This window comes from Archocentrus centrarchus, unplaced genomic scaffold (assembly GCF_007364275.1).
Source record: "Archocentrus centrarchus isolate MPI-CPG fArcCen1 unplaced genomic scaffold, fArcCen1 scaffold_48_ctg1, whole genome shotgun sequence".
In the NCBI taxonomy this organism is placed as follows: Eukaryota; Metazoa; Chordata; class Actinopteri; order Cichliformes; family Cichlidae; genus Archocentrus; species Archocentrus centrarchus.
The window spans coordinates 258,875-330,157 of record NW_022060272.1 but is presented as its reverse complement, the minus strand read 5'-3'; the positions used below and the strand labels follow the sequence as shown (position 1 = coordinate 330,157).

The 71,283-nt window shown below is 41.4% G+C and overlaps 4 protein-coding genes across 4 annotated transcripts in view; 1 reads left to right on the top strand and 3 right to left on the bottom strand.

The window, feature by feature from the left end:
* tlnrd1 (talin rod domain containing 1) overlaps positions 1-2,353 on the bottom strand; it is a 5,274-nt gene extending 2,921 nt beyond the window's left edge. Inside the window, exon 1 of the mRNA XM_030725207.1 lies at positions 1-2,353. This exon is cut by the window's left edge and continues 2,921 nt beyond it. Within this exon, the coding sequence (XP_030581067.1) occupies positions 1-654 (654 nt within the window). The 5' untranslated portion in view covers positions 655-2,353.
* Positions 2,354-14,462: 12,109 nt separating this feature from the next.
* mtch2 (mitochondrial carrier homolog 2) lies at positions 14,463-27,133 on the bottom strand. Its single transcript, XM_030725183.1, has 13 exons — positions 26,978-27,133; positions 25,512-25,596; positions 25,259-25,365; positions 23,500-23,526; positions 20,537-20,593; positions 19,308-19,365; positions 19,162-19,213; positions 19,026-19,085; positions 17,247-17,340; positions 16,934-16,981; positions 16,773-16,840; positions 16,621-16,696; positions 14,463-15,435 (listed from the first exon to the last, which is right to left on the bottom strand). Exons 1-13 carry the CDS (start codon positions 27,062-27,064, stop codon positions 15,349-15,351), a joined length of 906 nt encoding a protein of 301 aa, XP_030581043.1. The 5' UTR covers positions 27,065-27,133; the 3' UTR covers positions 14,463-15,348.
* Positions 27,134-29,478: 2,345 nt separating this feature from the next.
* tollip (toll interacting protein) lies at positions 29,479-42,898 on the top strand. Its single transcript, XM_030725145.1, has 6 exons — positions 29,479-29,661; positions 33,215-33,364; positions 33,744-33,926; positions 39,240-39,392; positions 40,042-40,126; positions 41,271-42,898. Exons 1-6 carry the CDS (start codon positions 29,632-29,634, stop codon positions 41,492-41,494), a joined length of 825 nt encoding a protein of 274 aa, XP_030581005.1. The 5' UTR covers positions 29,479-29,631; the 3' UTR covers positions 41,495-42,898.
* Positions 42,899-42,960: 62 nt separating this feature from the next.
* LOC115777282 (intestinal mucin-like protein) lies at positions 42,961-66,301 on the bottom strand. Its single transcript, XM_030725128.1, has 23 exons — positions 66,284-66,301; positions 65,977-66,175; positions 63,745-63,917; positions 63,370-63,568; positions 56,682-56,855; positions 55,086-55,372; positions 53,555-53,726; positions 52,210-52,454; positions 51,876-52,059; positions 50,814-51,018; positions 49,414-49,586; positions 49,272-49,341; positions 48,897-49,012; positions 48,772-48,803; positions 48,522-48,690; positions 47,310-47,405; positions 46,170-46,210; positions 45,674-45,916; positions 44,471-44,572; positions 44,087-44,215; positions 43,950-43,989; positions 43,742-43,862; positions 42,961-43,336 (listed from the first exon to the last, which is right to left on the bottom strand). Exons 1-23 carry the CDS (start codon positions 66,299-66,301, stop codon positions 43,135-43,137), a joined length of 3,390 nt encoding a protein of 1,129 aa, XP_030580988.1. The 3' UTR covers positions 42,961-43,134.
* Between the last annotated feature and the right edge of the window lie 4,982 nt (positions 66,302-71,283).

Sequence of the window (71,283 nt, the reverse complement as noted above, 5' to 3'; positions counted from 1 at the left end):
CGTGCCGCTCGTGCTCATGCTCTTGACGCTCAGCTTGAACTGCTCTTTTGCAAAGCGGTCCCTGGACCTCTCACTGGCCAGTGATGAGATGTCTGTCAGAGTCTTGAGGTTGGTGGAGATATTCTGAGAAAGCTCGAGGAGGAGCTGTGGGGTGAGGTCTGGCAGGGGAGTGACTCGAAGGATGCTGCAGCTCTGCTCCACTTCATGTCGGCAGCGGGTCACCTTGTAGCGGTCCACCAGACCAGGAAGGCAGGGTTGGGAGCCAGGGGTCTCCACGGACGCCAGGTAGGCGGCATGGGCTGAGCACTCAGTCAAAGACACCACAAGGTCAGCCATCTCCAGAAGGCGGTCCCCTACCTCTGTGAAGCGGCCCATGTTGAGCTGGCTCTGGATGTCGTGGGTAAGAATGGAGAGCTCTTTAGTGCGAGCAATGACTGTGTCGCGACACTGCTCAAAGGTGTCAGCCACAACCACACCTTCAGACGTCATGACCGGCCTGGTCTCGCTGGACAGCAGGAGGAGGTCAGCCACAAGCTGCATCTTGCCCTTACATGTGTCACAGATGGAGGAGAGACGCTTCCTCTGCTGCAAACTTCCACCGGGTGTGCTGGTCGATCCCTCACTTGCTGATTTGCCAGAGCCACCACTAGCCATAATAAGGGAATCAGAGGCAGGGGTCAAACTGCTCTTCTGAAGGGATTCAGATATTTAGTTTTCTGCTCCTACACTGCATTTTACTGTTTAAAACACTTCCCAAATAAACCTCAACTTTTAAATAAAAACTGGCCAAACAGTCTTCCTTAAATTCCTTCAGAGTTTAGGTTATTAACTGTAAGTTACATGTTAACACATAGGACATGTATTCTCAATGTAAACATGTGTAAAGAGCAAAACTCAATTACTGTATTTGCCCCAAATAGTTAATGAATTTGCTCTAAAGCCTTTAAAGTATATGACAATAAGACTTAAGGATATGAGTATATCTGGCATTATCTACCTTGGTTTGTTAGTAATTTTATAATGTAAAACACCCAAGAAAAAGCCCTACAACTTCTGAGTAATCAGTGTAACAAGCTATATACTCTTATTTGAAAATTCTAACTTAAATGCCCTGAACAACATAAAGTGAATATTCTGAGTGTAGTCCCAGATTTTTGTGGAAAAAATAATTCACAGGTTTCTGAATTAAAATAAAAAACAAAACCTCACACACAAACTGCAGTGCCACCAAAGTGCCTTCTAAATGGCAAAGTGCACATTGACATATTTATATATATATATATATATATATATATATATACACACACGTGTACAGACATACAGATGTAGATATATATCGAAAAGGCCCTTGTCATTTAAAGTGAATTAGCTCTGCTCAACAGCCTCTCTTCTTTTCAGAAAACGTTAGATGTCTGTCCTCGGTGTCTCTTTTTTTTTTTTTTTTTCAAAGAAAACATCGCCTCAGCATTAACTAGATGCCTTTCTGAGTCTTTTTTGATATTAGGATATCATTTTGTGGCCACTTGCGTCACAGCCATTAGCCTGAAATAGCACCGAGATCTTGCCCGACTTGTTCTTACTGAGTGTGACCTGCCTGGCGTTCTCATGCTGGTTACAGACGGGGCACCACCCGGCAAGCTGTTCTGATCAGCGGGAGTACTGGAGTTTCCCTCCAACACCATCTTTCCATGGGTCCCCCCCGCCCCAGTAAAATCCACCGAAAATGCGACTGTCCACGAAAACGAACGCCCTCAGTCCACTTTCAACCTCTTCTTTTTCAAACCGAGCCCTGGGTTAGAAGCTAGCAATTGTTCCGGTCCTCTCGACTCCATATGCATCGTCCGTCAGTCCGCCCTCCAACGTCCTCCTTCGCGACTTAACTCGGGACTCCAGTGTGTGTAGTCCCGCATGTCCTCTGTGAGCGCTCACGGCTCATATCCATACTAGCCAGTGTTATGTGAACATATAAATCACTTGTAGGTATGGTCCGAATCTGAATCCAACAGCGCAGTAAGAAAAAAGAGAAAAATAGTGGCCGTTATTCCCAGAGATTCAAAGTAGAACTGCGCGCTCCCGCTACAGTACAATGAGGAAGCAAGGAGGGTGTGGTCGCGTCTGAACGGCTGCTGAACTGAGCAACCTTGTTGCAGCGGAACAACACAGGTAGTCCTTCTCATAAAAGTAACTTTTGAGCGTGGATATATGCGAGCCGGTTGTTGTCTCACTTTAACGGAGTTGCAAAGGAAGTTTGTAGTTATACGGTGACCATAGAAATCCGCTACGTTTCGCAATTGCTTTTACTTTCAGGACTGGTTACTGCTGCCCTGCCATGACGAAACATCCTTGCGACGTCAAGTGAGACGTTAGCACTAGCATAGCAAGCTAATGAGACCGGAAGCCGTTTTATTAAACAAATAAAAGCACAACTTTTGTGCAACAGCATGCACCCATGACCCCGAGCGAGCCCTTTGCAGTCCTTTTGGATAAATAACTTATTTTACTTTTATTTTCTTTTTAAAAATCTTACTTTTATTTAATTTAAATGTCTTGTTTTCAAGTTTTTTTTTCAGTTAGTTTCCAGAGTGACTTTATCAGCTGTATTTATCAATCTTAGTGTTTTAGTTGACTGAGTGATGTTTGTCAGGGGGAATATTTAATAAGTGTCACAATACACACATGACACAATCATGTAGACAACTCATATGGGCCTCATGCTTGTGATTACAAAATTTACATTGTACTAAATTCATAAAATATAAAATAGTTTTAGTTTTATGAATTTAGTAAAATGTTAAATTTGTGACACAATCATGTAGACAACTCATGCTTGTGATCACAAATTTTACATTTTACTAAATTCGTAAAACTATTTTATATTTTAATTTTATTTAAATACAAGGTTATAGCCAGAAATTTCAATTGTTTGGGGTTTTTTTTTGCGGGGGGCATTAGCTAATGGTGAACAGCGGTAATCACAATCCTTGTGCACATCAGGCACATGTTACAGCAGTTCAGAGGGGATTTCCAGTTAAATATGTAGGACCGACACAGAACTCTAATTCAGGCCTTATTAGATAGAGCCATAATTCTTTTTGCATAGAGCGCTAACCTGCATTTGTGAATAGATTATCAAACTGTGTTCACAGACAATGATTTTTGAAAGTGTTCCTGAGCCAATTCAGTAATTTCCATGACAGAAGCATGTTTGTTTTTAACAGAGTGCCACACAAGGGCCAAAAGATCACTGGCATCCAGTATTGAGTTCTGGTCTTACTCCTTGCACACACAGATTTCACAAGATTCTCAGAATATTATGTACTGATGATGATAAGATAATCACAGCTTATGTACAGTGGCTTGCAAAAGTATTCATACCCCTTGAACTTTTCCATATTTTGTCACATTACAACCACAAACATAAATATATTTCACTGGAATTTATTGTGAAAGACCAACACAAAGTGGTACACAATTGTGAAGTGGAAAGAAAATTATACATGATTCAAAACATTTTTTACAAATAAAAAACAGTGTGGTGTGCAAAAGTATTCAGCCCCCTTTTCTCCGAGTGCAACCAATTGCATTCAGAAGTTGCCTGATGACTGCTAATGACTAAAAAGAGTCCACCTGTGTGTACTGTAATCTAATCTCAGTACAAATACAGCTGCTCCGTGACGGCCTCAGCGGTTGGTTAAGAGAATATTGAGGAGTAAACAACATCATGAAGTCCAAAGGACACAGCAGACAGGTCATCAATAAGGTTGTGGAGAAGTTTAAAGCAGGCTTAGGCTATAAAAAGATTTCTCAAGCTTTGAACATCTCACGGAGCACTGTTCAATCCATTATCTGGAAATGGAAAGAGTATGGCACAACTGTAAACCTACCAAGACAAGACCGTCCACCTAAACTTACAGGCCGAACAAGGAGAGCACTGATCAGAGATGCAGCCAAGAGGCCCATGGTGACTGTGGACGAAATGCAGAGATCCACAGCTCAGGTGGGGGAATCTGTCCACAGGACAACTATTAGTCGTGCACTGCACAAATGTGGTCTTTATGGAAGAGTGGCAAGAAGAAAGCCACTGTTAAAAGAAAACCATAAAAAGTCCTGTTTGCAGTTTACCAGAAGCCATGTTGGAGACACAGCAAACATGTGGAACAAGGTGCTTTGGTCAGAGGAGACCAAAATTGAACTTTTTGGCCAAAATGCAAAACGCTGTGCGGCGGAGAATTAACACTGCACATCACTCTGAACACTCCATCCCCATTGTCAAATATGGTGGTGGCAGCATCATGCTCTGGGGCTGCTTCTCTTCAGCAGGGACAGGGAAGTTGGTCAGAGTTGATGGGAAGATGGATGGAGCCAAATACAGGGCAATCTTGGAGGAAAACCTGCTGGAGTCTGCAAAAGACTTGAGACTGGGGCGGAGGTTCACCTTCCAGCAGGACAACAACCCTAAACATAAAGCCAGGGCTACAATGGAATGGTTTCAAACAGAACATCTTCATGTGTTAGAACGGCCCAGTCAGAGTCCAGACCTAAACCCAATCGAAAATTTGTGGCAAGATCTGAAAACTGCTGTTCACAAATGCTCTCCATCTAATCTGACTGAGCTTGAGCTGTTTTGCAAAGAAGAATGGGCAAAAGTCACTAGATGTGCAAAGCTGGTGGAGACATACCCTAAAAGACCTTATTAGCTGCAATATATTTCTCCAGCTTTTTTTTTTTTTAGTTCTACATACCTGTTTTCTATGTTCTGTTGTCAATAAAATATGAGTTTCAGAGATTTGCACATCATTTTATTCTGTTTTTACTTACATTTACTTACATACTTACAGCATCCCAACTTTTTCAGAATCAGGGTTGTACAGCCTCATAAAGTAAATGTAGACAACTACTCCTTTATTTGTGCAAATTAAGGTGCCTAAATGCTGCAGTGGCAATGGAAAATTAGTAGAGAAAACATAACCATATTTCCATAATATAGGATAAAATGCTGGGTTAATAGGTCGGTGAAGACAGCAGGTTTAACATTCACTGTGCAAGAGGCAACACTGTATCATCTCACAGTAAAAATGCTTGCCCAAAAAAATGAGATTTTAGTGTTTTTTTTAGCAGAGCAGTGCAGTGGTTAGTGCTAACACCAAGAAGGGTTTGAATACACTGGCCAGTTGTGGCATTCTGTGCAGAGTTTACACATCCAGGCTGGACAAACTGATCAGGTGGGCCGGCTCTGTGGTCGGCATGAAGCTGGTCGGCATGAAGCTGGACTCTCTGGTGACGGTGGCAGAGAAGAGGACTATGGACAAAATACTGGACATTATGGATGATGATGCCAGGCACCCTCTTGTTGCTGATGAAGGTGTGCAGAGGGTGCCTGGCATCATCATCATCATCATCATCATCATTATGGATGATGATGCCAGGCACCCTCTGCACACCTTCATCAGCAACCAGAGGAGCCTGCTGAGTGACAGACTAACAGGAGGACAGAGGGACAGAGGAGTTTTTCAGCCTGAGCCTGACCACAACACAGCATAAAAAGTACTTGTCTATTTAATTACATGAAGGATTTTGGTCTTTGCGATGCTTGCCGTTCACATCATGCCACTTACACTTTTCTTTTCACCAGTACATCACTCTCACTCTTACTTACTTACTTTTTAGTTACCAGCTCCATGATGATGGATATCACACATGCTCAGATTCATCCTATCACTATCAGTGATCATGCACCGGTGTCTCTCTCGCTGACAAAGAAAAGAGTCAGAATCAGAATCAGAATCAGAAGGTTTTTATTGCCATATGGGTGAACAGGTTCACAGCATTAGGAAATTGCTGCGGTACTTCGTGCTTACAGAAAAAAAACAAATAAGTATAAAAACTATAAGACAATATACAAGTATACAAATTGCAAATATACAGAGATATTAGAGCTATAACTATAGCACAAAATTACAAAATTACAAAATATACAGTGCAGAGACTAATTAAAAGATAAAAGAATGTAGACTATATTCCACTAATATGTACATCAGTGCAATCAGACAGGTGCATGAACATAGGGTCATCAGCGTTTGTGGAGGGTGGTGGTAACAGTCTTAGGGTAATTGTTCATGAGTCCAACAGCAGAGGGGAAGAAACTGTTCTTATGGCGGGAGGTTCTGGTCCGTATGGACCGTAGCCTCCTGCCTGAGGGGAGAGGGTCAAAAAGTCTGTGCCCAGGGTGAGAGTGGTCGGCTGTGATCCGACCTGCACGCCCCAGTGTCCTGGAGGTGTACAGGTCCTGGAGAGATGGGAGGTTACAGCCAATCACCTTCTCAGCAGAGTGCACAACGCGCTGTAGTCTCTGTTTGTCCCTAGTGGTGGCTCCAGCGTACCACACAGTGATGGAGGAGGTGAGGATGGACTCAATGATGGCAGTATAGAACTGCACCATGGTCCTTGCTGGCAAGTTGAATTTCTTCAACTGCCGCAGGAAGTACATCCTCTGCTGGGCCTTTTTGATGACAGAGGTGATGGTGGGCTCCCACTTGAGGTCCTGGGTGATGGTAGTTCCCAGGAAGCGAAAAGAGTCCACTGTGGTGATGGGGGTGTCAGTCAGGATGATGGAGGGTAGAGGGGCTGTGTGCTTCCTAAAGTCCACTATAATCTCCACTGTCTTCTGGGCGTTCAGTACCAGGTTATTGTGGCTGCACCAGGACACCAGACGTTTGACCTCCATCCTGTAGGCCGACTCGTCCCCGTCTGAGATGAGTCCGATGAGAGTCATGTCGTCTGCAAACTTAATAAGCTTGACAGACTGGTGGTCAGAGGTGCAGCAGTTGGTATACAGGGAGAAGAGCAGAGGAGAGAGGACACAGCCCTGAGGAGTGCCAGTGCTGATGGTCCGGGAGTCCGAGACATTCTTCCCCAGCCTCACGTGCTGCTTCCTGTTCATCAGGAAGTCAATGATCCACCTGCAGATGGGATCTGGCACGTTCATCTGGGAGAGCTTGTCTTGGAGGAGATCAGGGATGATGGTGTTGAAGGCAGAGCTGAAGTCCACAAACAGGATCCTGGCGTAGGTTCCCTGGGAGTCCAGATGCTGTAGGATGAAGTGCAGAGTCAGGTTGATGGCGTCGTCCACAGACCTGTTGGCTCTGTAGGCAAACTGCAGGGGGTCCAGAAGGGGGGCTGTGAGGGACTTGAGGTGGGACAGCACCAGACGCTCAAATGACTTCATGACCACAGAAGTCAGTGCCACAGGTCTGTAGTCATTTAGTCCAGTGATCCTTGGCTTCTTGGGGACAGGAACAATGGTAGCGGTTTTAAAGCAGACAGGCACGTGGCAAGCCTCCAGTGAGGAGTTGAAGATGTTCGTGAACAATGGGGCAAGCTCGTTAGCACAGTGTCTCAGTGTGGCAGGTGAGACACCATCTGGACCTGGAGCTTTGCGAGCTTTGACACTCCTGAACTGCTTTAGCACCTGGTCCTCCTGAATACAAAAGACTGTGGGGGTGGGGGAGGAGGGGGACTCTGGGGTGGGAGTCCTTGATGATGTGGGCTTCTCTGAGGTGTGGTGAGTGGGGGAGGTTGGGGGGTGAATATTTGTGTTGGCTGTATTGTAGTTGGGACTGGTGGAGGTGTGAAGGCTGCTGAACTGACCATCAAAACGACAATAGAACTCGTTCAGTCTATTTGCAGTTTGTAGGTCGTCTGTGGAGTGGGGGGTTTTAGGCTTGTAGTTGGTAATCTGCCTAAAACTTTTCCATACAGAGGCCGCGTCGTTCTCTGAGATCTGCTGCTGTATATTCTCAGAGTGATGTGATCTAGCAGTGGCCACTTCCTTGCTAAACCTGTACTTGGCCTCTTTGTAGCAGTCTTTGTCCCCACTTTTAAAAGCCTCCCTCTTCTCTATCCACAGCTGCTTCAGTTTGGGAGTAAACCAGGGTTTGTCACTGTTATAACACACCCTGGTGCATGATGGCACAATGCTGTCCTCGCAGAAGTGGATATACGAGGTTACAGTGTCCGTGTAGTCATCCAGACTGTCACAGGCAGCGCTCATTGAGTCCCAGTCTGTAGTTTCGAAGCATGTGCGGAGCTCCTCCACAGCCTCACGGGTCCACTGCTTTGTTGTCCTCACCACACCACTAATTAGGAACTGGAGATTTAATACATCATTACTTAAAGAACAAGATTTAATTAATTATTTCAAAGGAGTGGGCAATGTATTTAGAAAATAATGATCTGCCAGGAATATCACCATGTGTTCTTTGGGAAACAGGAAAGGCAGTAATATGGGGCAAAATAATATCTTACTGCTCGCATGAGAAAAATAAAGAAAATTCAGTTGTGTTAGAACGAAAAAATTAAATCTTTAGAAACTGCCTTCACCACAAGAACATATAATTTGCAACCTGAGAAAATTAAAACTGGAATTAAATGAAATAATTGATAAGAAGACACAATTTCTGTTGCAGAGGCTGCGTTTGGAAAACTTTGAACATGGAAATAAATCTGAAAAATTACCAGTTAAAACTAAATAAAGAAAAAACAGCTATTTATTCGATTAAAGACTCAACTGGGAACATTACTCATGATCCACAACAAATAAATAAATCCTTTAAAGACTTTTATGAAGCTTTACATTCATCACAGATTAATCCATCTGATAATGCCATTGAAGAATTTCTCAACAATATAAATCTACCAAAACTAAATGATGAACATGTTGCAGCTCTGGATTCACCACTTTCAATGTCTGAATTCCATGATGAAATACAACATCTCCCAAATAATAAAGCCCCAGGTCCAGACGGTTTTCCAGCAGAGTTTTATAAAGAATTTGGTCTGTGTTAACACCCACTTTTTTCAACAAGGTGACTCAAATTCAGAGTGATCACATGCTATCTCCAAAAATAAACTCTGCTATAACATTAGCCTGCTTCTTAAACCAGGCAAATGCCCCACACTCCCATCCAGCTATCGCCCAATCTCTCTCACTAATGTAGACCTTAATAAAAAAATAAATAAATAAATCATCTCCATTGGATGATTGATGTGTAACTTTGCCAAATCAATGTCAGACTCTTTCTCTGGGCCCCTTCCCAGTCGGACCAGGAGTGACATATTTAGCCACATGTTCTCCTTGAATAGCTGGCTGTCTGACTGATATCCAAAAAACTATGTGGGCTTTATAGATAATTGGGAAACTTTCTGGGGAAAACCTGGTCTTGTTAGGAGAGACAACATCCATCCCACTTTGGATGGAGCAGCTCTCATTTCTAGAAATCTGGCCAAATTGATTAAACCCCAAAATGTGACTATCCAGAGTTGAGACCAGGAAACAGAGTTTAAAAACTATTTTTAAATTTTGAAATATTATGTCAGTATTATGTCATTATGTCAATTTTAAAATATTATGTCGATTTGAAGTAATTACAGATGCAGTTAAAATATGTTGAAAATATGATGAAAAATGTAAACTTACATCATGACTGGCAGACATTAAAAGCTGTTCATCAGCTGAGCTGGGTGTGTCCTAACAGGGAGCTAAACAAATATAAGGAAAGAGAGAAAAGACACACATGAGGATATACACATTTCTGGAGCTTAGGTTTATAAATCTGTATATTGATAAAACAGAAAGATATGCCAACAATTAGTTTCAGATTTATTTCAGACTAGGAGCTGACCCTGTAATGTCAGAAATAAGTAATATGCCCCTTTATACTGAAAACTGCCTGATTAATCAGAAAATCCTCCAATCTCATTGTACATTCTGCATAATGGCAATAAAGGCATTCTTTTCTATTCTATTCTAAAACTAAAATGAAATGGAAAGGTTTGTATTCTTAAAAGTACTGATTATGAAAATCCTTTCATTGTACTAATAAACTAAGACAGTGCATTACATCAGAAATTTACTCTTCAGTGACAGTTGCCTGATTAGGATATGGTTTGATCTCTAACCTTGATAGGTGCAGAAGAGTGCAAGTGTGATGCATCTGAGTGAAGGTTTGAAACTGAGGTCTAAGGCTGGAATCAGATCAAGCCGATCTCCTGCTGCTTTCAGGAACCGGAGGGCAAAAAGCTGCAGGAGCTTTGAAAGAACAGATAAATTGTTGGTCAGTTAATAAAAATCACCTATAGAAGAAAAAACAATTCAAGATGTTATGTGATGTTATGAGAGACAGCCTCTGCAACTGTGGAGCTCTCTTTGAAGGAATAAGGGTTGACGAAGTGCGCGGCTTGTGGAGGCCATATTGTGTCCAGTGTGGCAACAGATGGATGATCCATGTCAAGTGGTTCCAAACAAGGATACTCCTCAACAACAGAGTGTTGTGAGGGCAAACTTGTAGTCCTCCACAACTGCTCCAGAGCAGGTTAGGTTCACAGGATAAGTTACCATAGCAATTCACCCCAGTAGAAAGTGAAAGCCAAAATCCTGCTTTGTAGTATAGGGCCCAGGCAGGCCAACCTAAGCACTGTCTGGACTGACCGAAGATTAAGACTCAGTGCCCCGCTCTGATACTGGAGAGCTTGGCACTGTACAAGGCCAACAGCACACTAATAATTTTCATCAGGAATTCAATGCAGCTTTGGAAAATAATACTGGAGGACAACTCCAAGGTAACTGCACAAGTCACCATCAAGAGCAGAATAAACAGTGCTGTGAAACAGTATTTGCCCCTTCCTGATTTCTTAATTTATTTCCCATATTTGTCACACTTACATGTTTCAGCTCAAAAAGTTTTAATATTAGAGGAAGATAACCCAAGTTAATACAAAATGCAGTTTTTAAATGATTATTACATTTATTAAGGTTAAAATAAAAAAATAAAAAAAGATAACAATGTGGAAAAAGTAACTGTGTCAGGCTGAACAAAATTCTATAATTACACCAGTGGTTCTCAAATCCAGGCCTCCTGGCCCGGTGTCCTGCAGGTTTTAGATGTGCCTCTGCTTCAACACACCTGAGTCAAATATAGAAGTCATTAGCAGGACTCTGGAGAACTTGACTGCTTACTGAGGAGGTAATTCAGCCATATGATTCAGGTGTGTTGGATCAGGGACACATCTAAAACCTGCAGGACACCGGGCCACAAGGCCTGGATTTGAGAACCACTGAATTACACCAAGCCAAACCTAATTCTGCTCAATATTATCTCTATATAAGCTTATTGGTGCAGCTCTCCAGAACAGACCCTGGCTATGTCCACACATACACGGGTATTTTTTAAATGGGGATTTTGTTTTGAAAAATATCTGTCCACATAAAAATGCAAAAATCAGTCTCAAGCGCTGTCAAATACAAGGTCCTGATTTAACCATAACCATGTAGAAATGCTGACCAATCAAGAGCCCACACCGTGATGCACAATCTGATGTCAAAAAAGGAGATACATGTGCAAATCTTAGAAACTGCATGACAAAATCTCCATTTTCCTTGTCTGCATGTAAATGCAGAAAATGAGTTTTCAAAAATCTTCACCCAGGAAAGAGTTTTTCAAAAGATCAGTTTTCAGTGATTTAAACATTTACACTGATATGTTCACTAAAAGTTACTTTTACCAAAATTCGCCTGTGCGTATGGATGTAGCCCCCATTTCTCCTGCAGTCCTTAAGGGAAAATTAATTGCCTATCCCGTACCAAAGGATGTGCCATCGACAGATAGAGGAAGTGTCTGACATACAGAAATCTTACCAGTGACCAAAAAAGGATGAAAGGGGGACAGCATACGAGCAGGGCTCTATACTGTGAAGCAGGATTTTGGCTTATCCAGGTAACTATGTACTATGAAGGTGGTGCACTTTTTACCAGGTAACTTATGCTATGAACCTAACTTGCTCCAGAGTAGGTCATAGGGTAGGGTCACTCGATCCTCTGCCAGGAGAGGCTTAAAGAAGACGGTCTAAAAATTTTCAGTATATAAAATCTTTGGTTTCTCTGATGGGCATGAGTAATAAATATAGATTTGTAGTTGACCTCATCAAAATGTGTATGTAGACTAAACTTGTGTTTGAATGCTGGTTTTATATTTAATCTTTACTCGCTAACCCTTAAACAGCACTGAGTCTGGAGCTGACAGAATAAAAACACACTTTTGAAAGCAGGTTATGTTCAGTTCAATTCAATTTCATTTATACAGCACCAAATGACAACAAACATTGTCTAAAGGTGCTTTATCTTGTAAGGCAAAGACCCTACATTGCAGAGAAGACCCATCAATCAAATCAACCCCTTATGACCAAGTACTTGGTAACAGTGAGAATCACAGTATCATGGTACCACGCTGGAATTGACAGTGCTCCTGAGAGTGACATGTTCATTTACAAATGTTTGTAGAAGCAGTCTGTTTGCCGTGGCTATGAATTCAATTATCTGCATGGGTGAGTGAATATTTTTGGCAGCACAGTGTAGTAGCAGGTTGATCCAAGAGGAAGATGCAATCTGGGACAGCATACACTGAAAGGCAAAACCAAGTGGCTGGAATTGTGAACATTGTGCAACATATGAATTATAAGTCCCCAAAGTCATGATGTCATATACCACCAAAGGTGGCCAACAGACCTCTACAGGCTGGGTGGAAGGCTGCATTTGTGATTAGATGCGGCAATCACAGCAGACATCATCATCAGCAATAAAGAGCATGAAATTATTCATAAACATCTCAAAGACACATCTTTATGTTTAGCTACTTTCAGTACTCTGAATATTTATTTAGACTCTTTCTCTCCAATTGATCTTTCGGAGTTAACTTCAGTAGTTACTTTCTCCACACCATCAGCATGTCTATTAGAACCCATTCTTACAAGACTGTTCAAAGAAGTCCTACCAATAATTAATGCGTCAATCATAAATATGATCAATCTATCTTTATTAAAAGGCTATGTACCACAGGGTTTTAAGGTAGCAATAATTAAACGATCATTTAAAAAGCCATCACTTGACCCAGCTGTCTTAGCTAATTATAGGCCAATCTCCAACCCTTCCTTTTCTCTCAAAGATTCTTGAAAGAGTAGTTGTAAAACAGCTAACTGATCATCTGCAGAGGAACGGTTTATTTGAAGAGTTTCAGTCAGGTTTCAGAATTCATCACAGTACAGAAACAGCATTAGTGAAGGTTACCAATGATCTTCTTACAGCCTCTGACAGTGGACTCATCTCTGTTCGTGTCCTGTTGGACCTCAGTGCAGCTTTTGATACTGTTGACCACAACATTTTATTACAGAGATTAGAGCATACTATAGGTATTAAAGGTACTGCACTGCAGTGGTTTGAATCATATTTATCTAATAGACTCCAATTTGCATTTATGAAATATTTCAAAAATTAGAAACATCTTGTCACAGAGTGATACTAAAAAGCTAATTCATGCATTCATTACTTCTAGGCTGGACTACTGTCTTCTCTTCACTGTTAAATTTGGAAATTAATTTACATTAAAAAGCCTTCAATCATCAGGCCCCATCTTATCTCAAAGCCCTCATAGTACCATATCACCCCAACAGAGCACTTCACTCTCAGACTGCTGGCTTACTTGTGGTTCCTAGGATACTTGAGAGTAGAATGGGAGGCAGAGCCTTCAGCTTTCAGGCCCCTCTTCTGTGGAACCAGCTCCCAGCTTGGATTCGGGAGACAAACACCCTCTCTATTTTTAAGATTAGGCTTAAAACTTTCCTTTATGATAAAGCTTATAGTTAGGGCTGGATCAGGTGACCCTGAACCCTCCCTTAGTTATGCTGCTACAGGCCTAGGCTGCTGGGGGTTCCTATGATGCACTGAGTATTTCTTTTTCATTCACCTCTTTTCACTCTGTTTATACTCCACTCTGCATTTAATTATTAGTTATTATTAATCTCCGGCTCTCTTCCACAGCATGTCTTTTGTCCTGTCTCTCTCCCTTCAGCCCCCGAACCAATGATTCCTGTTAAAAGTTTTTCTTTCCCAAATGTCACAAAGTGTTCATAGGGTGTCATTCTGATTGTTGGGGTTTCTCTGTAATTGTTGCATGGTCTTTTCCTTACACTATAAAGCGCCTTGGGGCAACTGTTTGTTGTGATTTGGTGCTATATAAATAAAATTGAATTGAAATAAAATAAATTAAGATAAAATGGATAAGTACCACTGGCTGAAGAACCACTGGAGTAGATATGGAAGGTAAATTTCCAAGTGGTCCCAGCATAGGAGCTGTTACCCCCCCAAAAAAGCCACAGTAGCTCCAGTAGATCCCAAGCACCACATCAGAGGTCTCTGTCCAAAAGACTGCAATCCTATGAGCTGAATCCTACTGCACACAACACTCAAACTGTCAGGCCTCTGGAAAAGGACGAGGAGTGAGAGGACAGAGTATCCCAAGTTTGAGGAACACGCGTGTGCAGAACGGAAGGAGCAGATTTTTGTCCCCTTCCCATTTTGTTTGTTGCTGTTTCTTGTTTGTTAAGAAAGGAATAAAAACACTGTTGGAAAAACATCTGATCAAAAGCGGTCATAAAGGTTGTATTGAGTACTGGGTACAGTGTTACATGTACAGTGTTGGCTCTGCAGCAGTACATACAAACAGTGTTATACTGTCAGTTAGCATCTGTACAAATACTTCCCAAATACTCCCCCAAAGACCTTTTACAGGGAAGACAAGGTCAAAAGTGTTTTGGGTTTTTTTGTTTTTTTCTCCTTTTCTTTATTTGGGTCAATCAAGAGCTGAAGTACTTTTATTTTTTAACAGAGTTTAGTCAGCTCAGGCTCCTCTCCACACCTCTTACCATCATATATGTTCCAGAACAACTACCACCTCTATTACCTCATTTTCATTACCTTTACACATGCTCCCAGCAATCAATCAGTTTTAGAACAATTACATCAATACAATACCACATGACAAAAGATCCCACGTGATCATTAACATGTCAGGTGTTAAACACCAAATGTAGACCAAAATGCTGTTTTCAATAAACATATCCCAGGTGATGTAAGGTACTTTATAAATCAACAGATCACCTATTTAAAAAACAAAAAGAAAAAAATATCTGAAGGGGAAATTAACTAATGGTCTGTCATAACATTATGCAGGTAGATTGCCTTGCAGTCTGAGCTGTCCTTTCTTTAGTTTTTGTACATATGGGAGAATATGTACAGAAACTCACCGTCTAAGAGCTCGGCTGTTTAATCTGTTTACTTTAATTAAACAGAATCTTTCTGAAGTCAACTAGAAACTAATGTTTATTTTACAAGATGTCAAGCTGTTAAGAAAAAACATAACAAAAAAAGAGCTCATAGTAAACAAGTGCATACAGAAAGCCAACAGCCCAACCCCCACATCAGGCAATATTAACTATGTTCAGCTCAGCTCTCCTGATGCTTTAAAAAAATCTCTTCTGGTCGACTGCGTACGTCTTTCCTGCTGGAAGCTTTCGAAAAAATAAACTGTTGCCCCGGCTCATGTTGCCCTGGAATGAAAAGAGTTTAGAAGTGTTAGTGATTCAGTTTACATGATCCATGCAAAACCAATTATGAAGTAAAAACAATCTTACTTGCACCGTTATCTAAAATATAGTTCATTAATATGCATCCTGGGCATGACTGAACAACTTTTACATGATGGGTAATTTGCTATAGCACTGAATGTTTGCACAATACACGTTACACAACAACTGGCATCAAGTTAATACATACGTTCCTTTTCCCAGCTCATGATTGATTCTTTGTATTTGTCACACATTTCACATTAAACAAATTTAACCATAAAAAGCACTTTTTAAATGACTATTTCATTTATTAATAAAAATAAGCTGATTGATTCAACAATAAGAAAGAGACTCGGCAAAGATGGCATCCATGGGAGAGTTCCAAGCCCCCCCCCAAAAAAATGAACGCAAAGGCTCATCTCACATTTTCAAAAAAAACAAAAAAACAAAAAAATTATATCCCATTATATCTGGCATAAAACCGACCCAGCATTTTATAAATACATAATACCAAGACTCAAACATGCTGTTGGTAGTGTGATGGTCTACAGTTGCGATTAATGTAAATATAAAATAAACGCAGAAGTCAGGATAACATCATAGCCCCATTTCATTAAAGAAAACCCTTCAGACATCTTATTACAGTCTGCAAAACTATTTTAATAATTTGGACGCCTTGCCCTAAACCTTTATCTAAGTACTTTTAATCACCAATTGGTTAGTAAAGATGACATACATATTCCAGAAAAATATGTTTCCAATATTAACAATTATCATTAAATTTTAACTATTTTAAGCATTTCTCATGAATGATATCAATTAATTTTGAGTCATTACATTCCTGTCACAGGGCAAAAACTGTAATCAGTTTTTGGCAGCACCTACCACCAGTGTTGCCAACTTAGCGACTTTGTTGCTAGATTTAGTGACTTTTCAGACCACACACGCAACTTTTTTTGCCTCAAAAAGCTTTTTCCGGTGACGTCTGCAACTTTTAGAGGCCAAAAACCTGAAATCCTCTTCTGTCGCCATCTTTAATTCTAAAGGTCTGTCTTTGCCTATCTTTTCATAACCATTTCTAAAAGCATTACACTATATTTGCAACTGTTTTAAACTTGCTGCCAGCATTAAATTGAAAATGAGCATATATTTATATGATATATTTACCTCTTTGCTAAGATGCCTCCAGCAGTCCACCCAAGTGGGATATACTGATGCATAGGGAGGTAGGCCTCCAGCAAGCCTAATGGGAAAGTGGTAATATGAGTCTGCTGGAATACTTACTAAGTTACAAAGTAGTAAATAACTTGCCAACTCACCCGCAGTTATTGACTGCCATTAAGTTTGACACCAAAACAAAAGGATAGGTGAGCATACTAGCAAAGAACTGGAAGAAAGAGGATAAACAGGATCAGACTGAAGGCTACAAACAGATTAAATCGACTAGTTCTTATTAGTGCTCTGCTACTGTCATACTCACCCCTGTCACAGCCTGAGAGCAGTTCTTGATTTCTCCTGTGTGACTCATCTGCAAAGAAAAGGAGTCTGTGTTAGATCCTTAATTTAAGACTGCTTGACAAAAACCTGCCATATCTATGTCAGCACAATACAAAATGGTACTGACCTACAATGACAACATACAATGAAAAAGAAGAATTAGCTATCTTGCAAAAGGACAGACAGAAAATGGATGGACAGAACCAGTGTCTTTGTGCTTGTACAGGTGTATTTCAGGTAATTATGACAAACTCCTATTCAGAATGCAGAATCCCTAACTGAGAGAGGTGGTATACCGAGTCATCAATGGCGTAGGTATTGATAAGGTGAGCCAGCAAGTTACAAATCCACAGCGACAGGACATCACCCAGCAGGCGAGGAATCAAACCACTAGGAAGAAGAAGAAAAAACACACACACACACACGCACACACACCTTGAACAACCCCCTGAAAACATCTGGGTTTGATATTAAAAGATGAATAAGAGACAAAAGATCAACATCTCAGATTTATTTATTTACATCTGGAGCACCTTTTGTCTGAAGCCACCCATTTTTCTTGGGAGCATAAGTATTGGAACATGTGACTGAAATGTGTGTTTTGTTGCCCAGGTGTATCCTGTTATGTTGATTATTCAAACAACAAATAGTGCTGAATGTCTACACTCAGTTTCAGATTTGGGTTTTGGCGGTGCAGATATGTATGATATACAAACAATTGTGAATTTTACCCTCTTTATCCGTTTTGTCAAACCTTTCCCAATTTTCTAACACATGGTAAGAAAGTGAACGTGCTTTTATGTAAAAGGAAGAGACTCAGTGTTTCTGCAACAGATGTATCAAAAAATGACTGAAGCTTTAAAGTGTATAGAATTAAACACTGTACAAGTGTATGCATCTAAATAAGGTCTAAATGTCAGTGCAGTCCATTGTGGACAACGAACAAAGAAAACATTCATGTCAAGACTACTTGTTTTTTTTTTTTTTTTTTATTTCCACAGTGACCTTAAAAAGCACTGAAACACTGCAGTGGCTGTGCCTAAATACACAAATATGAACTAAATGGACTTAAACTTGATCACCAAAAGGTGACCAGAATGCAGTAATAACAATAACTTTGCCTTCTGCCATGCACCTATGGCTTGTATGTGTTTTGTATTGGATAACTCGTCTACTCCTCCCTCTGATGCTCCATGTTAAGTTTTGTTCTGTTACATTAAAATAGTAGCATAGATAACCTGAAATAAGCAGCATTCTGCTGTAACAATGGGAGAAAGACTCAGTGAAGAGCTACAGGACAAAGGGCCAACCCTCACCACCTGGCATTTCAGATTAGAGCTGCCCCATATCATATCATCCATACCAAAAGACCACTGAACACTGAGCACTGCTGGAGCACTCATTAGTTGTGTTCCATTTGACAGGAAGAGCAAAGAGTGGATGGAAATTACTTATGCAGCTACATCGAGGAAAACCAGAGATTTAAGCTGTTGGTTAAAAAGTCTGACCCAATATACAACATCACAGGTAGAAAATATTTTTCAATTTCAATTTTATGGCTTATGGCCATCCTGATGACACCCGATCTCGCCTGATCTCGGAAGCTAAGCCGGGGCGGGGCCTGGTAAATACCTGGATGTGAGACCGCCTGGGAATACCAGGTGCTGTCATTTTATAATGTGACAATACTGTAGAGGCTCCTGAAGAGCTGCAAGTTCAGGTTACTTTAGTTAATGTTACTGGTAAAGTGCAGTTATGCTCTAGTTTTATTTAAAATACCCAGTCTACCTAGGAAACTTCTGTGCTTCCATTTGACTCATGCTGTGTCATATATAATTTTGTGGCACTACTATTACATTATGATGCTACTACTGGCACCTTGTGGCAATAAATTCATACTTTGAAATAGGTAGTCTGTCACCAATGACAGCAGCACATTGGAAAAGGAGAACAGAAAATCCGCTTCATCTTATTTGCATATCGATCGAACAGCAGTTCGCAGAAATATCATTATTGCAAATTTCCTTGAAATACCAGGCACAAAATATGCCAAAGACAAAGTGGGTCAAACTTACGCGAAGAAGCCCAGAATGCCCTCTTCTCTGTAGACTGTGGCGATGGAATCAAACACCCCACTGAGAACAGAAATGTTTTTAATCTTAATTTCATGGCTCTTCTCAGCGAGTGTCACATCGAAAACATTAAAACTACCTGTATTTTGTTTCTCTTCCAATGAACTGCACCATACATCGCAAAGTAATCACTGAAAAACAAGTCAAGAAAAATATCTCACTTCTATGAAGTATGACAGGCATTAAATTGCACTGAGTCAGTCAAAACTATCTGACATGATGTACCGTGGAAGGGATGTGTGACGATGGTGGCACAGGAACGAGCAATCATCTCTTTGGTTGTCTGTTAAAAAACAGAGAAAAAGCAGAAAATAATCAACTAAGATTGAAGCATTTTAACAGGTGAGCTACAGTATTGATGACACATCAACCGTACTGTAGATGTAACTGATCATCGTCATTTGTTCTAGTCAGCGGCTGATCGCTCTGATACTGCTGGGCTATTAATTTCACAGGTTCGCGATCAGAACTGATCACTATTGAGCAAGTGTAAGCAGCTATTAGCACTAGCAAGCAACCAAAAATGTCAGCACTACAATTTCCTCTAATGCAGAGCTCTTCAACTCCAGGCCTCGAGAGCCCCTGTCCTGCAGGTTTTAGATGTGTCTCTGCTTCAACACAGCTGAGTCAAATATAGAAGTCATTATCAGGACTCTGGAGAACTTGACTGCATACTGAGGAGGTAATTCAGCCATTTGATTCAGGTGTGTTGGATCAGGGACACATGTAAAACCTGCAGGACACCGGACCTCGAGGCCTGGAGTTGAAGAGCCCTGCTCTAATGTGACTGCAAAATATTTGGCCAATTGAAATCCATTTTGCTTGTGCGCTGTATCTAACAGGTTTTTAGAGGCATTCATTTTTCCATCCACACAGATGTGCTGCTGCAGTGACAGTAACAACTTTGGTTGTTTTAACTCTATTTTTAATAAGAAAATGATTGATTATATTACTTGTTGAAATGTGTTGACTCCAGAAAACTGGTTTACTTTTTAAAGTTTAACATTCGAGCCAGCCATAGGAAATGTGCCTTCAGAACGAAGGATGGGACTGTTGATGATTCTTTGTAGTGTGAGAATGCAAGAATTTCACTTCCCAGACCACAAAAAGAGAGGTCAAATTAGGAGAGGTCACATTATATTGTGGTATGCAGCTGATCAGTTAAGAGTATTTAAAGAACACAAAGTGATTAAAAAAACACTTGTCTTCTCTCACCCCACCCAGTCAAGGCAGACAGCAACCCACCATGAGCAGTCCTTTCTGTTAAAAGGTTCTCCTGCCCACTCTGCTCAGGGGGGGATTTGTTACTTTTTCTCAGTAATACTGTTAATGATTTGTCTGTACTAGATCAAGTGCTTGAACAGGTCTTACACATTATAACTTCATACTGAATGTGGCCTACAACTGCCATTCTATGGTGTCTTGATTTAGCATTAGAGCTGTACATGTCTTACCTCATTAACAACATGCTGTAGAGAGCCCTCCGCAGCCTTCTGTTGCCCACCCAGTATCTGGAAATCAGAAACCTCAACATCACCTACATGAAATTTTTTGCTACTTTGTACCCTTTTTAAGAAATAACGTACAGATGACTTGAGGAGAGCAATGAAGAGCAATGCAAAGTTCACTAGTTAGACATAAACTGTGGTCAGCGTGGACGAAGGTCAGCACATTAAAAGATGGTGGCACAAATCAGTGCAGTGATTGTGTGCTGTGTGCTGTCTCACACATGGTTCTTTTATATGTCTGTTGTTTGTCTGATGACCAGATATTTTAAGAATTTGGACATTGTGAGGTTCAAATTCATCAAGAGTTACCACAGCATAAGTAAAACTTCCAGGAGATATCATTCAGCCAGCAGGGATCTCATGGATGACCATACTGAATGGCAAATGGACTCGTTCTTATATAGTGCTTTTCTATTCTAATTGCACACTCAAAGCACTTTATACAACACGTTTGTATTCACCTATTTACATTTACACACATTCATACTCCAACAGTTGCATCAGAGAGCAACTTGGGATTCAGTATCTTGCCCAAGGATACTTTGGCACGCAGAGTGGAGCAGCCAGGAAACGAACCACCAACCTTCCGATTAGTAGATGACCCACACTACCTCCCGAGCCACAGCCACAGCGAAAAAGGTGCAAGAGGCATCGTCAAGAGACAAGGCAGTAGTGAGGCTGCCGGGCTGACATTCAGAACAGGCTAAAGAAAGCCCCATATGGGCCTGATTACTAAGCATCTGCCTGACCAAATGGATGACATAGAGCCACTAAGGCAGAAAAACTGGTAGAGAACTATTCAGTTATGGTGATTACAGAGACCTGCTTTACAAAGGCATCTCTGACAAATCTATCACGTTCAGCAGGCTGCACAGCATACCGGCTGACAGGAATGACGACTCCAATAAAAACAGAGGAGGACAATGGATCCACTGTAATGACACATTATGTACAAACGCAACAGTCATTGACAGTCACCAGATTTGGAGTTTATTATACCGAAATACCATTCATTTTACTTGCCACTTGTTTTTTAATCATCATTGGTTGGTAATATTGTTGTCATTGCTGCTTTAAGCACACATACTGGGATCTATTTGAATAACAGTCCTGTTTTACAACCAGAACTGTACTGATAAAATCACCAGTGGCAAAGACAACAGATGTTATCAGAATAACACACAATGAATAACCAGAGATATCAGGCAGCTTCTGAGAGACCGCAATACTGCCTTTAGGTTTAGAAACAAAGAATTATACAGCATTGCCAAATCCAACCTAAAGAAAGGCACCACAGGCAAAATCATAATATAGTAGGAAGACTGAGGGACACTTCAGTGAGCGGGACCCCTGGCAACTTTCGCAGGGTATCCAGCATCCCACTAACTTCAAAGGTAACAAAAACCCAGCCACTGGCAACCAGCAACAGTAGCAACTTGCTTCCTGAGGAGCTCAATCATTTCTTTGATTGTTTTGTGGTGACTAAGACAGAGACTTGGCCCATACCACTACCATCCACTGCTGGCTCAACAAGCTGACTCTTACTGTGAGCACAGAGGACAGAGGAGAGTGTCAATGTCAAATTTATTTATATAGCACCAGAGTGAACCAAAGTGCTTCACAGGCGACCAAAAATACCATACACAGAAGACAAAACAAAAACAACAAACAAAAATCCAGATAAAACATAACTTAAGAAATACAAAATGTCAAGATTAGCTCGAATTAAAAGCCCAATAGGTCTTGAGCAAAGACTTAAATGTAGAAACTGTCCAGGCAGTTCTAATATGAAATGGTAAGGCATTCCAGAGACTCAGTGCAACAACTGAAAAAGCTCAGTCGCCTCTATTTTTAAGTCTAGATCTGGGAATTTTTAGGATCATCTGATTGGCAGACCTCAATGCTCTGACAGGAGTATGAACACAAATAAGATCAGACAAATACAGACGGGCCAGCCCGTTTAAAATATTAAAGTTAAATAAAAAAGTGAAACTATATAAAGGAGTGTCTCTGTAAATGCACAGTTACCAAAAAAAACAAAAAAAAAACAAACAAAAACAGTCCAGCAATCAGAAATATCCTCATATTTTCTCTCATTTGATGATGATGGATCAGCGTCACCGCTCTACTTACACACATTAATGTCAAAGCCTTGCAACAATCTGGGCATAAACCTATTCTGTTAACCTTTAAGATGCCAGGCCAGCCAGTGCTGTGCTCTGTTTTGAAGCTAATAATATATACATGTTAGGGCTGTGCAATTTATCAAAACTTAAATTCAGTCCCAATTGCTGCTTCCTGCAATAATTGATAGAAAACTTTTTTCTACATTCATTTTTTATGGTGCTCTAATGATAAATTCAGCACACCTCTTTCCTTTATAGTAATGTAATTTTCACAATAGTTCAGACCCCCCAGATTCATTCCCTGTAGCAGGTTTAGTTCAGTCCAAGCCAAGCTGATGGAAAGAAAGACTTTGGTCAACAGCAATTTCAGCAATTTGGAATCACACCGCTTTTTTTTAAAAGATATTTTTGGCCTTTTTAATGGCTTTATTTGACAGTTTTTTTTTTAGCAGTGGAGAGAGACAGGAAAGCAGGAGCAGAAACAGGGAAGACACGCGGCAAATGGTGACAGGTCGGGACTCGAACCTGCACCGAGGCATATATGGTCACCTGTGCACGCCCTGAGCCACCCTGGCACCCAGAAACACACTGCTTTTAAAAAGTCTGGCAATGAACAACAAATTCCTGGTGTTTCTAAAGTGGAGTCATTGCATTAAAAAAAATCATGAATAAAGGGCAGTGTGTTGCTGCACAGGGAGACAACTTTGAAGGGGACAGCAGCCAAATTATTGTATTTTATGAACTTAACAAACTGTGACTACAAGTTGGATAAAAACCTCTTACCTGAGGGGTGCCGTGTTCTTGACATTTCTGTAAGAGGGCAGAGCATCAGGTTATCAAACTGCCAGCATGAACAGCCTGAGAGTTACACTTACAACATGGATGGCAAGGAAAGAGCTGAATGCAAGTGTCATTGTCAATCCCCTGCTAATGCATTGGAACAGTGAGGACAATCTGTTTATTTTTGCTGTGGACTGAAAACATTTGGGTTTGACCCAAAAAAAAAAAAAAAATCAACATCTTAGCTTTTATTTCCAGGTATTTACATCTGGATCTGATACACAGTTCAGACGATAGCCCCCATTTTTTTCTTGTGAGCAAATGTATTGTAACAGATAAAATAAACTGAGTAAGACTTAATATTCCCACTGACATCAGTGAACTATTGCATTCTTCTTTTGTGATGCTTTCCAGGCGTTCACTGCATCCTCTGTCTGTTGTTTGTTTGGGGGGTACTCCCTCCAGTCTCCTCTTTAGGAGGTAAAATGCTCTGTAGGGTTAGAGTGTGGAGATTAACTAGGCCAGTCTAAAACCTTCCACTTCTCGCCCCGATGTACTCCTGTGTACTTTTGGCAGTGTGTTGTCTGTTTTATCTTGCTGCATGATGAAGGATCTCCCAATCACTTTGGTTCCATCTTTCTTTAAATTGACAGACAAAATGTTTCTGTAAACCTCTGAGTTCACTGTACTGCTGCCATCAACTGCGACATCAATGAAAATGAATGAGCCCATCCCAGAAGAAGCCATGCAAACCCAAGCCATGACATTAACTTCACTGTTTTTCACAGATGAGCTCATATGTTTGGAATCATGAGCAGATCATTTCTTTCTCCAAACTTTAGCCTCTCCATCACCTTAATTAATCTTCATCTCATCAGTCCATAAAACTTTATACCAGAATTTCTGAGGCTTGTTTCTGTACTTCTTGGCAAATTCCAGCCTTCCTGTTCTTCTTGCATCTTCTGGTGAAGCCTCTGTACCATCTTCTAAGAACAGCTGATTGTGATGCCTTCACTCCTACCCGCTGGGGGTTGTTGCTGATGTCACTAACAGCTGTTTTAGGATCTTTCTTTACACCACTTGCAATGTTTCTGTCATCAGCTGCTGTTGTTTTCCTTGGTCTACCTGTTTGATACCAGTGACGACTTTCTTCTCCAGGACATGGTTGTACTGGCTATGGCCAATGTTTGTGCAATGGCTCAGATTGATTTTGCATCTTTCCGTCTCTCACCTAAACAATGGTTTGTTTTTCCACTCTCTGGAGACTCTCTGGTTTCATGTTGATTACTCCTCTAACTATAAATGTGCAATCTGCACAGGCAAAACAAAAATCTGAAACTGAGTGTAGACATTCAGCACTATTCACTGTTTGAATGATCAATGTAAAAGGACACACCTGGGCAACAAAACACACCTGTCAGTCACATGTTCCAATACTTCTGATCAAAGAAAAATGGGTGGGTTCAGACAAAAGTGCAATCTAATTACCTGGATGTAAATACCTGGAAATAAAAGCTGAGATGTTGATCTTTTGTTTCATATTGATTTTTTGATGTCAAACCCAAATGTTTTAGTCTACACCAAAGAAAAAAAAGAGATTGACCTAACTGTTCCAATACTCTTGAAAGGAAGCGTATAACCGATTTACTGCTGCCATCAGTATGTATCCCAAATGATCAAAAGCCAATCCCAACAGAGGACTCAATAGAAACTGATTGTTTGATCACTTCTTTGTATGGCAAACAAATCTATTATGGCCTACCTGTAAAACTCTGCTGTGTACGACTGTGCCAACAGTGCCTGCACAGAGCCTTGGACCAAGCCCTTTGAAGAGACCAGCTTTCCCATCAATCCTAACGATGTGTTTTGCTGAAACATTTAGTCCAGAGAAGGTTACGTTATAAAAATTTGTAAAAGCTTCAAAGTTTAATATCAGCATAGAGACATTCAAACCACTGTGATAAATGTTACTGACCCCATTTATAAAAAGGTTTAACATCAAGACTCAAACTTACCATAAGCAAACAGTCCAGGGAGCTGGTAGACATGTCTGCCAAATAAATTCCGGCCCAGGGTGGCAGGGAGCGGCTCGTGTCCTACCTGATGAAACACAGAGTCATGTTGTTATTATTATTATTATTATTATTATTATTAAATATAATAATAATACACTGACAAACACTCTTGTTCATATTGTCAGTCCACAAATTGATGTTGCTCTTTATTTTAGCAGTCAGCCCTCACTTATTCTGTTATTTTTCCTCTATAAAGCTATGTGCCCAGGGCTAGAGTCCCTAGTTCACACAGGTTTTACAGGCTACTGGCTTCACCACAACTGTGAAGTAAATATCTTATTTGAATTATAAACTTTTAGCCTTTTGGATAATACTGCATCCACAAATTCAACAGACTTACACTTAATGCACAATTGATTTGGATCTGACAACCTGCCAGAAATATGGAAATGACACGCACAAGGCAGGGCACTGAACTTTGCATCTAATAGAACTGTCACTACCTTTGCAGTCACAGGACAAAAACACATAACAAAATGCATCACATGATAACAATCTACTTTGTTTTTCAAAGATAGACCGCTTTCGGATTACTTTACCAGCGCGCTGTTATCGTACTTCTCTATGTTGTTAATAATTATTTCAATAGTATCCATACAATACAAAACTTTCACTCTGTACGACTTATTCAGTCATTAAGATCAACCTTAAGTGTAACGCCAAAATAGTTGGCTTTGGTTGTAATTTAGCAACTGGTAATTGGCAGAAGTCCCAAATCCTCTGTCCGCGTGCGGTTATTATTAATGATTTTCAGCAGGTATAAAAGCACTGAGCTACTAATAATACAGAGTGTAACTGAGAAACAGACAGTATAGATTTCGCCTGGATTTTTAACACTGTCACTGACAAACAGATGAACAGACACGCTCTTCCAGGAATTGGTTGAAGATATCATTTTGTGAGTGTGGCACCGCAGCAGGTAGCGTTAGCTGAACAGAGGTAATCGGCAGCCTAACGCCGCCGGCTTTCTTAGAAAATAAGCCATGTAGAAGTGTGTCCGTGGAGGAGAAACTGTTTTGATCAATCTGCGCACAGAGCATAAATGAATCAGCGTAACATTTCAGTTAATTACAAACATTCATGCACTTCTTCCGCCCTCTGCACAACAAGGAAATAGAAGGTCACGGGGACAACAGACAGGCCAGCAATGTGGCCGATCCTGTTCCTGGGAGAGTCCCTGCTGTTACTACTAAATGCATTCTGAAATAAACAGTTGTCAAGACTCACTAAAGGCCATCGTGTGCTACAAACGTGTTAATTTACTTATAAACGAGGTGACAGTAAATATTTTCAATGGAAAACAAATGGCAGTTTCTTCTTCGGGATACTAACGAGTTTAACAGCGTCTGAAGCAGGTCAAACACTGGAAACTTCACAGAACCTGCCCAAACTCTTCCCCCTCTTACCTGGATCAGGACTTTAATGTACATCAAAGGATGGGAGAGGACGGTGAGTCCTGATCCCAACAACACTTGACCACACATGTCCGCCATTTTTGGAGAGACTGTGGAGACAGGAAGTTCTCTTTTTTTCGTCTGGGAGCAAATAAGCGCCTTGGACAACAATACTGCCATCTAACGTTTACAACCGACAGGACCCTGGCGGCGAAGCGCCTCTGTGGGTTAAGGCAGTGCTCAAAGTCTGAGGCGGCACCCTGACTTTCTGACGTGTTGTCTGGGCTGCAGCACTTCAGCAATATAAACAGGAGCTTTGCAGGAAAAGATTAGTAAAAACCGTCTGTTAAAGTGACGAGTAACCGTGAAAGAATGGGCAGAGTAAAGCCATCTTGTGTCAGTGGGTTGCTTTTCCTGCTAGCTTTTAAACACAGGATATAGTGCAGTGGAAAGACTAACAACATTTTGGGAGAAACCCTACTGGAGGTGGAACAAATCAAACCAATGTTTTCATATGCGCTCATCACAATGACGTTTCCCCATCGTGGGACTAATAAAGGGATTTCTTATCTCCTATCTTAATGGATGCTTGTATATTTACTGCAAGGTTGAGCAGCAACCAGGATGCCAAAAGGTGTTTGCAGAGGCCCGGGCCATTTGCAGTGTCTTCACCCTAGCTTTGCTATCATAATAAAGGCCCATTATGGGGATCCGTGATTAACATACTCATACACTTTAACAGTTTTTGTATGGACTGTCCCAGAAACACCAAAATGGGTTTGTTGGAAAGATCTGGATGCACCAAATCCAAAAATATATAACGCAAGACTGTATCAGATATAGTCACTGTTCTAAATTTAAAAAGCATGTGACACAGTCTACGGCAGGGCTATTCAATTAGCGGACCCCCTTTGACTGGCCCACCCCCCCAATGACCCAACGTAAGCTTCAAAAATGCAATTAAATCATATTTGCTGTGAGAGTTTTAAAAATTCCCGCCCTTCCTCTTGTACATGAACGCACCGCTTCCGGTATCGTAGCAACGCCAGCCCAGAATACTCTCTCCAAGTACGACAACCGTGAAAACATGTCACTGACAGGTCAAAAACGTAAAATTGACAATGAAAATCGCCTTTTTAACCCTGCTTGGACTGATAAATCTGTTTATTTTACCCCAAAGACTGAACTCTAAGACTGAACTCATTAACTCAGCATTACTTTGAATATGCAAAAGAAGCTTTAATTTTACAGTTATTAAATGTTCACTTGGTGCAGTTTCTTTTGTTGAAATATTTAATGCATTGCCTCAGTTGGTCTTTCTAGTTCAACAAATGCACTTTTGCAAATACATATAAAATGTTATAGAAGACTTTACTGTTGCAAAAGGTTGCTATTATTACATTGTTTTGTTTTTTAATTAAACATATGTGTGGTGAAGTTTACCTTGTTAAAAATATTCTAGTCAAGGTTTGGGCCAAATGTTAAAATTTGCAATGCACTTGAATTATTTTGCTCATCAATAAACGATGCAGTATAAAGCCTTTATTGTGAATTCTTTTATTTATTTTTATGATTTAGTTCAATTGGTAGCATATTTAGAGTTAAGTCTCAAGAAATAATGTAAGTAGGGGTCTTCGGCCCAGTGGCATCTCAAAATTTTCAAATCTGGCCCAGAAGAAAAAGTAATTGAATAGGCCTGGTCTACGGTAAAGATGTGTCTTTCTGTATTGAGGCTTCAAAGCTATGCTGAGTAATCCATTAAAAATTTGGTGCACGTATCGAGGCTTGTGTTGGTGATGTTCGAGGCCTCGCAAGCTGGTGGTACCACATGACTGATTCAGTAAATGGTTCGCAGGTTTGGCGTGCAAGTCGAAATTGAAGGGGCAGCAAAACACAATGGAGCCGGCTCACATTTTGTGGAACTGGAATTTTATCGTCCATTTGTTTGTGATTTGGTTTTGGGTTTGTTTGTTTGGTTGTTTGGTTGGCTGCTTTTTTTTTTTTTGCAGTGGAACCAGCAAGAAAGGGGAGATTTTCCCCTTTTGAGAACATTTTGAGCTGATCTCTCCTATTAAAGGTATCCACATAAATTAATAATTAAGTAACACAGGCACATTCACATCACAACCCTCTCCCCAATTTGTTTCCACTTTCCCTTTTGACCCGACCATTGTATCATAAGGAGAGATACCACATTACCTGACCTAAATCCAATAAAACACCTCTGGGACATTGTGTCAGTCCATCCAATGGCATCAGGTTGCACCTCAGACTGTCCAGATGCTCAGTAATGTCCTTGTCCAGATTTGTATCCATTGAGATCTGATGTGTAATTAAAGTGTTATTTATTTATTTATTTATTGAGCAGTGTACATGCAGTCCAGTCCATGAAGTAGTGGATGATGCGGCTCTTCACCTTCGAAAGTAACGAAGAAATCTGGACGGTGGTTAGAGTGGACGCCACTCCAGTGCAGTAGGTGGCAGTAAAGCACTGTAACTGGTTGTCACCTACCATGCAATGGAAAGAAAAGCAAACAGGAAGAGGAGGTCTTCCGGGAGGGTAAACATCAGTCATACCGGAGAGTATTTGTTGTTGTTTTACTTTCTAACGACATATTTTTGTGATTTAAGAATAATCGAAACTGTCACATAAAGAATTAGACGATATGGCGACTATCAGCACCCAGAGGGGGCAGGTAAGAGGCTCGGTGTTTGTCCAGTTTGTTAGAGAGGCACAAACACACAGTTGGGCGTAATTATGTCGTTTGTAGTTTCTGGAAACGGGCGGTTCTTTTTGTAGTGGTTTGTAGTTTATCAGCATCTGACAGTTCACTAACTCTAGTCATTAAACGACCAGCAAAGAGTTGCATAGCTACATGTGCAGTAGCTGACACTGCTGTATGTAGCTGACAGTGACATTCAACAGTCAGAAAACGTCACCGAACGTAATTAGCGAGTCAGCATTAGTTCGGGTAGGTAATAACTACTCAGGGGATTAAGCTGCCATGACAGCAATGATTACCGTGCTCCCCCCCGGAAACAGAACATTTCCATTCCCATGCTTCAATTCTGACAAGCTTGAAGTGCACGTGAAACACTACATGTGAGGTTAATTTACACCACGGAGCCCTACTCTAAAAACTGTCACAGGTTTAATACCGTCCGCGAAGCTGGATTTAAATTTTTTTTAAAGTTTTTAGAGCATGTGCAGCGCCATCTTGTGCGAGTACAGAATGTGATGTCATTGGGCTTGTTAGGTCTAATAGAGACATTAGTTTATATTAACTAGTGAGAAAACCGATAGCTCAGTGGTAAACAGTGAAACTAAATCTAAATAGCAGTCTAAGGGGGTCACCTTTGTATTGCCCCTGGCTACAGAAATGAATTTTATGTCAAACAAACAAAACAAAACGGGGATATACTGTCCACTTTGACTCTGTTAAGTGGTTTTTCGTTGTTTCCTAGCTGCACTGAAACGGGAAAATCCACTTGGAGTCTCTGTGGGTTTCTTGGTTTGTTTGTTTTTTCCTCGTCGGGTCGGAGCACTATTCCAGGAAGCAGGTTCAACAAACTCAGTTTAAAAACGGACTCTGAGATCAGCAACTCTGAGTTTCTCTGAGTTTGTTCAGTCAACTCTGAGTGTGTTCACCCTGATTTAGCGTGAGTAAGGGAAGAAAGCCCTCATCAATGGAGCTCGGATACTAGGAGTCACCATGGCAACGGGTAAATAAAGAGCGGAGTCTCCATTTTAATCCGATGGATGGAGGATCGCACGTGTCAGTGTGGAGCATGACGAGTCACAGCGTGACCCACTCTGACATCATCATAGACAGAATAAAAGTTTGTTATCAAATATATAATTTCTTTATAATATCTGCTGTCATCATTTACACAACTTGAATCTCCATCAGATGAAGCTGAATCCTAATTTTACATTTGATTTTTATTATTATTATTATTATTCAGCTGCAGCCTGACGGACAAACTGCAGGAGACAGAAAGTGAAGATAAAAATGGGAGGATGAGACATTTTAATTAAAGAATGCAGATCGTGTCAGGAAAATGAATCCATTATGAATGGATCCAGACTGGGAAATGACTGGAGCCTGAACTAGATCTTTCCTGAATCCCTGATCCTGATCTGTTTGGATCCTCCTGCTGTGCAGGTGGACTCGGACACGGTTTGCGGATCCGTTATAGAGCCAACGATCACTGATTTAGGTGATTTTCAGTGGAAAATATGTGGTGATTCACACTCTGAATTTCAGACAGTAGAACTTTCAAAATATTGATTTCAGTCACTTTAAATCCATTTAGTTCAGTTTTGAAGTCTTCAAATCATTTCAGCCGCATCTTCACTCAAACATTCCCATCATCTCCAGGATCCAGATATTTTTCCATCAGTGATCTTTTCCAACACGACCAATGATCGATCATTGATCACTGATCAGTGTGTTCTGTATCTAAAGCTTCATCCAGATCAGTGTGATGTAACAGTGATGCTACAGTAACTACAGTAAATGTTTCAGAGGAACTGACTGACAGTCTGACAGCTGGTAAATGTCTGTTACCATGGTAACTGACTCAGAGATGGCATTAGCGCTCTTTCTGGAACAGAAACCTCGAGTTTCCCTCATTTTCGGGTTAACAAACCCAGAGTTGTAGCTAAACCTGCTTCCTGGAACAGGCCCCTGGTGTACAGTTTACAAGATAACTTTACTACGTGCACAGCACACCACAAACATAACATTTCTTACCTAAGCATGATGGGGAATACTAACATCCATCAGCATTCACATCCTCAGTTGTTGATTGGAAACAGCATGTGGTGATGTCCATGAGTTTTAGTCTTTGGGGAGTCACTGACTGCAAAAGATTTTCATCCGAGTATTAAAATAGTATTCTTATATTTAATATGATTTTAGTTGTTCCAATTACTTTTGAGCTTCTGTAAATGAGGAAGACATAAACATTTAACACAGAATATTTGCAAAACCTTTTGAATTAAAGCTGGAGGTCTGCGCTTCAGTCACATTGATTGATTGATTGATTGATTGATTGATTGATTGAAAATCCAACATGGTGGTGTACAGACACAACCACACAAACTGTGTTTTTGACCAATAAATGATGGACTGTAACTGAATTAAATTTCAACAGCGTCTTTAAGATGTGTTCTAAATTAACCACATAATCAACAACTCTACAATAATTTAAACAAAAAGTAAAGAAAACAACCTTAAAGGTAGAATTTATTACAGGACTGTTGCATAGGGCCACACTCACTGGCAATTGAGTGTGTCTCGTACATGCTGGTTAGAGTTCACGTTAAGATGCTAGGCCCTAATCCACTTTCACTCAAATATTCACATCATCTCCAAGATACAGAGTGACCTTTTACAACACAACAACAAAAAAAACCTCAAAATTCCTATATTGGGGTCTGTTTGTTCTAATAACTACTTCTGAAAAAATGTTTTTGTTGCAAAAAAACAACCCAGACAGAAATTGTTGCATTAACAGATAACAGATTCACCTGTTGAAGCCTGCCCACCTGTGAACATCACCTTGTTGTCTCTTCTCACAATTAAAATAATGACCCATAAAAATATGAGTTTGAAACTAATCAAATGTATTTTTAACATTAATGTGACTATCACAATAAATATGAAAAACAATTCATATTAAAGTGAATGCAATTTCTATTTTAAAATGAAAATATAATGTGCAAATAAGTAAATAAAAATGGCCTCTGTCCAAAAGTTCAAATAAGGCTTCAAATTAAATCAAAAAGATTTTTCCCATCCAAAACACCTGACAAGTTTACAGATAATTCAGCTCATGAAGAGGTTTATTATTCAGAGTGAACGCTGATATTAATGCGAGAAAACACTTTTATGTTCTTTGGGAGAGACATTGTGAATTACCTTAACATAAACTAAAAAAAAGTTCTTCCCACAGTCACTAAGCAGTTGCTCTTTTAAAAACAAAAGAATTTTTATTATGTATGTTTAGTATGATATGTAGTGATCCTCTCTTCCACCCACCTCCTTTATGCAGGGGCTAAATAAATCACAAAATGTCTTTTTTTTTAGGTTGTACTTAAACCAGTATTTTGCTTTCAGAAGTTAATAACTTCCTGAAATTATCAGTTAATGCCCTCTATAGTCTAGTTGAATATATTGTGCTTAACTATCTCCCTCAGTGACTGTGCAGAGTCATTCTTAATCCCGGTGTTTGTGTATTCAGGTGTATATTGGGGAGCTTCCACAGGATTTTCTTCGTATCACTCCCACCCAGCAGCAGCAGCAGGTCCAGCTGGATGCCCAGGCAGCCAGGCAGCTGCAGTATGGAGGCTCCATCGGCACTGTAGGACGACTTAGCATTACGGTGGTCCAGGTGAGCACAGCTCAGCTTCACTGTTAGAAATACAGCAGAATATAAGTGCAAAATTTGTACCATTGTGGATAAAATATACACACCAGTAGCTTGTTCTCTTTTGGTATAAAAGCATATCATGAATCACAGTACTTTACTTTTCATGTTGTTGTGAGTAACTTAAAGTGAAAAGTATGCAGAAGTTTTACAATTTCCAAGCTGTTCCAAGTTTACATTTCTGTTTAATGTCTAATGGTGTCTAAATGTACAGACCATGGTGATATGCAAACTCCTCATTTAAAATCATCTTAACTATTGCTCATTGAAGGCACAGGAATACATGTGCTAGCTATCCCATATCTTGAATTTATCAGTTAATTGAAATTGTTTTATTGTTTAGGCCAAACTGGCTAAAAACTATGGTATGACCCGAATGGATCCGTACTGTAGGATCAGACTGGGCTATGCAGTCTATGAGACACCAACTGCTCATAACGGAGCCAAGAACCCGCGCTGGAACAAGGTGGTCCAGTGCACGGTCCCTCCTGGGGTTGACTCGTTCTACTTGGAGATCTTTGATGAGGTGAGGAGGTCACAGAGATCACAGAGATTCTGAATGGCTACATTCTGGAAACTTTATTCTCCAGATTGTGAGCAAATTCAGTTTAAAACAGCTCTTATGTTGCTGCCGTGGTGTAACTCGGTCTAACGCAGTAACCTGAACTATCTGTCAAAGTGATCAACCACATTAGGCTCCGCCCAACCAGTCAAAAGTCAGTTTCTTAACGGGCGTAGAATTCATGGACATATGTGTCTATGGTAGAATTCAGCTCCGTGCACGTAAAGTTTCCTCATGAGAGCATGAACCTGCAGCAGTGCACGCACAGCAGACACTTGTGTGCACCATATTTCTTTCTGCTGAGTTCTACGCATGCAAGTTGTTGCATTTACCTGCACTGGTGGAATGACATTATTTGCACAGCTTGTTTTTTACTGTGCATGACTTTTGACCTAAATACAATTCCATACTCATCTTATCCATAATCGGAATTTGCAGTTTTATTGCAAACACTCATCAAAACGGCGACTCTCTGTCTTCAGGGGAGGGGCGGGGTCACAAACAGACTGACAGGCCGGGCCCAGGCGGAGAAATTTTCATTTTAGACTTACCGACTCATTTTCTTTCTCTATCTCATAAGCAAGCTATTCAATCAGATAGTTTTTTTTTTAATTAAAAGAAAAGTGGTTACAATTTCAAGCAGTTTCAAGCACTATATTCAAAATTCAAGCACTTTTCAAACCTCAAAAGGCCAATATTAAAATCCAAGCATTTTCAAGGATTTCAAGCACCCGTGCGAACCCTGCATAACAGACAACTCAACAAAGAAATTTAAAATTGTATTTTTAGGCACTGTGTTAGTGCCATAATTGTACAGATTTTGTTTTTGTCTAATATAATCTATTATCATGTATGTTTCATCATTCCTTAACAAAGTTTTGCACCTATTTCCCATTTTCTTAACAAAATCTAAAGAAATGAGGGGTGGTTCAAGACTTTTGCAAAGTACTGTATTATTAGCTAGTTGCCAGTTCTGAAAAAGTTGGGACGCTGTGTAAAATGCAAAGAAAAACAGAATCGAATGAGTTTCAAATGTCAAAATTGTATTATTATATTTTATTAGCAGGAGAACATAGAAAACAAACTGAGAAAATATATCATTTCAAGAAAAAAAAGGCAATTCTGAATTTGATGGCAGCGACACGTCTCAAAAACTGGCCGTATTTACCACTATGTAGCATCCATATGTTCTTTTAACAGTCTGTAAAGGTCTTGAAAATGTGGATACCAGTAACTGGACTTTTGGGAAATTAATGTTGTTCCATTTTTGTCTGATATACGATTACAGCTGCTCAACAGTTCTTGTATCTTTGAATTCATGACGTTCCAGAGGTTTTCATTTGTTAAATGGTCAGGACTACAGACAGGTTAATTTCGTACCTGGAATCTGAGATCAGGTGTCCGACTTGGCCATTGAAGAATATTCCCAGTTCTTGACCTTAGCTTTTGCAGTACGCGTTGGGTCATTATCTTTGTGCACTGTGAAGTGCTGTCTAATCAGTTTTGCAGCATTTGGTTGAATCTATGGAGAGAGTATAGGCCTGTGCACTTCACAATTCATCCTGCTATTTCTATCAGTCGTCACATCATCAAAAAATATTAGTGGCCCGGTTTCACTGGCAGCCATACATGCCCGTGCTGCTGCCTCCTGTGGTATGCTTGGGCTCACCAGCTGTTTCTCTCTTTCTCCATACTTTTCTTTTCCCATCATTCTGGTACAAGTTAAAGCTTTTTTATTTATTGATTTTTAAGCTTATTGATGTCCTGCCTCACATACATTAAAATCTCTTCAGGCCTAATTTAAAATCACATTAAAATTACATAAAATAAAAATTCAGCATTTTGAATCAACTATGATTGCTTCATTTGTCATGAAATAAGAAGGGACCAGGCCTCACCTGGCCATGAAACTGCTTACTAATTACCGTTACTTTTGAACATCTGAAAATTGGAGACTTTGTTTAAAAATAGCTGTAATTCTTAAACAAACTTATTGAATTAAAACTGAAGGTCTGCACTTCAGTCACATATTGATTTTCTTTTTTTTTTTTTTAAACAATCCACAAATGTGTTTCACCACTTGAGGTAAAAACGCACTGCGGAGTACAGCCAGGCTACAAAGGAGGAGATTTTAGCAGCTGGAATATTTGCTACTTGCACTGCAGGTAAAAAGTGTTCCACTGACCTTGGAGGAGCAAATGATATATGGAAATTACTGAGTGGTTCCATGGTGAAAAAGCAGGGCTGTAATCAGCTGGTTAATATGCCTGCCCCAAGATACAGCATCCCAGGTAGAAAATATTTTTCATTTTTATTATGTTACAGTACACACAATGTTTAGATACTTGCTAATTGTTATTTTATACTTAAAATTTCCAGGGAAAAAACTGCCCCGGCTGCTTTTGTGCCTCACATTTGACTTGTTCTGTGTCACTACTATTGCACTATAATGCTGCTGCTGGGACCTTGTATCAGTAGATTCACCCCTCAGTTAGGAAGTGTGTAGTCAGTGACAGTAGCTCATTGGAAAAGAAGGACAGAAAATGCCCTTCATTTAATTAAATGTACAAATTCTGCTTCCTGCAAGCTAAAAACATCAGTTCAGTATTTTTTTTCTATATTGTCAGAAATACTGTTATTGCATATTTTCCTGATATAATTTTGAGGTTCTATCACCCATCCTTACTTTCAACATTGATGGTGGTTCCATAGACACTAATGTACCCTCATACCATACAGGCTTTTGAACTGAGCGCAGATAACAAGTAAGATGGTCCTTCTGGCCTAATGTTCATGTTCAGTTATGGCTTCTTCTTTGCATGACAGAGCTTTAACTTGCATTTGTGGAGGGCACTGCGAGCTGTGATTTTGGGACAGGGATTTTGGGAAGTGTTCCTGAGGCTGTGCAGTGATTTTCATGACAGAATCGTGCAGGGCCTGAAGATCACAGGTATCCAATGTTGATTTTCAGCCTCGTCCCTTACACACAGATTTCTCCAGATTCTCTGAATCTTTTGATAATATTACGTACTGTAGATGATGAGATATTCAGTGTCAATTTTACACTGAGGAACATTATTCTGAAATTGCTCCACAATTTGTAGACTCAGTTCTCTGCAGATTGGTGAACCTGTGCCCATCTTTACTTATGAGAAACTCTTCTAAGATGTTTCTTCTTATACCCCAGCCATGTTACCAACCTGTTGCCAATTAATCTAATTATCTGCAAAGTGTTCCTCCAGCTGTTTCTCTTTAGTACCGCTTACTCTTCCAGCCTTTTGTTGCCTCCATCCCAACTTTTTGAGAATGTTGCTGCCATCAAATTCATAAAATAGACAAATGTCTCAGGTTAACCCTTTAATTATCACGGGCCCGCTGGCGTTCCTGTGAACTTCTAAAGTGCTGCCTTTCGCAGACTTCTGGCAACGATTGTATTATAATAATATAATAATATCCCTATGTTGATGTGAAGTGCAATTTCTCAGCTTTCAGAAACAGTTTGAATTTGAAACCGTTGGCCAACAGTTGTGTAATTACAGTAATTCAAAGTGCGTTTGATCAGATGTCTCAGCAGTGACACGCTCAGTATCAGCGGTGATCGCCCGCTGTTAAAAGGTTAAATATTTAATATATTTTCTATGTTCAATTTGCATATCATTGGATTCTATTTTTATTTACATTTTACAGCATCCCAACTTTGACTTGATTACATTATTCTTTTGATGGATTATTTAGATGACCTTTACAGATAATTCAAACATCTGATTGCAAACCAGTGAAAAACCAGTGAAATATGCAAGTGTGTTTTCTCTATCAACAGTCCATAAGGTGTTTATTAAAGATAGAGTGTGATCGAAAGGTTCAGAGGAAGGGCCTATAAAAACACAAAAACTTACTTGATTTAAATTTGGCTGATTGCCTCCTAAAGATTGTGTTCTCATCAAGGTTATTATCGTTAAAGAAAAGAACAAAATAACGAAAACTGAAATTGAAAAAATATTTCCATTAGCTGAAATAAATAAAAATGGTAATTAAAAGGAAAAAACAATATTTAACTGAAACTGTATTAAGGTTTATTTGTCGCATGCACGAGCTTTGCAGTGAAATCTGTCGGCCGGCACCGCAGATAAAACACAGGGACACACGTAGTCCCACAAAGACCCAGCGCAGAAGACTAATTCAGGCCTAATAGTGAGTATCTAACCAAGGTTAGCATCTCTGAGTAGCTCCTCTGGCTCCAACAGATACCAGCATCACGGCCATGCAGCAAGGTGACAACCATAATGGACCATTTTCAGCGAAAAAATGACTGCTGGCTAGTTAATACACAGGAACACCACAAGTGGAAGGATGCACTGATGAATTTGTTTGTTGAGACTGGGATGTCCACACCACTGTGTGACACAAACACACAATCCTGAAAAGCTGTATTTGAGCTTTGATTCCTTCAAATGCACTGAATTTGTCAAGGTCTTATTACACAGTAGTTACTCTTGCACCTGACAAAGTATGAAAAACTAAAACTAATACTAAAATTAATGAAAACTAAACTAAAACTAAGCATTAAAAACTAATAAAAATGAACAAAACCACTAATTAAAACTAACTGAATTGGAGGAATAAAAGGAAAAACAAAATACAACTAAACTATAATGTAAAATCCGAAATTATTATAACCCTGGTTCTCATACACCTCTGGACCATTTTCAGCATGGCTGCTATTTTTAGATCTCTCAGTTGAAGTCCTGTTACGGTATCTGATATGCGTTCTGCTCCAACGCCTCAAAACTGATCTTTCAACTTGATCCCAGGTGTCATCACCAGTTACGATCCTTTAGATAAAATTCAGTCAATTTGAAAAAGAAGTTGATATTTGCCCTGCTTGAGTTTGAGATCTGTGGTGAACTCACTGAGCATACATCAATTGATTACAAAGGCATGAGTGGTGATGTAAAAATAGCAGCTGTGCTGTGTTGCATCTGGACATGCCTAAGATGACAACCTTGAAGGGGAGACAGCAAATTTTAATAAGCTGTTTGATGTTTATGGGCCTGTTCCCAGAACATTTTGATCCTACTTTACATGCTGCTGTGCTCAGTTCAACTGTTATGTGAGCTGTTTTGACATTTATTTATAACCTCTGGGAATTCCCTTATTTGAAACCTAACAAATGAGCATTTTAACTTTAAAATACAGTTATTGATCAAGCAACAATGACAGGTTTGCATGTATTCAGTGACCTGATGATTGTTTCCATGTGTTTTTGCTGATGCACAGAGAGCGTTTTCTATGGATGACAGGATAGCGTGGACACATGTCACCATCCCTGAAGGCCTAAGGGAGGGCAGAGTGGTGGATGAGTGGTTCAGCCTCAGTGGCAGGCAGGGTGATGACAAGGAGGGCATGATCAACCTGGTTATGTCTTTTGCTGTGAGTACATGTACATCCCCCCCCCCCCACCCCCACAATGACATAATTTTTATAATTTTTTTGTATACAGCAGCTAACATAACCTTGAAACCTGGCATCATAATGTACTCTAATTTATATTAATAATTTTTATTTAGGTTCATGTAAAAGGCTCTAAAAATGATCAAGTCTTGCTCAAAAAAAAAACACTGAAAAAGAATCTAAAACCATCTTTGCAACTTTGTTTTCTTCTTTAGCTCAAAGGGTTTTTTCCTCGTTCTCTGTCATTTGTTTTTTTTTCATCCCAATTTCATCTTGGCTTATGCAGGACAAAAAGTACATAAAAAAAGTAGTAGTTGACATAAATACTGAACAGTTGACATACTGTGTGTCATGATACTTTCCAGCTTTTCTAAATGATGCCTTAAGGAGCCAGTATGTCGCCTTGGTGAATACCATTCCCCCATCCTCATATTGCTTTCTATTTTTCTAGACTACAAGGAGTTTAGAGAGACTCATAAATAAATAAGCAGCCACTTGACCCAAATGAAATGCACCCATCATATCCCTGCACAAATTGTGCAGGGATATGAGTGTCAGTTGTTGGTCTACTTCACTGTATTTTACCATCGAAGTGAAACTGTGAATCTTGTCTCTGTCTGTGTGTCAGTCTTTACCAGCAGGGATGATGACTCAGCCTGTCGTCCTTATGCCGTCTGTCTATCAGCAAGGAGTGGGATACGTGCCCATCACAGGTCAGACACTTGCATGCTGTGAGAAAGTATTTGCCCGCCTTCTTGATTTCTTAGTTTTATGCATATTTGTCACATTTAAATGTTTCAGATCATCAAACAAATTTCATATTTGATAAGGAGAATGCGAGTAAATACAAGATGCAGTTTTTAAATGGTGACTTCATTTGCCGTAACTAAGGCAAGTGAGCTTTTAGTTCTCGTGATGTTGTTCTGAGATGTTTTATGACCTCCTGGATGAGTCGTCAGTGTGCTCTTGGAGTAATTTTAGTAGGACGGCCACTCTGGAAAGGTTCTGACTCGGAGTCTGTGTGTACTACTGAATCCGAATCATTGTCCCCTTCGGTCACCGCGTACACAAATGTGTACATCACTTTCTGTAGTTATAATGTACTGTAATAATTATTTTCTGACATCTCTTACCTAAAAGGTTATGTAGGCCAAAGATGAATTTTTTCCACCAAAATTCCTGTACGGTGACTGAAGGGGATATAAGGAAACACGTTCACCTCAAGGTCAGCAAAACGAGAAAGTACCACTGAGGAAACTGAAAGCACAGGCTGAAATACGGAGCTTCTGAAATATCATTTCCACTGAGACCCTTACTTTGGCTCAGGTAAATTTTGGACATCAACGTTTATATGAAAGGAAGAAATAGAAAAACGGGTGGAGAAAAAGAAGCCCCCGATTGCTTAGCTTGAGATAAAAAAGAAAAAAACCTTTTTCCTGTATCTGTGCCAAGAAATCAGACTGTAAGTGATAACATCCAGCAGTGATGGTCATTTTAATGAAAATTAGGATAGTTTCAATTATTTTAACTGTAAGAATATAAATTTAAGTTTTCTAAGACAGTGAGCCCTTTATCATTGTTCATATGCAAGGTTTGTAAAATTATTTTTAAAGTACAATAAATTCAGGTGTGAAAATATTGATGAGTCACTGATTTGCATGCACGGTTTATGCACACATTGTCTTTTGTGGCTGGGAAGGAGGTTTGTGTGGGAAAAGAACCCAGCTGTGCTCTGGGTCAGCCCTGTCAAATACCAGACTATTAAAGACTGCTCGCCTTACAGTTCCTTTAGTTTATTTTTTTCCCCAAACCTCGTATCTGCTAAGTGAAAAGCTGTGGTGTGTCCTGTGTTTTTAGGGGTTCCTGCAGTCTACAACCAGGGCATGATGCCTATGGCAATGCCAGCTGCCATGCCAGCTATTGGGAACCAGGGGCTACCGTGCACTGAGGAGGACCTGAAGGCTCTGCAGGACATGTTCCCCAACCTGGATAAGGAGGTGGTTCGCACTGTACTGGACGCACAGCAGGGCAACAAGGATGCTGCCATCAACTCTCTGCTGCAGATGGCTGAGGAGCTCTAACTACACAAGACAAACTGAGAGCAGACATGCCAACACACATGCATTCACACTGACAATAGTTTCTACTCAGAGCTCCAGCCCCTCCCTTACACACATGTACACGGTCCTCCCACAGTATGGCACTCACACACTGCAGCCAAGCTGAGTTCCCCAAAGAGTTTTGTTTCCTCTCCCTTTATCACAGTTCAGATGAAGTATGGAGGGTCTCTGCTTAAACACAACTCTGCTCCTACTGAGACTAGATAGACAAAGCATCAGAAAAAGAGTACTCCCCGTTGGTTTTAAGAAATTACTTGTAGAAAACTTTATCAGTGACAGGGAATTATATAAGTCATGACATGATTATTAAGGTTTGTATATGTACAGTAGAGGCAGTGGTGCAATCTGATACATATTGTAAATCTTACTAACCCTCAGTTTAATGTTTCTAAATGTTTTAGTGTCTCTGTATTTTACTGTAGCCATGGTAACTTAGTTGGTGTTCTCCCCTTGTGATTATAGTATTTAATTTCCAAAGTCTGAGCATTAGCAAGTTCACTGTCTGTTTATGTTGATGCTTTTGTGAACAATATTGTTTTGAATATTGAATGTTTTGGACCTGCCATAACTGCTTCTGTTTTATTGGTAGCTGTAAAATGTGTAGTGCATTTCAAATTATTAATTGTGGATATATATTTATAGAAATATCTGCAGTAACAATAGAGTGAATGAAATGACCTGATTAGAATCTCTCCACTGGGAGTAATCTGTAACAATGTTAACAGAAGCTCTCTGCAGTGTTTTCAGTCACTCAGTCCGATCACGAGGGTTTGATGTGCAGTTATTTCCCAAATGAACTGCAGAGTTTAGAGGCAGTACGAAGTAAAGAGGCCACTTTGAAAATGAAATCTGAATGTTTGAAGCTCAACAGGATGGTATCTGCAGAGTTTTTGAGACCAACAATGCTCCTTGTTTTTTTGCACAGTGACTTGGTAACTATGTGTTCTAGTCCTAAAGTTGTCGCCTGCCAAAGTTTTGTCTGCCAAAGTTCTCATCTATGAGACTGTCAGACTCCAAAATTATTGTTTAAAATGCAGTGTGATTATTTTAGTGAAATACACAGCATCTTTAAGTCCAGGAACTTTGGTGTTCAGTTGGTGTTTGCTGATTTCAGAATGTTAATGTATTGAAGATCTAGCATGAATTGCAAAGTTTTACATCACAAGATAAGAACAAGTGTTGCGCATGTGACATATTTTTAGGTGACAAGCTGCTTTAATTGTAGGAACAACTGGAAGTCAGCTGATAGCAGATGCTTAGCAGTCGGATTGGAAAACCTTTCTGTAAGAGTGTTTCCTTCAAAATGTCATCAAAAAGTGTTAAACCTCCATGTTGCCTAGAATATACAAATGTTTTTCAAAGAGATTTGTGTTGTTTGATGTTCATCAGTCCCCACAAAGAACGTTGCTTCAAATGCTTATGTTGCAGAAAGATTTTAATGTTTCTCATCAAGAAGATCAAATCTGAAGAAAGTTTACATCACAGTGGTATGGTGTGACATAGAAAAAGAATACATGTTGAGCCAGAAATAAGAAAACCTGGTGCAATATAGCATGTTAAAGGTGGTCTTGGGTCTTGTAAAGCATTTAAGTTACAGTTGATCAGCGTCTCCTGCGACGCTGTGGTTTGGCCGTTGTCCCTGCCCCACATTCTGCTTTGCTGCACTGGCACGTCTCTACCATGGTGTAGCTGTGCTGCAGCTTGGTGCCATCAGTGCAGGTCAGCTCCACCTGCTGCACACTGGTGGTGGCCTCCTGGCAGCACTCACACTCGTGCATCATTGTGTTGGCTGCCACAGAGTACCTGAACACACACACACACAAAGACAGCAGCTATTGACATCTCCATCGACTACAGTAAAATATGATCGCTCTGCCTAATCCTGAGCACTCGCATACTGGGGTAAGGTTCAAAGGTAATGAATTTAATGTTGCACTCATAATTCTTTATACCAAGTGAATTTCCCCTACAGCAGATTTTTACCATGGGGGCTTCTAATAGTGCATTATTAACTAATAGCAATTTTTGCTACACAGTAAATTATGTTTAAAAACAATTTGATGAACCACTCACAAACAGTACACAGTGAAGAGCAAGCAATTAAATTAAGAAAACTTACTCTGGGGTTGGAATACTGAATTCTCCCTGAGTAAAGTAAACTTGCTGTAAGCGGCTTTTCCCATGTTAAAGTTCAAATAATAGACTCACGTTGACAAACTTCCACAGTGTCCAGCGCAGTACGTGAGGTTAACCGGCTGTGCGCTCTTGCAGCTGTTCACCTCAATGACCATCTCCTCGCTCCGGACCTCGCACACACTCCGGATCTTGCCTGGAACGCGACAGCAGTTACTCACACGATTCACAGTTCACAACTTTGGTCCTAAAATGTGTTTAATTATTTAGTCATGTAGCTTACAGGTTTTGCAACATCCGTTAGCATTAGTTGTCTCAGTGCCCTGAAGGAAAAAGACATTTCATATTGTTTGAAATGAACTGTGTGTTTCAGGAGAAAAACAGGAAATAATGTGATTTCTAGAGGTCTGATTAACTCACAGGTTCACAGTCCAAGGAGTTAAAGGGAGGACAAGTAGTCTTGGTTTCTTTGGTGACAGGCTGTCCATTGATCTCCTCACAGGTGTACTGCACACACTTGTCATTAGGAGGTATGTAAGAGCTGTTGACCTGTAAAATGTGAAGAGCAGAACCAAGTCAGCTGTCACAAACAGACCATCATCTGTAACACAGAGGGCCTGATAACTCGGTTTGATGTAGGTGTTATTAAAGCTTCTTGTTGGTTTGGTTTTGACAGTTTTAGCTTTAAATTTATAAATATTGAGTTTTCAGGTTGTAAATTGCTAATCAGTGAAAGAACAAAATGGAAAAAGGGAGCATTACTATGTGCTAATGCTCTTATTCGCTGCTGGTTGCAGTACTGACCTCGATGACGTGCACCGTCACGTCGTCAGGTGTGGTGAACATGCAGCTCGTCTGAACACATGTTCCACAGCACTTTCCTGATTCAGTCACATATTTGTAACCCTGCAGACAGAGAGAGGGGCAAGGTGAATGAGAGTGAGATTTGTAAAAAAAAAAATGAGTGTTTGTGTGTGTGTACCCAAGTGTGCTGGAATATGCTCCTGTTATTCTGTAATGTACTCTTTATCACTCATTGCTGTCCTGTAATGGATAGGGTATAGACAGAAACTACATTTGCCCCTATTTCTGATTTTAGTTTATTGCATACTTTTCACTAAATGTTTCAGATCAAACAAGTTTTATTAGACAACGATAACCCAAGTAAGTACAAAATGCAGTTTTTAACTCCATAATTTCATGAATAAAAAAAAAAAAAATCAGTTCTTGTTCCTTAGTTCATCTATTAAAACATCCATTCATCCATTTCCAGGGTCATGCTGGGGGCTATCCCAGCTGCCACAGGGTCAGACGGGTCACCAATCTGTCGAGGGGCTAACAGAGACATACATACAGACAACAACCTAACCCCCCACTAACTGCATGTCTTTGGCCTGGAGGAGAACATGGGGAGAACATGCAAACTGATTCAAACCCAGGAGCATCTTGGCAGCAGTGCTTACCACCATGCCACCATGCTCCTCTGAAACAAGCTGTTTTAATTCTGCCTTTCAAGGTCACCCTGCCTGTAAGCCAACTTTTTATTGAATGGTTCCACCTCATTAAGTGGGTGTGTCCCAATTAGAGCTGTGCATCTGAGATGTCCATATTAGTGACACCATAGAAAGCTAATAGTAGCTTTCTGGCCAGCGTGTTCAGAGAAATCTGAAGCCTGAACTTCTGGCTCACAGGGATTACTTGTACATATTATGCTGACATCATTATTTGAAGCTATGGCTGTGTTCAATGTGAGCACCACCACTGTAACAGTATCCATATTACAGAAAATAAGAACAAGCAGAATATCTCTTTCACAAATTCATATCTATGGTCCCACTTGTTTGGTGCTATTGTACTGGACTGCTTATACTGTGAGATATTTCTCATTTACATAAGATCCCAGTTACTCAGGTTAGCTTGTGCGATGTGGTGTGACGATGCTCTTCTTTTTTTTGTGACAGTAATGAATGTGTTATGTGAGTTGGCATGTCCAGTTAATGAGCTTACAGCAGAACAGTTTGTGTTGCAGACGACAGGTGTGCAGGTAATGATGTTCAGCTTGGTGACAGGATCCATTTGGGGGCTACAGTAACATTCCTGGCAGGGCCCGGGCATCAAGGACTCTGATGGCGTTGTTGTTCCTCCAGCTCCTGATGGTGCTTCCGTTTGTGCTAGCATTGATTGTGCTTCTGTTGGTGCTTCCAGCGGGGGTTCTGATAGTGTTTCTGGCGCTGGGATCTTGGTACCAGGCTAAAGAATTGTATATTACATATTAATACCTTCAAGGAATCTTCCACAGTTATACTTTATTTATTTTGAGCGTTATAATTCAGAGGGTTATACTACAAAACAAGTTTCACACAGACAGGCTTTCTTTGAGTTAGCTGGCTTGACAAAACCTGAAACCTCAGCTGGAAATACTTTCTTAAGACAACAGCTGGAGCTTGTTTGATGAATGATGGAAAACCACGTAGTGTGTCCAGAGTTTGGACTGGGTGCTTACCATGTACTCAGTCATGTTATAGACACATACACCTTTAGGAACTGCAGACACAAAGAGACATGAGTTTGGTTAATATTGAAATATACTGGATTAATGATCTGGTATGTTTAACATTGTACTAAACCACATGTCAAACTCAAGGCCAGTGGACCAGATTCGGCCCGCAAGATACTTTAATATGGCTATCATTAATAGCCTGCTGCTAAATAGCGCTCCCACCACTTATAATCCCACTATGCACTGCGACAGCTGCTGCACAGTTCAAGACCTCTGCACTAACCCATTTTCCAGCGTTGCCAATGACACATTGATCAGTGGTCAGCGGATAAAAACATTGGTCAGCACTTTTACAGTGACATTTAAACTAGTCTGACCTCCAAAAATGACCAAACGAAAAGTGGACTTTGTAAACAGTTGGGAGGCAACGGACCTGACATCGGAGGTAACCCCTGTCTTTTTTCTCCCACCTGCGATGTGCAGGGAAAAGAGTGGAATTATGTGATGGATGCAGGAAAAGATGCAGAGGGAGACCTGCACAGGTGAGCTGATGGTGCATCACTGCATCACGCAGCAGGAAACGCTGCGCAGCAAAGTCCTGAAGACAGAACGCGCCACGAGCACCGGAACACAGAGTTTACTTTATAAGAGGCAAAGGTTTTGGCCCGCAACTTAGACCGTGTTTCAATATTGGCCCATTCTGTGGTTGAGTTTGACACCAATGTGCTAGACTCACACAAGCAGAAGACAAGTACTGAAGAAGAAACAAGCATTTTCCCCAAACTGCGATTATTTGAAAAAAGCCTTCAATATGAGAATCAGCTGCAGCAAATTCATAAATTACCTTTCTTGAAACGAGGCTAGACTGACTGCAAATAGGAAATTGAAATCCCTAAAAATCCATTTAAGCATTTGAAACATGTATTTATATACAGCACATAGATCTCATATGTATGCAAACCTTTGATGAGAAATGTATGACATACAATATGGTACTGAAATTCACAATAACTGGAACACACAAGAAGGAAGACCGTTCTGTAATATCAAACCTTTTCTGGTGCGTTTCTCCAGAACATGCAGGTCTGTACTACATAATGTACAACAGCAGACAGAATAGGCTGGCAGACTAGAGTGACATACCACACGTGTAGGTAGGGCAACAGGTGCCACTGGTGATGCTCAGCTGGAAGCCCAGCAGGCAGGTGACAGGAGCAGGACACAGGTTTACATTGCATTCTGTTGCAAACAAAAGAAACGGGGTTTTTCAGAATGTGATTATGGAGATTTGCCAAATTTTGCCTTTGATGACAATAACTTAAAGAACCAAGACAGCAGTTCTGTGTGTTTACATGATTCAGTACAAGTTGGCATGAGAATTTGCTGAGGCCATCCTCCACACTGTCCAGTAAAACCAGCATGACCTGCTTCTTTTGGAGTTTTTGGATTGCTTAAGATTTCAGTACATTTAGTAAATTAGGCAGGCAGGACTGGGAACTTGTGGACAGACATGGTGAATTTCAGGTTAAGGAAAACCATATTTTTGTACTCAACGTAGTTTTCCTTAGACAAGACAAAGGAACTTTTTGATAAGTACATGCTTTTTAGACAAAAGTCTTTTGTTGAAAAAACTATTGTCTAAAAGCAATTGGAAAGAAATTACTATTCCCATGCTGAATTGAAAACATGGTGTTTTTGTTAAATACAAAGACAGTGTGGTCAACAAATCAATATGAATGCAGTTCAGTCTTTTTTTCTAAAATAATGATACCATGTTTTCCATGAAATTTAATATGTACATCAGTACAAGCACTGCTGATTCTGTGATCAGTGTTATTCACTGATCATGTGTGTGTTTAGTACAAACCGGAGATGCAAAGGTTCAGTAGGATGCAATTTCCCTTGTTAAGCATGAAGACTTGAACCAAGGGAAAAGATCTAACCTGTCTCTGGCAAACAGAAATGCCAATGTGCATATTTCCCAAAATGTTAAATAATTGCATTATGAAAGTGCCAGCCATGAGACCACCTCCAAGTGTTGTCTGACAGGTTCAGATGGTAGAGTGAGTTGTCTACCAATCAGAAGCTTTGTGGGTTTAGCACTTTGAGTGCTAAAACAAGTACACAGGCCCCATGTAAGCACCAGCCCATCGGCCAAACTCAGATTGCAAGGCACTCTGTATTTGGACTACTTTTTAACCACATATCCAGGATCACATAACAGATGAAACTTGGTTATAAGACACCAGTCCCAAGAAAAATTGATCTTTTCCAAAGGCAATTTTCACTACCATCAGTTGTCCATTTGATATCAACAGTGAGACAAAATTTAGTTGATATGATACTATAACTGACCACATGACTGTGTTGTGCAGCAGTTCACTGTATTGTTCACCAGTTGCTGGCCAGGCTCACTGCAGTTAGGGCTTTGTACTGACTGGCATTGAACAGGTTCACACTGGATGCTCATGGAATCCTTGTCACAGACACAGGTTTGGCAGTCACTTGTCCAAGTGTCACCCAGCTGGTTAAAAGAAACAGACCAGTTCAGACAAACATCTTATGCGCTGTTAAGAGTGCATGAACTTATGAGCCGAATCCTCACCTGTTTGGGTTTTCCATCTGGTCCAACACAACCTGAAAGTCAAACACAGACAGTAGCAGCTGATTTTGGGGGGAAAATATTCCAAGACCAAGTGAAATAAAGTGTTCTATAGAATCTCAACTTACCACAGGAGGTAACGCATGTATCATAGACTGTGTTGAATAAAGTGGTGCCATAAGGACAGAAGCAACCCTCCTTAGTATAGTTAGTGGATGCCTCTGCTTGGAACTGCTCGTTGTATCTGATGTGAGAAATTGAATCAGCATAACAAGGCACTGAGTGGAACGCTTTACTGATGATACAGACAAAACGTTACTCCCAAATACAGTAACAGCCTTTCATAGGACAAACCTTATGATTCTAAACCATTTTTTTAAATTAAAATATTCAATTAAGATCACTATCAAAATATTTTTCAGTGTTCTTGAGATATATCTCACTACGTCCACCAGGAACATTAAGCAAACAAAAAGCCATCACACTGATGTGATTTACACTACCTGTCATTGCATGTAGGCTCTACTGAGGGACCACAGGCCACGTACACTTTGTTGCTTGGACACTTGGGCTCTGTAAGATGGAAGTATGTTAAGAGCACATTTCTCAGAACCTCAAAAACAGTAGTTACTATTTATATCTCACCACAGAGCCCATTGGTAGCATTCCTCCAGTCAACACAGACTCCTTTATTAGCGCACTCAGTGGCATAAGCCTCCAAACTGGAGCAGCTGTTACTGCTACCATCGCAAACGTCAGACACACATGAGGTCACAAATGGTCCTCGGGGTACAACCGTGTGGCATGGTGCAAATAAACTAGAAGGGACATAAAAACCAGAGTATAATAGAAAAATAATCATACACATAATGTCCAAAAAATGTCTACATCTCTAAGATGACAGTTGGCTTATAATGGGCCAGTTAGTTTCCCCAGTGCTATCTTCCCCAGTGGATACAGTTATATCAGTAACCAGTTATGCTCTGCCACTTCATACTGCACTCTATAATTTTAGGAAATTTGCAGTGCTGCTTTACAGGCTTGCAACTTGCCATTGAATTGGAAAGAAAATACCGCTACCAGTGCCGCATACCTCACAGCAGTGACGTGCAGTCAGGGGAGGCAGGTGAGGCACGGCCTCACCTGTCATCGTGGAAATATAAAATTAAAAAATAAATTAAATGGTTATATTCATTCAGTGATTTGTATTTTAAAGTTCTTTTCCATTTAACTACACCATTTTTAGATTAGTTTTTTCAAAATCGCTGAATTTTTGCATTTGCCGGTCAAATACTAAGAGACGAACGGTGAGGCACCAGCCCGGCGAGCCGCACCACGGATTGCGCAATCCGTGGTGCGGCTCAGTATAGTCATTGCCAATGACTACTAACTGTGCTGGCATGCTATGCAGTGAGACCGGATTACTTTCCGGTCTCACTGCACTTTTACTATATGAACTAAATTTCCATATTTTAGCTGGTGTATATAATGCACAGTTTATTTTTTGTTTTTTTCATTAACAACTGTATGTGTGTGTAATGCATTCTTGTGTTGAGCGATCATGAAACTGCTGCGAAGAGACACTAGGTGAGGCACGCAGTTCTCGTGCCTCATGGTAGGGGGCGCTGGTGATCCCAGGGACTCTACGACTCCTCGGCGGCAAGCTACCATAAACAGTTAGCAAGGCCAGTTAGTTTTTCCTGTTGCTTGGCCTTATGTTCAACATGGAAGATTACATAACTCAACTGAAAGAATTTTCTAAACTGGACTTTCAATCGAAGCAGAAGATAATAATTAAAGGAAGACCAACACCGGAGCTAAAAGGTTTGCTTCAGACTATGTTAATGTTAAACAAAACAACTGTTGCCAATCAAATGGTGAATAAGCTATATGTTTGTAAATCTGATGTGATGACGTCAGTGCCTCACCAGTCACGACCCTCACCGCACGTCACTGCCTCACAGCATACTATTGTACAGGTGCAGAAGCAGCACGCTGTTCTAGCTACATAAAGAACTGGATGAACAGTTCATGGTTTCCTTTACCTGCTGGTTAGTAGATCACAGATAGCAGGTTTGCAAGCAGGTTGTGTTGAGGATGGGGCTTCTGATGTGGTCCTGGGTGTGGGCTGGACTGTGGGTGTGACACAGGGTGTATCTGGGACCTGCCACAGGCCTGCAGTGTCTGAGCAACTTCCCACCTGGCCATTTGGAGAACGACATTCATTTGCCTGGGAGTTATCACACGTACCTAGTAAAGGAAAGGCAGTAGAATGAAACTAGAGCAATAAGCCTAAAAAAGAAACTAGCTGTTTGTAAAAGTATGTCTGATCAATATAAGAGAATTTCTGGCATACAACTTTTTTTTTTCTATTTAAGCTTCACTCTTATGAAGTTGGTGAAGATTGTACATATATTTCTTTACATGGGGAGTAACATTGACTTGACTTCAGACTTATATTGGTTTGGTTGGAGTTAAAATTTGAGAATAAACATTTTTCAGCTGCAATCAAAGTATTTTGCTTTTTTTACTTCCTGAGACCCAAGTTCTTGTTTAGGATGCCTTTTTAATTTCTCCTAGCTGTTTGGGATTAGTTGGATCTGATGAGTATAAAAAGTAAGCATGACTCTAATCTGGAACTGCAACAGTCAAGTATGGTGTGAATTCGTCCCGTTATGGCAGTGAAGCAGGAACTGTTTAACTAAATGTGTGACAGGCATCATGAATTCAATATACCAGACAATTTGAAAGAGACTGTGTGCATATACTGAAGCTTGGTAATAACTTATATTTCATGTATATGTTCAAGTCAACCAAAGTATGCTGAGGAATCCTTCCTGGAAATTCCCCGACAAGCTTTCTCATCTATATTTGAATTGGATTGGATTTTGGATTTTACATTTGCAGCAAACAATCTTTTTTTTTTTTTTTTTTTAAAGTAAAAGGTTTTTACACATGAAGAAATAGCTCAAAGAATTTTATGCAGCCCTCAAGTGCCATTTGATTACAAATGGCCGTGACATCTATTCTTTCATGATTTGGCTTGCTAGTGGTCATTTGTTTAGGGTTGGGGTAAAGGTCAGGGAAGAAGTGTTCTCATAACTTACCACACTGTCCTTCTGTGTTTCCCCCAAAGAGGGAATAGGGAAGGTCAATGCTCAATGAAGAGCCTGAATAAACAATTTTTGTGCTAATGTCCTGTAACTCCAATGTGATGATTACATCTGTGCTAGTGATGTGCAGGTCAGAATTCTTATAGGGAGGATAGATGCGCTTCTGATTGACAAACACCTGTAGGTAATAACACAAAATGCATTAGAGAATGCTGTGAAACAAGTGTAACATCAGTTATGCTATAAATCATAATATATAACCATTGCTCTTGAAACTGTTAATAAAAGTGAAAAACAGCTGTCTTTGTCAAGTTGAATTGTTGCTTACCACGTTAGTTGATATGCCTGAAGACATAAGCTGAGTCAAAACTACCGTGAAGGATTTGTATGCAACAGTAAGAGCCATGGGACAGAATGTACTGTCTGATGAATCACAATCATGATTAACTATAATAGTCAGGTTATATTTAGCAATAATCTCTTTGACCAGGTAGTAAGAGCAGTTCTTGTTGAAATCGTAGGATTTTCCATCAAATGTCAAGTAGTGGGACCCTCCCCACACATCGCACACACCTGCAGGGTGAAAATTGTGTATAGAAATTTTAAGCAAGAATGGAAAGGGGAAAAATATACAAGTATCATAAGTCAAAAAAATAAAAGATATACCATACAGACATGCACACATGCCCATATACATCAATAAATATATCCCAAAAATAAAGAATAAAAATGTGTTTTAAGGTGTACTTTAAAAATGTGCAAGGCCTGGGCCAGCCTAACATGGGGGGTAACTCATGCCACAATTTAGGGGGTTATGGCTGAGAAGGCTCCTTTCTTCATGATTCCTTGACAAGGTTTCCTGTTGCAGACACACTGAAGAATCCCCACAGAAGTAATGCACCGCTGTATTTTTTACTCTAGCCCTTTCATGCATAGCGGTCACTACAGTTTACGGCTGTTCAAAGCTGTTCTCTTGTATATGCCTGTGTTTTGTTGTTATAGTTGCATATCAGTCAACACAGTGGATGCTTGTGCATCATCCCATACACTGCTACCGATTGGCCAGTCATGGGGAGTTGCTTTTTTTATTTTTAGTTGTTATTTGAATGTATTTAACAGAATCAGGATTAGTTAATATTAGCAGTAGTGACAGTGGATCTGAGGATGCAATATCATTTTCTGTTATTGGTGTGTTAAATACACATTTCTGTGGTTGAAAAGTCAAATGCATGGTGTCCAGCTGAGTGGACATATTTGTAACTCCATGAAAAATAGGTTCATAAAGAAAATTTTAATTGCATTTTTTTTCTTGCCTAAAGAAAAGTTTTTGTACTGTGTGTAATTTGGAAGATAGCCCTCATTTTTAACTTAATTTTGCAAGCTTTGAGCATAAAAAAGTTAAATCAGATCACTGCACAGCAGTGGTTTGAGTTGTGGCTCAATAAAAAGGTCAGTATTTCAGGGGACTCCGGTCATTTTTGTTTTTTCTGAAATAATTCCATTATTTTATGCCAATAGACATAATTTATGCTTTCTAAAGAAAACTAGTGTGTTTAGAAATGTTATGTTGAAAAGTCCTTCCTCTGTTTAAAAAAAGCACAAAATTTTGACTGGATAATAATTTTTTCCTCACCTGGTTTTTTTTTTTTTATACTATACACTATTCAACTTACATTCACATTCATTGTGAAAGCAGCATCCATTATCATCATAGATCCTGGAAACTCTGCGTCCATTGGCACAGATGGGTTGCTGCACAGTGGGACAGACTGTTGGCATTGTTGTAATCGTTCCATTAGTGCACATAGCTGTAGTGCAGTTGCCAACATCCCAGGAGTCTCCATTCTGAAAAATGATTGAAAAACTAAAAAAAGTCATTTAGGAAACAGTGGGTTTATTAAATAATACACTGTCTTTCAAGTCTATTTTCATAACCTCAAGGGGTACTGTGGGGTGGGAGCAGAAAGAGCACATTATGAAACATCATCAGGGGCAATATACATAGCTGCTTTTACCCAGTTTAAACAAAGAGGTTTTTGCATTAAGGCAAACTTAGTTTGCAATCCTGTGAAGAGTTTTGTTTGGCATTTCAAACATACAGAATATACACAAACTCAAATACTGTATATTAAACTATGTAGTCAGAACAGATCCCCATAGGGAAAAAACATATTTTGGAGTAAAAAAAAAAAAAAACATTTGTGTGTGCAAAAATTGGTGAGTTTTTGTAAATGTTCAGGGGGGTCAAATTTGTGATCATATACTCCGAAAAATTTGTAGGAATGAAGGATGCTAACGATCTCAATTAGGCTTTTTACAGTGACCCCCATATATGGGCTTTCAGAAAGGGTTAGACCTGACCAACGCTATTATGGGGTGTTATGGGGTCCATTGTCATTGACCTTTTTTTCATTTGCAGGCTAACCAATACAATAGGCTCCTTGTCGATCCCTTCGGGAGGCTTGGGCCTAATAATTTCTATTGAGAGCTCCAGTAGATTTTGTTTGTGTACACTACAGGCTGTTCTGAAAATATAAGGTGCATATTTGTGTTGAAATGTAGGGAATAAAAGAGTTGTCAGAAAAATAAATACTCAAGTACAATTCTATTTATTAAGTACATCAGTTTGCTGAACAAATTGTGACCTGTTTATTTATTCATTAAAATTCTGCTGCCAGACGTATGCTCTTTTATGTTTGTGTTTTACACATATCTAAATTATGGTGCTTAATTGTGTGGGGTTTTATTGTTTCTTTTTTTTTGTTTTTTATTATGATGTTAAATCTGTGACATGACAATAAAGCTAAATCTAAGTCACCAGATAACGTTACAAGTGCATGGAAACAAAGGGCCCTAACCTGAGTTCAAACCAGAAACATTCTTGCTATGAGGCAATTGTGCCAACCACTGCACCACTGTGCCACTGCATTTCTTTCCTGTGACTGATCACTGGTGCGCCAAGCTGGGCCAGTGATCAGCAAATCAAGACCAAGACCACACTCTCTACTGGGGATGTACCCCCTTTACTGTACCATCTCTCAACTGGCTCAAACATTCACCAAAAGATCACATAGGTAAGTGGAAAACTAGATATACTGGTAAGTCAAACATCAACACCACCAAAATACAGCCTTAAAGAATTAAACACAAAAGCCCAGACATTACTCCCACTAATGAATAAAAACAAATTTAACTATATCACACCTTTCTTGGTGGATACTCATCATTGCAATCAAGGGAAGCTGGAGTCGATGAAGCTGTTGATGTACTTGAAGAAAAGCTGGAGGTAGGAATAGTTGTGATCAGAGGAACTGAGCTGGAACCTGTGGCCTTTGTAGTGGTGCTGGATATTGTAGTAGTAGGGTGTGCAGTAGTGCTGGGTATTGGTGTTATGGGACATAGATTGGATTGTGTCTCAATTTTACAAGATACATTGCAATATGCAACATAGCACCACCCTAAGCCATCAGTGACATTGTACACCAAGTCCCCTGTGGAAAAAAGAAAATCATTAAAGAAAACTGCACAAAAATTAAGTAATCATTAACACATTTTGTAAATAATAAAAAGAATGTGTGAAAATTTACTTCGAAGCAAAATTTTATGAGAAATCTTGGAGTCATTTTTAACAGGATATGTTCTTCAATACACATTTTAAACAAATTTGTAGGACTCGTTTCTGAAACATCCTTTCTCAGACTGATGCTGAAAAGCAAATTCATGCATTTATTACTTCTATGCTAGACTATTGTAATTCATTATGATCAGGCTGTCCTAAAAGCTTGACCTCATAGTACCATATCACACATATCACACTGCTGGCTTACTTGTGGTTCCTAGGATACTTAATAGTAGAATGGGAGGCAGAGCCTTCAGCTTTCAGGCCCCTCGTCTGTGGAACCAGCTCCCAGTTTGGATTCATGAGACAGACACCCTCTCTATTTTTTAGATTAAGCTTAAAACTTACCTTTTTGATCAAGGTTAGTTAGGGCTGGATCACGTGACCCTAAGCCATCCCTTAGTTATGCTGGTACAGACCTAGACTCGTTGGGGTTTCCCATAATGCTCTGAGTGTTTCTTGTAATTCACCTCTTTTTACTCAGCTTATACAACACTGCACACTTAATCATTAGTTATTATTGATCTCTGTCTCTCTTCCACAGCGTGTCTTTAGTCCTGTCTCCACTCACCAGCAACCCAATGGCAGATAACTGCACCTCCCTGCACCTGGTTCTGCCAGAAATTTATTCCTGTTAAAGGAGTACTTCCGTCCCACTGTCAGCAATTGCTTTCTCAAAGGGGGTAGTTTTGACTGTTGGGTTTTGTCTGGAATTATTGTAGGGTCACCTTGAGGTGACTGTTTGTTGTGATATGACACTAATTGAACTGAATTGAATTGAACTGAATTGAATTGAATTGAATCAGACTCTAGTTACTCACATTTTGGAGTGTTTAATAAATTTGGTCAAGGGAAATCAATCTGAAACATAAACAGGTTGGTACTGTATCACGGCCGACTATTTTGGCCTTTGTTTCCTCCTCACAGTCACCCAGATGGCCTAATTTCCTGGCTGCTCAGGAGGACTGGCTGGGGGATAACTAAATGGGGCTAAACCACTTTGATAGCTGAGGACTGGCTGTTAGGCTGGAAAGTTAGAATGGTTAAAAAGAGAATTTTAATTTAGAACTAGATGATAAATGAATACTTTGGAAATTAAAAAAACATATGTGATCTCCAAACAACTTCTGTTGAGAATTAAAGAAATAAAAACACAATGATAAAAATGCAAAATAACCTACCAGGAAAATGTGAAGTTCCGTTGACAATGCAGACACATGATGTTGATGTTGTAGGAAAGGCTGACGCAGAAAAAACTGTGGTTCTGGTTACTGTGGGGGTTGCACCAGCTGTGTAAACAGTTGTGCTGCCTGGGAGTGTCTGTGATACAGGACCAATAGAAGTTGTACCGCTAGCTGTTACGGTAGATGCAGATGGTCTTGATGTTACAACAGTGGGTCCCTGGCCTGTTGTTTGAACACCTGGAACTGGGGTAGATTTTTCAACAACAGCTGTGGTAGAGGATGTTACTGGTCCCGATGTAACTATTTCTGATGGTTTTGTTGTCACAATTGTCAGTGTTGTAGCTTCTGAAGCTGTTGTTCTTACTTCTTGGGCTCCTGTTTGTATAGCTGTGGTGAGAACTGCTTTTGTAATTGCAGTACTGACAGATGGTCTTGATGTTACAACAGTGGGTCCCTGGCCTGTTGTTTGAACGCCTGGAACTGGGGTAGATTTTTGAACAACAGCTGTGGTAGAGGATGTTACTGGTCCCGATGAAACTACTTCTGACGGTTTTGTTGTCGCAATTGTCAGTGTTGTAGCTTCTGATGCTTTCCTTTCCGTAGTTGTAAATGATGTTCCCTCTGTCCTGGTGAAAGGCCCTGTTGTAGTGGCAGTACTCACAGATGGTCTTGATGTTACAACTGTGGGTCCCTGGCCTGTTGTTTGAACGCCTGGAGCCTGGCTGGTGGTTTCAACAACAGCTGTGGTAGAGGATGTTACTGGTCCCGATGTAACTACTTTTGATGGTTTTGTTGTCACAATTGTGAGTGTTGTAGCTTCTGATGCTGCCGTTTCTGAAGGAGTAGATGTTGCTTCTCATGTGGTGGTGAAAGGCACATTTGTACTTGAAGTACTGACAGATGGTCTTGATGTTACAACAGTGGGTCCCTGGCCTGTTGTTTGAACGCCTGGAGCCTGGCTGGTGGTTTCAACAACAGCTGTGGTAGAGGATGTTACTGGTCCCGATGTAACTACTTCTGACGGTTTTGTTGTCGGAATTGTCAGTGTTGTAGATTCTGATGCTTTCCTTTCTGTGGTTGTAAATGATGTTCCCTCTGTCCTGGTGAAAGGCCCTGTTGTAGTGGCAGTACTCACAGATGGTCTTGATGTTACAACAGTGGGTCCCTGGCCTGTTGTTTGAATGCCTGGAGCCTGGCTGGTGGTTTCAACAACAGCTGTGGTAGAGGATGTTACTGGTCCCGATGTAACTACTTTTGATGGTTTTGTTGTCACAATTGTGAGTGTTGTAGCTTCTGATGCTGCCGTTTCTGAAGGAGTAGATGTTGCTTCTCTTGTGGTGGTGAAAGGCACATTTGTACTTGAAGTACTGACAGATGGTCTTGATGTTACAACTGTGGGTCCCTGGCCTGTTGTTTGAACGCCTGGAGCCTGGCTGGTGGTTTCAACAACAGCTGTGGTAGAGGATGTTACTGGTCCCGATGTAACTACTTCTGATGGTTTTGTTGTCGCAATTGTCAGTGTTGTAGATTCTGATGCTTTCCTTTCTATTGTTGTAAATGATGTTCCCTCTGTCCTGGTGAAAGGCCCTGTTGTAGTGGCAGTACTCACAGATGGTCTTGATGTTACAACTGTGGGTCCCTGGCCTGTTGTTTGAACGCCTGGAGCCTGGCTGGTGGTTTCAACAACAGCTGTGGTAGAGGATGTTACTGGTCCCGATGTAACTACTTTTGATGGTTTTGTTGTCACAATTGTGAGTGTTGTAGCTTCTGATGCTGCCGTTTCTGAAGGAGTAGATGTTGCTTCTCTTGTGGTGGTGAAAGGCACATTTGTACTTGAAGTACTGACAGATGGTCTTGATGTTACAACTGTGGGTCCCTGGCCTGTTGTTTGAACGCCTGGAGCCTGGCTGGTGGTTTCAACAACAGCTGTGGTAGAGGATGTTACTGGTCCCGATGTAACTACTTCTGATGGTTTTGTTGTCGCAATTGTCAGTGTTGTAGATTCTGATGCTTTCCTTTCTATTGTTGTAAATGATGTTCCCTCTGTCCTGGTGAAAGGCCCTGTTGTAGTGGCAGTACTCACAGATGGTCTTGATGTTATAACTGTGGGTTCCTGGCCTGTTGTTTGAATGCCTGGAGCCTGGCTGGTGGTTTCAACAACAGCTGTGGTAGAGGATGTTACTGGTCCCGATGTAACTACTTTTGATGGTTTTGTTGTCACAATTGTGAGTGTTGTAGCTTCTGATGCTGCCGTTTCTGAAGGAGTAGATGTTGCTTCTCTTGTGGTGGTGAAAGGAACATTTGTACTTGAAGTACTGACAGATGGTCTTGATGTTACAACTGTGGGTCCCTGGCCTGTTGTTTGAACGCCTGGAGCCTGGCTGGTGGTTTCAACAACAGCTGTGGTAGAGGATGTTACTGGTCCCGATGTAACTACTTCTGATGGTTTTGTTGTCGCAATTGTCAGTGTTGTAGCTTCTGATGCTTTCCTTTCTGTGGTTGTAAATGATGTTCCCTCTGTCCTGGTGAAAGGCCCTGTTGTAGTGGCAGTACTGACAGATGGTCTTGATGTTACAACAGTGGGTCCCTGGCCTGTTGTTTGAACGCCTGGAGCCTGGCTGGTGGTTTCAACAACAGCTGTGGTAGAGGATGTTACTGGTCCCGATGTAACTACTTTTGATGGTTTTGTTGTCACAATTGTCAGTGTTGTGGCTTCTGATGCTGCCGTTTCTGAAGGAGTAGATGTTGCTTCACTTGTGGTGGTGAAAGGCACATTTGTACTTGAAGTACTGACAGATGGTCTTGATGTTACAACAGTGGGTCCCTGGCCTGTTGTTTGAACGCCTGGAGCCTGGCTGGTGGTTTCAACAACAGCTGTGGTAGAGGATGTTACTGGTCCCGATGTAACTACTTCTGATGGTTTTGTTGTCGCAATTGTCAGTGTTGTAGATTCTGACGCTTTCCTTTCTGTGGTTGTAAATGATGTTCCCTCTGTCCTGGTGAAAGGCCCTGTTGTAGTGGCAGTACTCACAGATGGTCTTGATGTTACAACAGTGGGTCCCTGGCCTGTTGTTTGAAAGCCTGGAGCCTGGCTGGTGGTTTCAACAACAGCTGTGGTAGAGGATGTTACTGGTCCCGATGTAACTACTTTTGATGGTTTTGTTGTCACAATTGTGAGTGTTGTAGCTTCTGATGCTGCCGTTTCTGAAGGAGTAGATGTTGCTTCTCTTGTGGTGGTGAAAGGCACATTTGTACTTGAAGTACTGACAGATGGTCTTGATGTTACAACAGTGGGTCCCTGGCCTGTTGTTTGAACGCCTGGAGCCTGGCTGGTGGTTTCAACAACAGCTGTGGTAGAGGATGTTACTGGTCCCGATGTAACTACTTCTGATGGTTTTGTTGTCGCAATTGTCAGTGTTGTAGCTTCTGATGCTTTCCTTTCTGTGGTTGTAAATGATGTTCCCTCTGTCCTGGTGAAAGGCCCTGTTGTAGTGGCAGTACTGACAGATGGTCTTGATGTTACAACAGTGGTTTCTTGTCCTGTTGTTTGAATGCCTGGAGCCTGGCTGGTGGTTTCAACAACAGCAGTGGTAGAGGATGTTACTGGTCCCGATGTAACTACTTTTGATGGTTTTGTTGTCACAATTGTGAGTGTTGTAGCTTCTGATGCTGCCGTTTCTGAAGGAGTAGATGTTGCTTCTCTTGTGGTGGTGAAAGGCACATTTGTACTTGAAGTACTGACAGATGGTCTTGATGTTACAACTGTGGGTCCCTGGCCTGTTGTTTGAACGCCTGGAGCCTGGCTGGTGGTTTCAACAACAGCTGTGGTAGAGGATGTTACTGGTCCCGATGTAACTACTTCTGATGGTTTTGTTGTCACAATTGTCAGTGTTGTAGCTTCTGATGCTTTCCTTTCTGTGGTTGTAAATGATGTTCCCTCGGTCCTGGTGAAAGGCCCTGTTGTAGTGGCAGTACTCACAGATGGTCTTGATGTTACAACTGTGGGTCCCTGGCCTGTTGTTTGAACGCCTGGAGCCTGGCTGGTGGTTTCAACAACAGCTGTGGTAGAGGATGTTACTGGTCCCGATGTAACTACTTTTGATGGTTTTGTTGTCACAATTGTCAGTGTTGTAGCTTCTGATGCTGTCGTTTCTGAAGGAGTAGATGTTGCTTCTTTTGTGGTGGTGAAAGGCACATTTGTACTTGAAGTACTGACAGATGGTCTTGATGTTACAACTGTGGGTCCCTGGCCTGTTGTTTGAACGCCTGGAGCCTGGCTGGTGGTTTCAACAACAGCTGTGGTAGAGGATGTTACTGGTCCCGATGTAACTACTTTTGATGGTTTTGTTGTCACAATTGTGAGTGTTGTAGCTTCTGATGCTGCCGTTTCTGAAGGAGTAGATGTTGCTTCTCTTGTGGTGGTGAAAGGCACATTTGTACTTGAAGTACTGACAGATGGTCTTGATGTTACAACTGTGGGTCCCTGGCCTGTTGTTTGAACGCCTGGAGCCTGGCTGGTGGTTTCAACAACAGCTGTGGTAGAGGATGTTACTGGTCCCGATGTAACTACTTCTGATGGTTTTGTTGTCGCAATTGTCAGTGTTGTAGCTTCTGATGCTTTCCTTTCTGTGGTTGTAAATGATGTTCCCTCTGTCCTGGTGAAAGGCCCTGTTGTAGTGGCAGTACTGACAGATGGTCTTGATGTTACAACAGTGGTTTCTTGTCCTGTTGTTTGAATGCCTGGAGCCTGGCTGGTGGTTTCAACAACAGCAGTGGTAGAGGATGTTACTGGTCCCGATGTAACTACTTTTGATGGTTTTGTTGTCACAATTGTGAGTGTTGTAGCTTCTGATGCTGCCGTTTCTGAAGGAGTAGATGTTGCTTCTCTTGTGGTGGTGAAAGGCACATTTGTACTTGAAGTACTGACAGATGGTCTTGATGTTACAACTGTGGGTCCCTGGCCTGTTGTTTGAACGCCTGGAGCCTGGCTGGTGGTTTCAACAACAGCTGTGGTAGAGGATGTTACTGGTCCCGATGTAACTACTTTTGATGGTTTTGTTGTCACAATTGTCAGTGTTGTAGCTTCTGATGCTTTCCTTTCTGTGGTTGTAAATGATGTTCCCTCGGTCCTGGTGAAAGGCCCTGTTGTAGTGGCAGTACTCACAGATGGTCTTGATGTTACAACTGTGGGTCCCTGGCCTGTTGTTTGAACGCCTGGAGCCTGGCTGGTGGTTTCAACAACAGCTGTGGTAGAGGATGTTACTGGTCCCGATGTAACTACTTTTGATGGTTTTGTTGTCACAATTGTCAGTGTTGTAGCTTCTGATGCTGTCGTTTCTGAAGGAGTAGATGTTGCTTCTTTTGTGGTGGTGAAAGGCACATTTGTACTTGAAGTACTGACAGATGGTCTTGATGTTACAACTGTGGGTCCCTGGCCTGTTGTTTGAACGCCTGGAGCCTGGCTGGTGGTTTCAACAACAGCTGTGGTAGAGGATGTTACTGGTCCCGATGTAACTACTTTTGATGGTTTTGTTGTCACAATTGTGAGTGTTGTAGCTTCTGATGCTGCCGTTTCTGAAGGAGTAGATGTTGCTTCTCTTGTGGTGGTGAAAGGCACATTTGTACTTGAAGTACTGACAGATGGTCTTGATGTTACAACTGTGGGTCCCTGGCCTGTTGTTTGAACGCCTGGAGCCTGGCTGGTGGTTTCAACAACAGCTGTGGTAGAGGATGTTACTGGTCCCGATGTAACTACTTCTGATGGTTTTGTTGTCGCAATTGTCAGTGTTGTAGCTTCTGATGCTTTCCTTTCTGTGGTTGTAAATGATGTTCCCTCTGTCCTGGTGAAAGGCCCTGTTGTAGTGGCAGTACTCACAGATGGTCTTGATGTTACAACAGTGGGTCCCTGGCCTGTTGTTTGAACGCCTGGAGCCTGGCTGGTGGTTTCAACAACAGCTGTGGTAGAGGATGTTACTGGTCCCGATGTAACTACTTTTGATGGTTTTGTTGTCACAATTGTGAGTGTTGTAGCTTCTGATGCTGCCGTTTCTGAAGGAGTAGATGTTGCTTCTCTTGTGGTGGTGAAAGGCACATTTGTACTTGAAGTACTGACAGATGGTCTTGATGTTACAACTGTGGGTCCCTGGCCTGTTGTTTGAACGCCTGGAGCCTGGCTGGTGGTTTCAACAACAGCTGTGGTAGAGGATGTTACTGGTCCCGATGTAACTACTTCTGATGGTTTTGTTGTCGCAATTGTCAGTGTTGTAGCTTCTGATGCTTTCCTTTCTGTGGTTGTAAATGATGTTCCCTCGGTCCTGGTGAAAGGCCCTGTTGTAGTGGCAGTACTCACAGATGGTCTTGATGTTACAACTGTGGGTCCCTGGCCTGTTGTTTGAACGCCTGGAGCCTGGCTGGTGGTTTCAACAACAGCTGTGGTAGAGGATGTTACTGGTCCCGATGTAACTACTTTTGATGGTTTTGTTGTCACAATTGTCAGTGTTGTAGCTTCTGATGCTGCCGTTTCTGAAGGAGTAGATGTTGCTTCTTTTGTGGTGGTGAAAGGCACATTTGTACTTGAAGTACTGACAGATGGTCTTGATGTTACAACTGTGGGTCCCTGGCCTGTTGTTTGAACGCCTGGAGCCTGGCTGGTGGTTTCAACAACAGCTGTGGTAGAGGATGTTACTGGTCCCGATGTAACTACTTTTGATGGTTTTGTTGTCACAATTGTGAGTGTTGTAGCTTCTGATGCTGCCGTTTCTGAAGGAGTAGATGTTGCTTCTCTTGTGGTGGTGAAAGGCACATTTGTACTTGAAGTACTGACAGATGGTCTTGATGTTACAACTGTGGGTCCCTGGCCTGTTGTTTGAACGCCTGGAGCCTGGCTGGTGGTTTCAACAACAGCTGTGGTAGAGGATGTTACTGGTCCCGATGTAACTACTTCTGATGGTTTTGTTGTCGCAATTGTCAGTGTTGTAGCTTCTGATGCTTTCCTTTCTGTGGTTGTAAATGATGTTCCCTCTGTCCTGGTGAAAGGCCCTGTTGTAGTGGCAGTACTCACAGATGGTCTTGATGTTACAACAGTGGTTTCTTGTCCTGTTGTTTGAACGCCTGGAGCCTGGCTGGTGGTTTCAACAACAGCTGTGGTAGAGGATGTTACTGGTCCCGATGTAACTACTTTTGATGGTTTTGTTGTCACAATTGTGAGTGTTGTAGCTTCTGATGCTGCCGTTTCTGAAGGAGTAGATGTTGCTTCTCTTGTGGTGGTGAAAGGCACATTTGTACTTGAAGTACTGACAGATGGTCTTGATGTTACAACTGTGGGTCCCTGGCCTGTTGTTTGAACGCCTGGAGCCTGGCTGGTGGTTTCAACAACAGCTGTGGTAGAGGATGTTACTGGTCCCGATGTAACTACTTCTGATGGTTTTGTTGTCGCAATTGTCAGTGTTGTAGCTTCTGATGCTTTCCTTTCTGTGGTTGTAAATGATGTTCCCTCGGTCCTGGTGAAAGGCCCTGTTGTAGTGGCAGTACTCACAGATGGTCTTGATGTTACAACTGTGGGTCCCTGGCCTGTTGTTTGAACGCCTGGAGCCTGGCTGGTGGTTTCAACAACAGCTGTGGTAGAGGATGTTACTGGTCCCGATGTAACTACTTTTGATGGTTTTGTTGTCACAATTGTCAGTGTTGTAGCTTCTGATGCTGCCGTTTCTGAAGGAGTAGATGTTGCTTCTTTTGTGGTGGTGAAAGGCACATTTGTACTTGAAGTACTGACAGATGGTCTTGATGTTACAACAGTGGGTCCCTGGCCTGTTGTTTGAAAGCCTGGAGCCTGGCTGGTGGTTTCAACAACAGCTGTGGTAGAGGATGTTACTGGTCCCGATGTAACTACTTTTGATGGTTTTGTTGTCACAATTGTGAGTGTTGTAGCTTCTGATGCTGCCGTTTCTGAAGGAGTAGATGTTGCTTCTCTTGTGGTGGTGAAAGGCACATTTGTACTTGAAGTACTGACAGATGGTCTTGATGTTACAACTGTGGGTCCCTGGCCTGTTGTTTGAACGCCTGGAGCCTGGCTGGTGGTTTCAACAACAGCTGTGGTAGAGGATGTTACTGGTCCCGATGTAACTACTTCTGATGGTTTTGTTGTCGCAATTGTCAGTGTTGTAGCTTCTGATGCTTTCCTTTCTGTGGTTGTAAATGATGTTCCCTCTGTCCTGGTGAAAGGCCCTGTTGTAGTGGCAGTACTCACAGATGGTCTTGATGTTACAACTGTGGGTCCCTGGCCTGTTGTTTGAACGCCTGGAGCCTGGCTGGTGGTTTCAACAACAGCTGTGGTAGAGGATGTTACTGGTCCCGATGTAACTACTTTTGATGGTTTTGTTGTCACAATTGTCAGTGTTGTAGCTTCTGATGCTGCCGTTTCTGAAGGAGTAGATGTTGCTTCTTTTGTGGTGGTGAAAGGCACATTTGTACTTGAAGTACTGACAGATGGTCTTGATGTTACAACTGTGGGTCCCTGGCCTGTTGTTTGAACGCCTGGAGCCTGGCTGGTGGTTTCAACAACAGCTGTGGTAGAGGATGTTACTGGTCCCGATGAAACTACTTCTGACGGTTTTGTTGTCGCAATTGTCAGTGGTGTAGATTCTGATGCTTTCCTTTCTGTGGTTGTAAATGATGTTCCCTCTGTCCTGGTGAAAGGCCCTGTTGTAGTGGCAGTACTGACAGATGGTCTTGATGTTGCAACAGTGGGTCCCTGGCCTGTTGTTTGAATGCCTGGAGCCTGGCTGGTGGTTTCAACAACAGCAGTGGTAGAGGATGTTACTGGTCCCGATGTAACTACTTTTGATGGTTTTGTTGTCACAATTGTGAGTGTTGTAGCTTCTGATGCTGCCGTTTCTGAAGGAGTAGATGTTGCTTCTCTTGTGGTGGTGAAAGGCACATTTGTACTTGAAGTACTGACAGATGGTCTTGATGTTACGACTGTGGGTCCCTGGCCTGTTGTTTGAACGCCTGGAGCCTGGCTGGTGGTTTCAACAACAGCTGTGGTAGAAGATGTTACTGGTCCCGATGTAACTACTTCTGATGGTTTTGTTGTCGCAATTGTCAGTGTTGTAGATTCTGATGCTTTCCTTTCTGTGGTTGTAAATGATGTTCCCTCTGTCCTGGTGAAAGGCCCTGTTGTAGTGGCAGTACTCACAGATGGTCTTGATGTTACAACAGTGGGTCCCTGGCCTGTTGTTTGAACGCCTGGAGCCTGGCTGGTGGTTTCAACAACAGCTGTGGTAGAGGATGTTACTGGTCCCGATGTAACTACTTTTGATGGTTTTGTTGTCACAATTGTGAGTGTTGTAGCTTCTGATGCTGCCGTTTCTGAAGGAGTAGATGTTGCTTCTCTTGTGGTGGTGAAAGGCACATTTGTACTTGAAGTACTGACAGATGGTCTTGATGTTACAACAGTGGGTCCCTGGCCTGTTGTTTGAACGCCTGGAGCCTGGCTGGTGGTTTCAACAACAGCAGTGGTAGAGGATGTTACTGGTCCCGATGTAACTACTTCTGATGGTTTTGTTGTCGCAATTGTCAGTGTTGTAGCTTCTGATGCTTACCTTTCTGTGGTTGTACATGATGTTCCCTCTGTGCTGGTGAAAGGCCCTGTTGTAGTGGCAGTACTCACAGATGGTCTTGATGTTACAACTGTGGGTCCCTGGCCTGTTGTTTGAACGCCTGGAGCCTGGCTGGTGGTTTCAACAACAGCTGTGGTAGAGGATGCTACTGGTCCCGATGTAACTACTTTTGATGGTTTTGTTGTCACAATTGTGAGTGTTGTAGCTTCTGATGCTGCCGTTTCTGAAGGTGTAAATGATGTTCCCTCTGTGGTGGTGAAAGGCCCTGTTGTAGTGGCAGTACTCACAGATGGTCTTGATGTTACAACAGTGGTTTCTTGTCCTGTTGTTTGAACGCCTGGAACCTGGCTGGTGGTTTCAACAACAGCTGTGGTAGAGGATGTTACTGGTCCCGATGTAACTACTTTTGATGGTTTTGTTGTCACAATTGTCAGTGTTGTAGCTTCTGATGCTGCCGTTTCTGAAGGAGTAGATGTTGCTTGTCTTGTGGTGGTGAAAGGCACATTTGTACTTGAAGTACTGACAGATGGTCTTGATGTTACAACAGTGGGTCCCTGGCCTGTTGTTTGAACGCCTGGAGCCTGGCTGGTGGTTTCAACAACAGCAGTGGTAGAGGATGTTACTGGTCCCGATGTAACTACTTCTGATGGTTTTGTTGTCGCAATTGTCAGTGTTGTAGCTTCTGATGCTTTCCTTTCTGTGGTTGTAAATGATGTTCCCTCTGTCCTGGTGAAAGGCCCTGTTGTAGTGGCAGTACTCACAGATGGTCTTGATGTTACAACAGTGGGTCCCTGGCCTGTTGTTTGAACGCCAGGAGCCTGGCTGGTGGTTTCAACAACAGCTGTGGTAGAGGATGTTACTGGTCCCGATGTAACTACTTCTGATGGTTTTGTTGTCGCAATTGTCAGTGTTGTAGCTTCTGATGCTTTCCTTTCTGTGGTTGTAAATGATGTTCCCTCTGTCCTGGTGAAAGGCCCTGTTGTAGTGGCAGTACTCACAGATGGTCTTGATGTTACAACTGTGGGTCCCTGGCCTGTTGTTTGAACGCCTGGAGCCTGGCTGGTGGTTTCAGCAACAGCTGTGGTAGAGGATGTTACTGGTCCCGATGTAACTACTTTTGATGGTTTTGTTGTCGCAATTGTCAGTGTTGTAGATTCTGATGCTGCCGTTTCTGAAGGAGTAGATGTTGCTTCTTTTGTGGTGGTGAAAGGCACATTTGTACTTGAAGTACTGACAGATGGTCTTGATGTTACAACTGTGGGTCCCTGGCCTGTTGTTTGAACGCCTGGAGCCTGGCTGGTGGTTTCAACAACAGCTGTGGTAGAGGATGTTACTGGTCCCGATGTAACTACTTCTGATGGTTTTGTTGTCGCAATTGTCAGTGTTGTAGATTCTGATGCTTTCCTTTCTGTGGTTGTAAATGATGTTCCCTCTGTCCTGGTGAAAGGCCCTGTTGTAGTGGCAGTAGTCACAGATGGTCTTGATGTTACAACTGTGGGTCCCTGGCCTGTTGTTTGAACGCCTGGAGCCTGGCTGGTGGTTTCAACAACAGCAGTGGTAGAGGATGTTACTGGTCCCGATGTAACTACTTCTGATGGTTTTGTTGTCGCAATTGTCAGTGTTGTAGCTTCTGATGCTTTCTTTTCCGTAGTTGTAAATGATGTTCCCTCTGTCCTGGTGAAAGGCCCTGTTGTAGTGGCAGTACTCACAGATGGTCTTGATGTTACAACAGTGGGTCCCTGGCCTGTTGTTTGAACGCCTGGAGCCTGGCTGGTGGTTTCAACAACAGCTGTGGTAGAGGATGTTACTGGTCCCGATGTAACTACTTTTGATGGTTTTGTTGTCACAATTGTCAGTGTTGTGGCTTCTGATGCTGCCGTTTCTGAAGGAGTAGATGTTGCTTCTCTTGTGGTGGTGAAAGGCACATTTGTACTTGAAGTACTGACAGATGGTCTTGATGTTACAACAGTGGGTCCCTGGCCTGTTGTTTGAACGCCTGGAGCCTGGCTGGTGGTTTCAACAACAGCAGTGGTAGAGGATGTTACTGGTCCCGATGTAACTACTTCTGATGGTTTTGTTGTCGCAATTGTCAGTGTTGTAGCTTCTGATGCTTTCCTTTCTGTGGTTGTAAATGATGTTCCCTCTGTCCTGGTGAAAGGCCCTGTTGTAGTGGCAGTACTCACAGATGGTCTTGATGTTACAACAGTGGGTCCCTGGCCTGTTGTTTGAACGCCTGGAGCCTGGCTGGTGGTTTCAACAACAGCTGTGGTAGAGGATGTTACTGGTCCCGATGTAACTACTTCTGATGGTTTTGTTGTCGCAATTGTCAGTGTTGTAGCTTCTGATGCTTTCCTTTCTTTTGTTGTAAATGATGTTCCCTCTGTCCTGGTGAAAGGCCCTGTTGTAGTGGCAGTACTGACAGATGGTCTTGATGTTACAACTGTGGGTCCCTGGCCTGTTGTTTGAACGCCTGGAGCCTGGCTGGTGGTTTCAACAACAGCTGTGGTAGAGGATGTTACTGGTCCCGATGTAACTACTTTTGATGGTTTTGTTGTCACAATTGTCAGTGTTGTAGATTCTGATGCTGCCGTTTCTGAAGGAGTAGATGTTGCTTCTCTTGTGGTGGTGAAAGGCACATTTGTACTTGAAGTACTGACAGATGGTCTTGATGTTACAACAGTGGGTCCCTGGCCTGTTGTTTGAAAGCCTGGAGCCTGGCTGGTGGTTTCAACAACAGCTGTGGTAGAGGATGTTACTGGTCCTGATGTAACTACTTTTGATGGTTTTGTTGTCGCAATTGTCAGTGTTGTAGCTTCTGATGCTGCCGTTTCTGAAGGAGTAGATGTTGCTTCTTTTGTGGTGGTGAAAGGCACATTTGTACTTGAAGTACTGACAGATGGTCTTGATGTTACAACTGTGGGTCCCTGGCCTGTTGTTTGAACGCCTGGAGCCTGGCTGGTGGTTTCAACAACAGCTGTGGTAGAGGATGTTACTGGTCCCGATGAAACTACTTCTGACGGTTTTGTTGTCGCAATTGTCAGTGTTGTAGATTCTGATGCTTTCCTTTCTGTGGTTGTAAATGATGTTCCCTCTGTCCTGGTGAAAGGCCCTGTTGTAGTGGCAGTACTGACAGATGGTCTTGATGTTACAACAGTGGGTCCCTGGCCTGTTGTTTGAATGCCTGGAGCCTGGCTGGTGGTTTCAACAACAGCAGTGGTAGAGGATGTTACTGGTCCCGATGTAACTACTTTTGATGGTTTTGTTGTCACAATTGTGAGTGTTGTAGCTTCTGATGCTGCCGTTTCTGAAGGAGTAGATGTTGCTTCTGTTGTGGTGGTGAAAGGCCCTTTTGTAGTTGCAGTACTGACAGATGGTCTTGATGTTACAACTGTGGGTCCCTGGCCTGTTGTTTGAACGCCTGGAGCCTGGCTGGTGGTTTCAACAACAGCTGTGGTAGAGGATGTTACTGGTCCCGATGTAACTACTTTTGATGGTTTTGTTGTCGCAATTGTCAGTGTTGTAGATTCTGATGCTTTCCTTTCTATTGTTGTAAATGATGTTCCCTCTGTCCTGGTGAAAGGCCCTGTTGTAGTGGCAGTACTGACAGATGGTCTTGATGTTACAACAGTGGGTCCCTGGCCTGTTGTTTGAATGCCTGGAGCCTGGCTGGTGGTTTCAACAACAGCAGTGGTAGAGGATGTTACTGGTCCCGATGTAACTACTTTTGATGGTTTTGTTGTCGCAATTGTGAGTGTTGTAGCTTCTGATGCTGCCGTTTCTGAAGGAGTAGATGTTGCTTCTCTTGTTGTGGTGAAAGGCACATTTGTACTTGAAGTACTGACAGATGGTCTTGATGTTACAACAGTGGGTCCCTGGCCTGTTGTTTGAACGCCTGGAGCCTGGCTGGTGGTTTCAACAACAGCTGTGGTAGAGGATGTTACTGGTCCCGATGTAACTACTTCTGATGGTTTTGTTGTCGCAATTGTCAGTGTTGTAGATTCTGATGCTTTCCTTTCTATTGTTGTAAATGATGTTCCCTCTGTCCTGGTGAAAGGCCCTGTTGTAGTGGCAGTACTGACAGATGGTCTTGATGTTACAACTGTGGGTCCCTGGCCTGTTGTTTGAACGCCTGGAGCCTGGCTGATGGTTTCAACAACAGCTGTGGTAGAGGATGTTACTGGTCCCGATGTAACTACTTTTGATGGTTTTGTTGTCACAATTGTCAGTGTTGTAGCTTCTGATGCTGCCGTTTCTGAAGGAGTAGATGTTGCTTCTCTTGTGGTGGTGAAAGGCACATTTGTACTTGAAGTACTGACAGATGGTCTTGATGTTACAACAGTGGGTCCCTGGCCTGTTGTTTGAATGCCTGGAGCCTGGCTGGTGGTTTCAACAACAGCAGTGGTAGAGGATGTTACTGGTCCCGATGTAACTACTTTTGATGGTTTTGTTGTCACAATTGTGAGTGTTGTAGCTTCTGATGCTGCCGTTTCTGAAGGAGTAGATGTTGCTTCTCTTGTGGTGGTGAAAGGAACATTTGTACTTGAAGTACTGACAGATGGTCTTGATGTTACAACTGTGGGTCCCTGGCCTGTTGTTTGAACGCCTGGAGCCTGGCTGGTGGTTTCAACAACAGCTGTGGTAGAAGATGTTACTGGTCCCGATGTAACTACTTCTGATGGTTTTGTTGTCGCAATTGTCAGTGTTGTAGATTCTGATGCTTTCCTTTCTATTGTTGTAAATGATGTTCCCTCTGTCCTGGTGAAAGGCCCTGTTGTAGTGGCAGTACTCACAGATGGTCTTGATGTTACAACAGTGGGTCCCTGGCCTGTTGTTTGAACGCCTGGAGCCTGGCTGGTGGTTTCAACAACAGCTGTGGTAGAGGATGTTACTGGTCCCGATGTAACTACTTTTGATGGTTTTGTTGTCACAATTGTCAGTGTTGTAGCTTCTGATGCTGCCGTTTCTGAAGGAGTAGATGTTGC

Excerpts from the sequence above, each read along its gene's own strand:
- mtch2 (XM_030725183.1), bottom strand. The coding sequence starts at position 27,064 with ATGGCGGACATGTGTGGTCAAGTGTTGTTGGGATCAGGACTCACCGTC. Across the intron at positions 19,366-20,536 it reads TACAGCATGTTGTTAATGAG|ACAACCAAAGAGATGATTGC; the intron begins GTAAGACATGTA and ends GTTTTTTAACAG. Across the intron at positions 19,086-19,161 it reads GGAAGAGAAACAAAATACAG|TGGGGTGTTTGATTCCATCG; the intron begins GTAGTTTTAATG and ends TTCTGTTCTCAG.
- tollip (XM_030725145.1), top strand. The coding sequence starts at position 29,632 with ATGGCGACTATCAGCACCCAGAGGGGGCAG. Across the intron at positions 29,662-33,214 it reads TCAGCACCCAGAGGGGGCAG|GTGTATATTGGGGAGCTTCC; the intron begins GTAAGAGGCTCG and ends TTGTGTATTCAG. Across the intron at positions 39,393-40,041 it reads ACCTGGTTATGTCTTTTGCT|TCTTTACCAGCAGGGATGAT; the intron begins GTGAGTACATGT and ends TCTGTGTGTCAG.
- LOC115777282 (XM_030725128.1), bottom strand. Across the intron at positions 49,587-50,813 it reads TGTGATCTACTAACCAGCAG|TTTATTTGCACCATGCCACA; the intron begins GTAAAGGAAACC and ends TGTCCCTTCTAG. Across the intron at positions 44,216-44,470 it reads TGACGGTGCACGTCATCGAG|GTCAACAGCTCTTACATACC; the intron begins GTCAGTACTGCA and ends CACATTTTACAG.